This window comes from Salmo salar, chromosome 18 (assembly GCF_965601325.2).
Source record: "Salmo salar chromosome 18, fSalSal1, whole genome shotgun sequence".
NCBI lineage: Eukaryota > Metazoa > Chordata > Actinopteri > Salmoniformes > Salmonidae > Salmo > Salmo salar.
Window position 1 is genome coordinate 84,553,571 of NC_138308.1, and position 72,089 is coordinate 84,625,659.

Below are 72,089 nucleotides of genomic sequence, written 5' to 3' on the forward strand. Positions count from 1 at the left end.
AGCCGTGTCAATACTGCCCCCTAGCCCTAACAGGTTAATATACTACTTGAATAGTTTGACCCACGCTTGCTTTACAACATTAAAACCCATTCAGTCTGTAAATAGTCTCTCAAAGTGCTTGATAGGAAGCCCCATAGCCCTCGTCACTGTTACATTCTCAAAAAGCATGAACTCCTGAATTGAAAGAAAGTATCTTAGGCAATACACTGATGCATGTCTTGTATACAGGATTCTAAATGTTCAGGCTTCCCCTCCACTCAGAACTTTTGTTAGACGGAAAACCCAAACCTTATGGCTGCAGATCCACAAGGTCCGCCGTGAGAGATGACTGTATAATTCCCTTAACCCTTAACCTCTTATGGCTAGGGGGCAGTATTTTCACGGCTTAAAGGAGTTCTGTATCTATAATTCTTAAAATAATTGTTATGTTTTTTGTGAACGTTTATCGTGAGTAATTTAGTAAATTCTCCGGATGTTTGCGGGGGGTATGCTAGTTCTGAACGTCACATGCTAATGTAAAAAGCTGTTTTTTGATATAAATATGAACTTGATTGAACAAAACATGCATGCATTGTATAACATAATGTCCTAGGGTTGTCATCTGATGAAGATCATCAAAGGTTAGTGCTGCATTTAGCTGTGGTTTTGTTTTTTGTGACATTATATGCTAGCTTGAAAAATGGGTGTCTGATTATTTCTGGCTTGGTACTCTGCTGACATAATCTAATGTTTTGCTTTCGCTGTAAAGCCTTTTTGAAATCGGACAGTGTGGTTAGATAAAGGAGAGTCTTGTCTTTAAAATCCTGTGAAATAGTCATATGTTTGAAAAATTGAAGTTTTTGTATTTTTGAGGAATTTGTAATTTGCGCCACGCCTATCATTGGATATTGGAGCAGGTGTTCCGCTAGCGGAACGTCTAGATGTAAGATTAAGTCAATCTGCTTTCAGTGTAAGAGCTTCCCCTTTCTGGAATACCCTGCCATTAGACACACACAACTGTGATTAATGTGCACTGTCCTTTTAAAATAAAAATTAACTCAACCTGCAATCCACTTTACTGACCTGACATTGTTCCATGTAATGGAAACAGATTATAATGTTAGAATACATGAACTTCCTGCTCAAATTCACTATTTTTACCTAAACAATAAAACCCATAAACAACAATCAGAAACTATCACAAAACTTTTACGATCCAACTATTCAGACCTGAATTCCTTACAGCTAAATATAGTCCAGCGCGCACAACCAACTCTCCTCTTCTTACCAGTTGGCCAAAATATAACCTCTACTCAAACAACGTTCTGCCTTTCCTCTATTGTAAGAGTAAAATCAAACTTTTCAACTTTCTCTTCTCTTTCAGCTTCACACTTATGAAATGTCCAAGACTTAAAAATAACATAAATCGCCAAACTTACTTTTCAACTTTATTAGTAACTTCCTTTTTCTTTTCATCCTCTGCTCGCTTCCTCGTTGTCTCTGTCCTTCTCAGAATTTAGGAATAATTACTATTGTGACTTTTGATAAGTTATTAGGTCTCACACATATACGAGTTACTGCTTCTTATGACTTTTAACTGGTCAATAAACCTCTCACACGCACATAATTTTTCCCCCTGCTGATATCCTTCTTCAAACATTCTCTCTCTCTTTCTCTACACTTGCCTTCTTGCCTTCTTCTCCGGACTTCAGACAGCCACACCCTGGCTATGTCTAACCCTCGACATGCTGTTTCCCTGTCTTGTCCCCACATACCTTATGTATATTTCTTATCATTAGTCCCAACTTTTCTACGTCCAAACTTCCATCAAATTCATACTTCCTTTTCCACATTGGACCGAAATAATTTTTCTTTTATCTTTTAATTCCATATAATGCTCATCTCCAGTTAATTCCTGCACCTCCTTTGAGGATTTGCCACCCATGGTTACTTAATTACTATATTTATTTATTTTCTTATATGTATTCTCACTTTCTATGGGTGTAACCTCCTTCCTCCTGTTTGGAATAATCAGACCTATTTTGCACGCCTCCGGTAGATCTCGATTATCCCCTCTAAAATGTATTTCGACAGGCGATCTATATTCATTGTAACGGCTGTCTACGGAAGAAGTGGACCAAAATGCGGCGGAGTTAGGGTTCGTTATTTTTAATGTTACGAACACTATGCAATTAACAAAACAACAAAACTGACAGCCAACACAGTCCTGTCAGGTGCAACAACAGTGACAAGCACAATTACCCACACCACACAACGGAAACGTAGGCAACTTATGTGTGACTCCCAATCAACCACAACCCTCTACAGCTGTGCTTGATTGGAAGTCACACGGCCAAAATTAAATGAAACAATAAAACACTTACTCCCTTCTGCCACGTCCTGACCCAACTACACCCTCTACTGGTCAGGACGTGACAGTACCCCCCCATCAAGGTGCAGACCCCGGGATGCACCTAAAAAAAGGAAAACACAAAAAAAATCCCCAACAAAAAGGAACACCTAAACAATAAGGGAGGGAAGGGAGGGTGGCTGCCGTCACCGACGGCACTGTGCTACACCCTCCCTCCCCAACCCACCTATCCTGGAGGTGGCTCAGGTGCAGGACGTGGACCTCGCTCCACCTTCGGCGTCGCCCACTCTGTTGGCGCCGATCGCTGCGCCGGGCAGACGGGCCACTCGGGCTGACCCTGGCAGACGGACCACTCGGGCTGGGCCGGAAGGCATGCGGGCCACTCGGGCTGGGCCGGAAGGCATGCGGGCCACTTGGGCTGGGCCGGAAGGCATGCGGGCCACTCGGGCTGGGCCGGAAGGCATGCGGGCCACTCGGGCTGGGCCGGAAGGCATGCGGGCCACTCGGGCTGGGCCGGAAGGCATGCGGGCAACTCGGGCTGGGCCGGAAGGCATGCGGGCCACTCGGGCTGGGCCGGAAGGCATGCGGGCCACTCGGGCTGGGCCGGAAGGCATGCGGGCCGCTCGGGCTGGGCCGGAAGGCATGCGGGCCACTCGGGCTGGACCGGAGGGCAGGAGGACCACTCGGGCTGGACCGGAGGGCAGGAGGACCACTCGGGCTGATCCTGACAGGCCGGGCACCCTGGCAGATCAGGGCAGGCGGGCACCTCTGGCAGAACCGGGCAGTCCGGCCACTCCGGCAGAACAGGGCAGTCCGGCCACTCCGGCAGAACAGGGCAGTCCGGCCACTCCGGCAGAACAGGGCAGTCCGGCCACTCCGGCAGAACAGGGCAGTCCGGCCACTCCGGCAGAACAGGGCAGTCCGGCCACTCCGGCAGAACAGGGCAGTCCGGCCACTCCGGCAGTTCAGGGCAGTCCGGCCACTCCGGCAGTTCAGGGCAGTCCGGCCACTCCGGCAGTTCAGGGCAGTCCGGCCACTCCGGCAGTTCAGGGCAGTCCGGCCACTCCGGCAGTTCAGGGCAGTCCGGCCACTCTGGCAGTTCAGGGCAGTCCGGCCACTCCGGCAGTTCAGGGCAGTCCGGCCACTCCGGCAGTTCAGGGCAGTCCGGCCACTCCGGCAGTTCAGGGCAGTCTGGCCACTCCGGCAGTTCAGGGCAGTCTGGCCACTCCGGCAGTTCAGGGCAGTCTGACCTCTCTGGCGACTGTTGACTGGTGGGCAGCTCTGACGACTGTTGACTGGCGGGCAGCTCTGACGACTGTTGACTGGCGGGCAGCTCTGACGACTGTTGACTGGCGGGCAGCTCTGACGACTGTTGACTGGCGGGCAGCTCTGACGACTGTTGACTGGCGGGCAGCTCCGACTCAGGATTCACCAGGCTGGGGAGACATAACGGAGGCCTGGCTTGAGGAGGTGGCACAGGAGAGACCAGGGTGGAGAGACCCACTGGAGGACCGGTCTGTGGAGGAGACACGGGTTTGACCAGGATAGGGAGACCCACTGGAGGACTGGTCCGTGGAGGAGACACGGGCTTGACCAGGATAGAGAGACCCACTGGAGTACTGGTCCGTGGAGGAGGCACGGGCTTGACCAGGATAGGGAGACCCACTGGAGTACTGGTCCGTGGAGGAGGCACGGGCTTGACCAGGATAGAGAGACCCACTGGAGTACTGGTCCGTGGAGGAGGCACGGGCTTGACCAGGATAGGAAGACATGCAGGAGGCTTGGTTCTGGGCGTAGGTACAGGATGTGCAGGGCTGGGAAGACATGGAGGAGGCCTGTTTCTGGGCGCAGGCACAGTCTTTACCAGACAACCAGCACGCACCTCAGGACGAGTATGGAGAGCTGCCTCAGGTGACATCATACCCACGACACGCTCATTAGGGCGAATGCCGTACTTTATGCACCACACTAGCAGCTCTCTCATCTCTCTCTCTCCTAATTTTCCCATTAACCCCGTCACAGTCTCTGTCTCATAGCCCTCGCTCACCTCCAATGTCATCCCGACTGGCTCTGGTTCCGACCTCAGCTCCACCGACTGTCCCGTGTGCCCCCCCCAAAAAAAATATTGGGGCTGCCTCTCGCGCTCGTTGCGCTCTCTCTCCTCGTAGTATCGCCTCTCCGCTCTCGCCGCTTCAATCTCCCACTGCGGGAGGCGATAATCCCCAGCCTGAGTCCATGGTCCCTCTCCGTCCAGGATCTGTTCCCATGTCCATAACGCAGTAGTCCTGCTGCTCCTTCCTCTTCCGCCGCTTGGTCCTGGTTTGGTGGGTAATTCTGTAACGGCTGTCTACGGAAGAAGTGGACCAAAATTCGGCGGAGTTAGGGTTCGTCATTTTTAATGTTACGAACACTATGCAATTAACAAAACAACAAAACTGACAGCCAACACAGTCCTGTCAGGTGCAACAACAGTGACAAGCACAATTACCCACACCACACAACGGAAACGTAGGCAACTTCTGTGTGACTCCCAATCAACCACAACCCTCTACAGCTGTGCTTGATTGGAAGTCACACGGCCAAAATTAAATGAAACAATAAAACACTTACTCCCTTCTGCCACGTCCTGACCCAACTACACCCTCTACTGGTCAGGACGTGACATTCATACAAATTATGTCCCTGACCTACTTTCTTATAATTCAAAAAATATATATATCTCACCTTCTATATTATGTTTTCCACCTAATATATTATTGACCAGTTATCGTTTAAGTCTCAATATTAGCTCCAATTCTCACAATCTATGTGTGTGTTTCTATAATCTGTTATTATAGTTAAATCTCACAATCTATGTGTGTGCTCTACTGTTATCATACTTAATCTACAATTGAAGAATAGTTATTCGTATGGATCCTGACACATTATTTATATCTCACACGTATACGGCCATAAATAATGCTTATTTTTAGTTCCTTGCGACTTTTGACTGGTCAATATATCTATTTCACACACAAATAATGATCTTCTTATTCTATGTGCTTTTTAAAACTCTGATTCAATTATTTCTATGTGTATCTCTTACCTACTGGTAATTTACTCTAGGAACTCAGAATACTTACTTTTATGACTTTTGATAGATTATTGGGTCTCACATGTGTCCAACAATAAGCTATTACTCAGAGGTTTTAAGGCCCTGGTCAACAGCCCATTTTTGCGTTGTTACTTATGGCTTTTGACTGGTCAATATATCTATCTCACACGCAATTATCCTCCTACCCCTGTGGAAACTTCCCAATGTGTCTTCTTCTACCTACTGTTAATTTCCTCTAGGATCTTAGAATAATTACTTTTATGACTTTTGATAGATCTATTAGGTCTCACATGTATATGGCTTTTGACCCATATATCTATCTCACACGCAATCATCCTCTTACCCCTGTGGAAATTTCCCAATGTGTCTATGTGCTGCTATGTGTATCTCTTTCTTGAAACTTTATCTATAGAGGTGACTTTTGATCGGACATTAGGTTGCATACGTCTACGACTATAAGCAATTTTCCAGGGGTCGTAAAGCCCTAGTTAACCTCTTGGGGCTAGGTGGGACGCTAGCGTGCCACCCGTGGTGCACTCCAACAACAGCAGGTGCATTTCAAGAGCGGCAAATTTGAATCCAAATAAATGTCAAAATTCAAATTTTTCAAAAATACAACTATTTTACACCATTTGAAAGATAAACATCTCCGTAATCTAACCACGTTTTACGATTTCAAAAAGGTTTTACGGCGAAAGCATAAATTTAGAGTATGTTAGGACAGTACATTTACAAGAGTTGTGTGTAATGTTTTGTCAAGTCAAAGACAGGGTCACCAAAACCATAAAACCAGCTAAAATGATGCACTAACCTTTTCCTATCTCCATCAGATGACACTCCTAGGACATTATGTTAGACAATGCATGCATTTTTAGTTCTATCAAGTTCATATTTATATCCAAAAACAGCGTTTTACTATGGCATTGATGTTGAGGAAATCGTTTCCCTCCAATAACCGGCAGTCAAGTCAGCGTCACAAATTAAATAATTAAAATTAGAAAACATTGGTAAAATATTATATTGTCATTTAAAGAATTATAGATTTACATCTCTTGAACTCAATCAACTTGCCAGATTTAAAAATAACCTTACTGGGAAATCACACTTTGCAATAATCTGAGCACTGCGCCCAGAAAAATACGCGTTGCGATACAGACTAGACGTCATTTTGGGGAGATCTAAAATCGAAAATACTATGTAAATAATCCATTACCTTTGATTCTCTTCATCAGATGTCACTTCCAGGTATCACAGGTCCATAACGAATGTAGTTTTGTTCAAAAAAGCTCATCATTTATGTCCAAAAATCTCCATCTCGTTAGCACATGATGTAAGCCAGCCGGACTTCTCGTCATGAACGAGGGGAAAAAATATATTTCCGTTCGTTCAAACATGTCAAACGTTGTATAGCATAAATCATTAGGGCCTTTTTTAACCAGAACATGAATAATATTCAAGGTGGACGAATGCATACTCTTTTATAACGTATTGGAATGAGGGTACCCAACATGAACTCGCGCGCCAGGTGTCTAATGGGACATCATCGTTCCATGGCTCTTGTTCGGTCAGATCTCCCTCCAGAAGACTCAAAACACTTTGTAAAGGCTGGTGACATCTAGTGGAAGCAATAGGAAGTGCCAAAATATTCCTAAGCCCCTGTGTTTTTCAATGGGATAGGTTTAAAGTCAATACAACACATCAGGTATCCACTTCCTGTCAGAAAATGTCTCAGGGTTTTGCCTGCCAAATGAGTTCTGTTATACTCACAGACACCATTCAAACAGTTTTAGAAACTTTAGAGTGTTTTCTATCCATATATAATAAGTATATGCATATTCTAGTTACTGGGTAGGATTAGTAACCAGATTAAATCAGGTGCTCTTGAAATGCACCTGCTGTTGATGGAGTGCACCACGGGTGGCACGCTAGCGTCCCACCTAGCCCCAAGAGGTTAAATAGCTGTAAAATAGTCATATGTTTGAGAAATTGAAGTAATAGCATTTCAAAGATTTTGAAAATTGCGCCACAGGATTCAACTGGCTGTTACGTAGGTGGGACGAATTCGTCCCGCCTAGCCCAGAGAGGTTAAATGACACAGACGGAGGCCCAGCCTACAATAGTCAACCAAGTTTATTCACGAGAGCTCTGAATATCATACAATGTACACAGCGTTTTATACCTAACATTTGGTCATATCATATGTCATACCCCTTACAGATGCCTCCTCCTCTTCTTTAACACTGTCAATGCTTATTTACAAGTCTTCTCCATCACATACATTGCTTATCATATCCTGCCCCATGTTACATAATCTACTGTAAGCCTAAAGGTTTCTCCCCTCCCTGGGTGGGGAGACCTTCTTCCTGTTATTAGTTTCACAGTGGTCACAAGTTGTCTGCTGTCTGTTAACAGTTCCCCTTTTTCCTTGAATGTCTTGCTTACATTGCTAAATCCTTGAGCTTAAACTTTTCCTACACACACACATTAGTACCTTCATCTTATAATCACTCGGTTATACATTTTCAGGATGAAATCATTTAGTCAAACCTTTAATCATAAAGTTTTCATTACAGATATACAATCTCTAATCCCCCTCAGTCACATCAATGATTTATCTAACTAACCTAACCTCTATTACGTTAGAAAAGATGGGAGAGAAGATTAACAGGCAGGTATCTTGCATCACAGTAAGGACGGGAAGAAATAAGATATGACCGTCTTATGGTAGTTGAAGACTGATAGTCAAAAGGGGTCTGATCAAATAGGCTTATACATTTAATTTCCCATGGAGCCTTGTGTAAAGAACTAAAGTATGTGTGTCTGTGTGATGTTAAGCCTGCTTGTTATAGTATAGTACTGTACACTGTCCGTGTGTGTGTGTGTGTGTGTGTGTGTGTGTGTGTGTGTGTGTGTGTGTGTGTGTGTGTGTGTGTGTGTGTGTGTGTGTGTGTGTGTGTGTGTGTGTGTGTGTGTGTGTGTGTGTGTGTGTGTGTGTCTTTCGCTGTCTGTCGTCCCCCTCATCCATTCCTCACCTGTTCCTGGGTCCGTTGCCATTACCGAGGCTGCCACCTACCAGTGTCTGATGGGAGGGCAGAGCAGAACGGCTCAGCTGCTATCTACTCAGCCCGCTCCGGCCCCGGGCATGGCCTGGCATGGGCACCACCTCAACACCCACAGCCACTCCTCCAGTGCAGGCTCCTCTGGCCTCTGCCTCCCCGCCTAGACCAGCACCCAACACCCAGAGACCACAAGTACCACCTCACAGCCAGGCCACTTGGGAAATATGAATAGAAGACAGCATTGTCAATACAATAACAACAGGCCATACAGAGACAGACAGAGAAGAAGTCGAATAAAGGACAGGGTAATGTTCAGAAGGCACAACATAGAAGAAAGCACAGTCAAACAGGAGGCAGAATACCATCTGAACTTAAACGCTTGTTTGTTTTTTCCGTTGCAACACGTTTTGTTATGGTGTGTGCTCAAATTAACACAACCCATCTTCAATAAAGAACATGCTCAAATCAACAGAGAACAGCATTAAGAGGGTTGAGTTCAGGTGGATGACAATGTACACATTGAACATAGTAGTATGCCTAATGTTACAAATAGAGATAATCAGATTATTTACTAGACCTACTGTACTTGTCAGAGAGACACATAAGATAATATCTAGAGAATTCATTCACTTTGACAATGTTGTTCTCTACAGAACACAGCCCAGGCTCATACACTTTACAATAACAGACAGGTCAGTGACTACACCTAGATAGAACAAGAGATAACCAAACCAGATTCTCCTAATCACTTTGTGTGCGTGTTTGTGTATGGACAATGGAAGTATATACAGTGCATTCGGAAAGTATTCAGATGCCTTCCATTTTCCCCCATTTTGTTACGTTACAGAAAAAGTCAAGCGGTCTGAATACTTTCCAAATGCACTGTATGTTTATTTCTATGAGATAATATCAGTATGTTAACATGACCTTTATGAATTATGAAGCCTTCATGCGTGTTATGTTTTTGTTTTATCACATAAATGATTCAATATTCACAAAAAGTTACATTACCTAATGAACACCATCTCATAGAACAAAAAGTATAAGATCTCCTAAGCCCGTGTTTACAACATATCTTATTTTCTGTGTTTATCCAAAAACCCTACAAACACAAACATTTTCCAAAGGCTTTGTCCAACAGACCATGGCAGAGTTATTGCCTACAAAACGACGCCATTACTATGGCCCTCTTTTGAAGCATTTATGTAACACGCTGAACAAAAATATGAATGCAACATGTAAAGTGTTGGTTCCATTTTCATAAAATTTTCCATGCGCACAAAAAGCGTATTTTTTACAAAAATTTGGTGCACAAATTTGTTTAAATCCCCGCTAGTGAGCATTTCTCCTTTGCCAAGATAATCCATCCACCTGACAGGTGTAGCATATCAAGAAGATGATCAAACAGCATGATCATTACACAGGTGCACCTTGTGCTGGGGACAATAAAAGGCCACTTTAAAAAGTGCAGTTTTGTCACACAACACAATGACACAGATGTCTCAAGTTTTGAGGAAGTGTGCAGTTGGTATGCTAACTGCAGGAATGTCCACCAGAGCTGTTGCCAGATAATTGAATGTAATTGAACATTTCTCTAACCATAACCTGCCTCCAACGTCGTTTTAGAGAATTTGCCAGTTCATCCAACTGGCCACACAATCGCAGACTACGTGTAACCATTCCAGCCCAGGACCTCCACATCCGGCTTCTTTACATGCAAGATCATTTGAGGGTGGGATGCTGAGGAGTATTTCTGTGTGTAATAAAGCCATCTTGTGGGGAAAAGCTCATTCTGATTGGCTGGGCCTGGCTCCCCAGTGGGTGGACCTAGCTGCCAAGTTGGTGGGCCTATGCCCTCCAAGGCCCACCCATGGCTACACCCCTGCCCAGTCATATGAAATCAATAGTTTAGGGCCTAATGAATTTATTTCAAGTGACTGATTTCCTTATATGAACTGTAACTCAGTGTCATGACATTGCCCTCTTTGAGTACAGGGAGGACAGTTGACCCCCTCCCCCTTGCACCATCCCCCAACCTACCTCCCCCACCCAGGCCCTGTGTGAAGGGGTGGTAAAATTCTAGAGGAGAATCTCCTTCCGCATGGCCCAGTTGAGACACAGAGGGGTTTCATAGAGAGACACAGGAAATTCTTCCAATTCACAGAATTGGAGAACCGAACAACATTTATGTTCTGGAGAAGGTATAAAAGATTGCCGAAGAATCCAGCTACAAACTGGTCCGCTTGGTACAATTTTGTCATACTCAGAAGAGACAATATAGCCATATTACCATAATACTGTTTATATAATAGCCTCAGTTATGGGACATGCATCTAAATTGTTGTATAAAATGTATTAATAAGGATAAAGCTATTTGTAATACGTTGAGATGCTATGTACTGATGTTAACCTGTTTAGGATAGGGGGCAGTATTGACACGGCTGGATAAAAAACATACCAGATTTAATCTGGTTACCACTCCTACCCAGTAACTAGAATATGCATATACTTATTACATATGGATAGAAAACACCCTACATTTTCTAAAACTGTTTGAATGGTGTCTGTGAGTATAACAGAACTCAAATGGCAGGTCAAAACCTGAGAGATTCCTTTACAGGAAGTGGCCTGTCTGACCATTTCTTGAACTTGTTTTCCATCTCTATCATTTACTAAGGATCTCTGCTCTAACGTGACACTTCCCACGTCGTCCATAGGCGCTCAGAGCCCGGGAAAAAACAGAATGTCATCATTCCAGCCCCAGGCTGAAACACATTATCGCCTTTCTCAAGTGGCCGATCAAGGGACACTGGCTTATGCGCGTGACCCCGACCGCCCCCGCCTTTGGGATTTTTTCCTCTGTTTGCCGAAAAGGAGATTCCCTGTCGGAATATTATCGCTTTTCTACGAGAAAAATGTCATAAAAATGAATTTTAAACAGCGGTTGACATGCTTCGAAGTACGGTAATGGAATATTTAGAATTTTATTGTCACGAATTGCGCCATGCGCGCGACACCTCTTTACTATTTCGGATAGTGTCTGGAACGCACGAACAAAACGCCGCTATTCGGATATAACGATGGATTATTTTGGACCAAACCAACATTTGTTATTGAAGTAGCAGTCCTGGGTGTGTATTCTGACGAAGACAACAAAAGGTAATCAAACTTTTATAATAGTAAATATGATTATGGTGAGTGCTAAACTTGCCGGGTGTCTAAATAGCGAGCCCGTGATGCCTGGGCTATGTACTTAGAATATTGCAAAATGTGCTTTCACCAAAAAGCTATTTTAAAATCGGACATATCGAGTGCATAGAGGAGTTCTGTATCTATAATTCTTAAAATAATTGTTATGCTTTTTGTGAACGTTTATCGTGAGTAATTTAGTAAATTGTTAGTAAATTCCCCGGAAGTTTGCGGGGGGTATGCTAGTTCTGAACGTCACATGCTAATGTAAAAAGCTGGTTTTTGATATAAATATGAACTTGATTGAACAAAACATGCATGTATTGTATAACATAATGTCCTAGGGTTGTCATCTGATGAAGATCATCAAAGGTTAGTGCTGCATTTAGCTGTGGTTTGGGTTTTTGTGACATTATATGCTAGCTTGAAAAATGGGTGTCTGATTATTTCTGGCTGTGTACTCTGCTGACATAATCTAATGTTTTGCTTTCGTTGTAAAGCCTTTTTGAAATCGGACAGTGTGGTTAGATGAACGAGAGTCTTGTCTTTAAAATGCTGTAAAATAGTCATATGTTTGAGAAATTGAAGTAATAGTATTTCTAAGGTATTTGAAAATCGCGCCATGGGATTCAACTGGCTGTTGCGTAGGTGGGACGAATTCGTCCCGCCTAGGCCAGAGAGTATATACTAGGTGCAATTTCGAAATTTGGTAATGCATCAGCAGTTTTTCTCTTGTTATGTCAAGTCACTGACAGTCACTCAATTAACTGTCAGCTAACAGTTTTTAGATTGGTAGTTAGTCTAGACAGCTATCTAAACTTGTACATTTTTCTCTCCACCCCATCACAAAATGGGTAGAATTGCACACAATTAGCTGAAAAACAGCAACAAATTATCTGTAAATGTGTAGAATTGCAGGAAATTGACTTTAAATCAAATGATTCTCTCCACCGTCAAGAGGGGGGCCACTAAAATGTTTTGCAACAAGATGAGGGGCCCCCCCAACCAAATCTCGCTTAGGGCCCCCAAAAGCCTACAGCCGCCTCTGAGAGAGTGATAGGAATAAAGTGATTCACTATTAGTTATTTTGTCATGGCCATGATTGTCAACTGTACCGCAGGAATGGAACGTAAATCACAGAGGATAGATGTTGTGGTGACAACTGCAGAGACGTGCTTGGGTGTATGAGAGTTTACTGCAGATGAGTTACAAGATGTTTTGAACGATAGTGTCCTGTCCTCCCAGGTGTAGGATCAGATCGGGCCAGAGTAGTGTAATAGTGATTTGGTTTTAATGGGTGTAGGGTTAGTTGGTAGGGCAATTCTTTCATAGTGTATTGAATTGGTAGAGCATGGTGTTTGCAACGCCAGGGTTGTGGGTTCGATTCCCACGGGGGACCAGCAAAAAAAATGTATGAAATTGTATGAAATGTATGCATTCACTACTGTAAGTCGCTCTGGATAAGAGCGTCTGCTAAATGACTAAAATGTAAATGTAATGAATAGTAAGCTAAAACACCAGTGTAGGCTGGTGGGAGGAGCTATAGGAGGACGGCTCATTGTAATGGCTGGAATGGATTAAATGGAATGGAGTAAACATGTGGTTTCCATATGTTTGATGCCGTCCCATTTATTCCAGCCATTACAATTAGCCCGTCCTCCTATAGCTCCTCCCACTAGCCTCCAATGTGATACACAGCCAAAACATTAGGTGGCTGCATGCACCTACAACATTTGTTTGCGGACAGCCATAATACCAAAGAGAAGAAGAAGAAGAAGAAGAAGAAGAAGAAGAGCGTCGAGGAGTGAAGTCAGGGGAGGTGCATCTGTGACAGCCAAAAGTCGGACACAAATGTAGTTTTTCAACAGCAAAGCTCAGATCAACATGATCTGAGCTTTGCTTTATAATGTTGACCCCCAAATCGCACCCTCACAAATTGAAATCATATGTGCGTAGAAGGAATTATACAACAAACAAAGTGATGAGGCTGTTTGTATGTGGCTGCCGCTGCTATGCAAGTGGACTGTGTGTGCAGGTGTTCAGGAGTGTATTCATTCCGCCGATTCTGTTGAAAAACGTTTCTTAAACGGAAGGAAACAAAACGGGGATAGACCTGCCTGAATTTGTCCAATAGAAACTCTTGTTTTGTTTGCAAAACATAACGTTTTTCAACTGTTTGGACTAATGATTACATCCTTGATCAGCTAGGTGCAGGCAACTGTCTGTATATCCACTAAACACATGAATAGTGGCATAGTTGTTTCCTGTTTAAGTCATGTTTTTGGTCACGTTCGCGTGGGTCAAACAAAAACACCCTAATAATTGGTTGACAATAGAGCCTCCCACAATGCAGGTGATGGCCGGTAAAGAGCAACTGAAGAAACTTGCAGTCGACTGTAGTCAAAACTACATTACCTATGATCACATGATTTTTTAAAAGTTCATGCAGTCCACATTAGGCGCAAGTCTGACCATTTTTATCCCAATAATGCAACACACTTTGAAAGGCTGTGAACACTTGACAAAACTGATCCGCTTGAACGTACCCAGGTCTATGTTGCCAAGTAGAATACAAAAAGGTGTGTTCCTTTTGCGAGAGAAGTGCTCGCTTCAGCCTACATTGATTGGCAAGTAAAAAAAAAAAAAATGACAGTAGGCCTGATGATCGGTAAAGGGTTGTGGTGTTTCGAATGAAACTGATTTGAGCGCTTGTACAGTAGCTATTATAAGAAAGCGAATAGGCTACTTTAAGTTACAATATGGAAGTTTACAAATACCCCGTTTTCTTCGAGGTTAACAGTCTGGATCCAGCACAGAAAGAGAAGATAGAAAAGTACTTTCAGGTTCGCCGTAAATCTGGTGGTGGAGACTGCGGACCGATAGACAAAGTTGGTGACAACGTTTACAAGATCGCATTTATTGACCAAGCAGGTATGAAAATGTTGAAATTAGTATTTGAACTGTACTTGGAACTAAATGTGAATCGTAAAAAAGTATCTTAAAATCTTTTCCTGTGGATAATTCCGGAACACTTTCACTTTCACATTTAAATTGGCTACATGCGTAAACATAACACACCCTGCTCACCCCATCCCCATTATCTCTGTCATATCATAACGTATAGTTCACCCAAATTACAAATGTACATACTGGTTTCCATACCCTGTAAGCAGTCTAAGCAGTTTCCACAATGTTTAATATTTGTGGCACAAATCCCATTCAAGTCATGGGACCGATATTAACCAGTTGGTTTTATAGTCACACATTATGACATTCAACAGACATTAAACAGACATTCATCAGACATTCAACAGATATTCGCCAAAATCAATTTCAAGTTGTAAAAGTCAATAACTAATTAATTGATTGTCACAGAAACCTTAAAATAGATATGGTTTATTCTATAAATGTCTAGCATACTTTTACAACCTTTGTTTTGAATAATGGAAATACATAAAATCTTTTAAATAAAATGTTTTAGCTGTATAAATAAATAACTAATTCACCCTTTGTCACAGAATCATCAAACTAAGTATGATTGATTCTATAAATGTCTAGCATACTTTTACAACCTTTGTTTTGAGGAAAAATTCCAGTATAATTAAATAAACTTCAAAGCGCTGGCAGTGCATTCAGACTTCTATCCCTCGAAACATGCGCACGAGATGAAAATACATGCATGCCTTTGTTAATGTTGCGACAGTTCGTTTCTGGTAACAGAACAAAATTGTCAGCACATAGTAACTTCTGATTTAGCTGTACTTTAATTAATGCAAACACGTGCGTGGTATATGTGTGGTTCGTATATATACGGTCTCGCTGTTTTACCTCGCAGGGCAAAACACATTCTATTGTTCTCTCTTTTATACTGAGAGATATTTCCCGCTCAATGCCGACCTGTCCGAGGGAGGAGGAGCGTGGTTTAAACTTGCTCCTCCTGTCGTCGGCGTGTAGGCTGATCCCAGCGTCGTGACGCACTTCCTGTTGCCGGTTGTAGTTCTTGTCTTCAACAGATGATTTACTCGTAGTTTATGTACTTAGCATAGCTTCCCCAGTATATTATAAAGGTTATGCATACAAATAGCCAGTTCAACCCTAACACCATGCATACTTGCTATGCTTGTGCACCTGTTTACATGGTTCTGTTCCTGCTTCAGGTGATAGAAACTCTACCATCACTTTGATAAAGTGATTTAATTATACTTTCCTGTGGATATATTGTCTCGCATTCCTACTGTTGAAAGGACCAACAGCGGTATCACAATTTTTTGCCCAACGTAAAATTAGATGCAATTCAGTGTCGGGTTTCGCGGCAAGTGGAAACAGTGCCAGTGAAACTAAACCAAAGCATAGATTTCTGTCATGCATTTACCATAGACTGCTTACAGACTAGGGAAACCAATGTGTCATTTTGTAATTTGGGTGAACAACCCGTTTAAGGAAGCTGTTGCGCTATCGCCTTCAATTTTTTTTGTTATATATACACACAGGGGCAAAAATCTGATATCAACTTTGGAGGGGACAATTACATTACATTTTCTCAAGAGCAATTCCTGAGGGGGACACCAAAAGTAGTGCTGTAACACATAGCCTACGTTGTAATATGGTAAATGTATATTGAGGAAACAAAGAAATAAGGTGTTTGCCGTACTCCTAACTACCGGTACCCAAAACTACACAACTAATCACCAGTTTAAGTTGAGAGTGGGGGTATCCATGGCATTTTCCAATTATGTTCCTATTTTACAAGTAAAAAAAATTGAGAATCTTTCATAATGTTGCCAAACAAAGACTCAACAAACTTACCTGAGACTACCTGTCTCTGCCAGTCTGTCCCTGCATATCTGTCCCCAACTCTGCTGTCTGTGTGCCATCTGTTGCCTGCTCTGCCTAATGACATCATTGTGAAACATTCCATTAGCATTTCACTTCTTTCTTATGAACATTTTATCAACTAGTCTGAGATATTAGGCTACTAGTGTTCTTACTTTGCGTTTTGGTGTACTGAAAAATACTCTGATGTCCTTCTTTTTTCTGCCATTCTTCTGCCATTTTTCTACCTGGCTGGCTACACACACACAGTATGTAGGAAATGGGCTTCTATCATCTTATCTTCTATCATTCTATATGGGCTTTGATCTAAAAGGTAGCTAGCAAATGTGAAACGGATTGCAGTGACAAGAGTTGACAGCTGTATGAGTTCACCATTTACACAACATATTCTGCAACCTTTTGTAATTTTAATCGTTTGTTTCATATTGGCTGGCTTCTAACAATAGCTGAATTTGCAAAGCTAGCGAGCACCAATTCAGTGGTGTTTGCTATAATCTTTGCTACCCGGGTTAAATAAAGGTGAAATAAAATATATAAAAGTTCCCTTGCGACAATTTAGCTTTTGCAACGAGACCATTAAATATATTTCAAACAATGGTAGAAGAGAGTGTAGTTCTGTTCAGTTTATCGCTAACCTTATCACAGGGACTTTGAAGCACTAACTTACATGCATGCTGATCTTGGAATAAATTGACGATAGCAAAGATTCCATCTTTGACGACGCCACATAAATGGAATGGTACTAGCTAGCTTAATAGTTAATATTTGCGCCCTAGCTCTGCATATTCAGCTAGTGTGTGTGCGCGATTGACTGGATTAACCTCACGTCAGTTACGTGCATTGAGTGCCTTTCAGACAGTAGATACGACCTCTACGTTACCTAGCAAGCTAAGGAACTGGCAGTGGATCAAACCATTGTGAGGCAAAGGGTGGGGGGGGTCGCAATCTTTTGAAACTTAAAAACGCGCTATTAAGTGTCTATAATCAGCACAATTGCTTTCATTGCATATTATTAATATTATTTAAATTACATAGTTATGTTTCAGTGATATATTGGGGGGGACAAATCATATTTTTCCCAGGATGGGGGGGGTCGTGTCCCCCCCGGGATTTCCGCCCCTGTATACACACTGTATATAGTTCATGGGATTCGATAGGTCTATTGCAAAAAATAAATGGGATGTGTTGTCAAAACAATTGAATGCATGCAAGTGGCTGAATAAATAGTTTAAATATTATGGTTTATTATTATCCCTTAAAGCACCAACAGGGGTCAAGTTTGACCCCAAGGGGTAAAAAAAGGGGTCATTTTTTAAACCCTTTTCTGTTATTCTTTGAATTTTGTCAAGAAACTAGTTACTGAAAAAAGAAAAAATGCACCATTTGCCATAATGTCTGTGTTAATATGGTGGCATGAAAAATGTATCTTTTGTATAATAGTGGTGTGCAGCAAAGCTGAAAATGTGGACTCAGTTCACTTTATGATAAAAGCACCAAATTTGGCACAGAAGTAGATATACAGTATGTACCCTGAAAATATATAGATATTGACCCACTCCAGATTTGACCCCTGGGGGGGGCATGGTAGCGTCACTCAAAAATAACCCCCAAAATATTTTGATTCTAGTTCATTTCTCTGTACCAAGTTGAGTTTCATATTTCAGATACATTTGGAACTAAGTTAAAAAGTCTGATGGCACCACCACCCATATAGCCTATATCCCCCAATTTAGGGTGTGACCCGGTACTTCAGATTAGCTCAATGACCATTTACCTAGCCTCTGAGTATCACAGAAACTGTAATTTAGATGCAGGGAGTAGGAAGCAGGTGCAGTTAGTCAGTTTAATAACAATGAGCGATAACAAAACAAGAGAAGCATCTGACATGGAAACAAACAATACTACCTAATGACAAGAGTGCTATATAAAGGGAGTAATGAAGTCCAGGTGTGACTGATGAGATGCAGGTGTGCGTTGCCAGGACTGGTGGTTAGTAGACCAGTGATGTCGAGTGCCGGAGAGGGGGAGCAGGAGTAGATGTGACAGTCCCCCCCCAACACGCGGCTCCAGATACAGGATGACGGCGGCGGCCAGGATGACAGCCCCGAGGGAGAGGAGCAGCCCGGTCTGGACGCGAAGGTGGAGCTCTCGGATGATGTTGGGATCTAGAATGTCGTCCACTGGAAGCCAACACCACTCCTCTGGATTGTACCCCTCCCAGTCCACCAGGTACTGGAGCCGACCCCCATGATGTTGGGAGTCCAGGAGGGATCTGACGACATAGGCAAGGCTTCCCTCAATGTCCAGGGGAGGTGGGGGTGGCATCAGCCAAAGGAACAGGAACCACCAGCCTGAGGGGGGAAACATGAAAAGATGGTGAGATCCGGAAGTTAGTGGGGAGTTGTAATCTGTAAATTACAATGTTGACCCTTGGAGGACCTTGTACGGCCCCACAAACCAGGGACTTGGCTCCTTACAGGCCAGGTAGAGCGGGAGGGTCCTGGCGGAGAGCCAGACACAATCACCAGGATGGACCACGGTAGCCTCACTGCAGTGGGCATCCGCCTGCTCTTTCTGACAGCGAGCTGGAGTCTCACGTTAGCATCGTTCCATACCTCTTCTGCGTGCCTGAACCACTTGTTTACCACAGCAGCTTCGGTCTGGCTCGGAGTCCATGGAGCCAGGGCTGGCTGATAACCCAGAACACACTGGAATGGATTCAGCCCGGTGGAGGAGTGTTGCAATGAATTCTGGGTGTATTCAGCCCAAGGAAGGTATCGGGCCCACTCCCCCTGCCGGTCATGGCAGTGGCTCCTCATTAACCTCCCCAGCTCCTGGTTCATCCTCTCCACCTGCCCGTTAGACTGACGCTGGTACCCGGAAGTGAGGTTGACCGTGACCCCCAGCTTCTCCATGAAAGCCTTCCATACACGTGATGTGATTTGGGGGCCACGATCTAAGACGATATCCTCTGTAAGGCCATAGTGCCGGAAGAACTGCTGAAACAGTGACTCAGTGACCTGGAGAGTATTATGGCGACAAGAGAGAAGGATGAAACGGCATGATTTAGAGAATCTGTTCACTATCACCAACATGGTGGTAAAACCATCAGAAGAGGGGAGATCAGTCACAAAGTCAATGGACAGATGAGACCAGGGACGCTGAGGTACAGGAAGGAGTTTCCCTGCTGGAGCGTTCCCGGGGGGATTTGGATTGGGCACATACGGAACAGGAGTTGACATAATGAGTTTGGCGGAAAGTGATGAGGATGGAATACTCACGCCAATCCCAGGAGACAGATGATCATGTGGCTGTCCCTCTGTTCTTGTGGATCTCCAGGTAGAATGTACCGGACACCATTGAAGCTGGTGCCCCTCCTATCTGCAACAAGGACAGAGCCTCAGCAGTCTATGAAGGCATCGCTCAGCCGCGGAGAGACGTGTGGCCCCCACCTCCATGGGTTCAGGCTCTGACTCAGAATGATCAACGGAGGAGGGAGAGAGGCGATGCGGGTTTCGACGCTCACGAAGCAGGTTACCCAGACGGAGGACCATCGTGATGAGGGGGTCCAAGGATAGGTTGTCATCTCAGCGCGCCAACTCTTCTGTACCTCTTCGCACAATCCTTTTCTGAAGAGGTTGCGGAGCGCCGGCTCATTCCAGCCGCTGGATGCTGCCACTGTCTGAAAGGTGAGCACCTACTCTTCCGCGGTCTGGCCATCCTGACGTAGTTGGAGTAGGCGCTCACCCCCCTCTCTACCCTCATGTGTCTGGTCGAAGACCACCCTGAACAGAGCCATGAACCCCTCATAGGAACCCAGAACCCAGCTTATCCTCTCCTCTCTCCCAGATGGCTGTGGCACACTCCAACGCTCGTCTGGTCAGCAGAGAAATAACCGTGGCAACCTTGGACCTCTCGGTGGTGGGGGCTCCCATCTGATGAGCGAAATAGAGGGAGAACTGGAGTAGGAAGCTACAGCATTTCAATGGAGTCCCGTCACATTTGTCTGGGAAGGACAATCTGGCATTGCTGAACAGGACAGACAGCTGGATGGGCTGGGGTACTGGGTCGACTTGTGGTAGAGAATCCTCCACTGTTTGGACATGATGCCCCTTGAGTAATGTTGACTCGTTGAAGAGGACCTCATCCATAGCCGTTCCCAAATGAGCCAGCTGGTTGAGGTGTTGACAAAGTATAGTTGTGGCCAAACGTTTTGAGAATGACAAATATTAATTTTCACAAAGTCTGCTTCCTCAGTTTGTATGATGGAAATTTGCATATACTCCATAATGTTATGAAGAGTGATCATATGAATTGCAATTAATTGCAAAGTCCCTCTTTGCCATGCAATGAACTGAATCCCCCACAAACATTTCCACTGCATTTCAGACCTGCCACAAAAGAAGGCTTCAGGACGCCCAAGAAAGTCCAGCAAGCGCCATCTGCACGCACAGTGAAGCGAAGACTTTTGGAGGCTGGCCTGGTGTCAAGAAGGGCAGCAAAGAAGCAACTTCTCTCCAGGAAAAACATCAGGGACAGACTGATATTCTGCAAAAGTTACAGGGATTGGACTGCTGAGGACTGGGGTAAAGTCATTTTCTCTGATAAATCCCCATTCCGATTGTTTGGGGCATCCGGAAAAAAGCTTGTCCGGAGAAGACAAGGTGAACGCTACCATCAGTCCTGTGTCATGCCAACAGTAAAGCATCCTGAGACCATTCATGTGTGGGGTTGCTTCTCAGCCAAGGGAGTGGGCTCACTCACAATTTTGCCTAAGATCACAGCCATGAATAAAGAATGGTACCAACACATCCTCCGAGAGCAACTTCTCCCAACCATCCAGGAACAGTTTGGTGATGAACAATGCCTTTTCCAGCATGATGGAGCACCTTGCCATAAGGCAAAAGTGATAACTAAGTGGTTCGGGGAACAAAACATCGATATTTTGGGTCCATGGCCAGGAAACTCCCCAGACCTTAATCCCATTGAGAACTTGTAGTCAATCCTCAAGAAGCGGGTGGACAAACAAAAACCCACAAATTCTGACAAACTCCAAGCATTGATTATACAAGAATGGGCTGCCATCAGTTAGGATGTGGCCCAGAAGTGAATTGATAGCATGCCAAGGCGGATTGCAGAGGTCTTGAAAAAGAAGGGTCAACACCGCAAATATTGACTCTTTGCATCAACTTCATGTAATTGTCAATAAAAGCCTTTGACACTTATGAAATGTTTGTAATTATACTTCAGTATTCCATAGTAACATCTGACAAAAATATCTAAAGACACTGAAGCAGCAAACTTTGAAAATTAATATTTGTGTCATTCTCAACTTTTGGCCACGACTGTAGGTGTCCCTGTTCACCGACCATCTGGGAGATTTACATTTACATTTTAGTCATTTAGCAGACGCTCTTATCCAGAGCGACTTACAGTAGTGAATGCATACATTAATTTTTCCCCGTACTGGTCCCCCGTGGGAATCGAACCCACAACCCTGGTGTTGCAAACACCATGCTCTACCAACTGAGCCACACGAGATGTCTTGATTAACTGCTGCTTCCATTTGTGGAGGTAGTATTCTGTAACATAGATGCCAGGAGTCAGGAAGCAGGTGCAGTTAGTGAGTTTAATAACAACAAACGTGGATCGATAACAAAAAATGAAAAGTGTCTGACATGGAAACACAAACAACAATACCTGATGACTGACAACAAGAGTGTGATATAAAGGGTAAGTAATCAAGGGAATAATGAAGTCCAGGTGTGGCTCATAATGAGATGCATGGGTCCGTAATAATGGTTGCCAGGTGTGTGTAAAGGTGGGTTGCCAGGACCTGTGGTTAGTAGACTGACGCAGTTGAGTGCTGGAGATGGGGAGTGGGAGTAGACGTAACAGAAACACAACACTTTGAATGAATAGTCAAACATTTTTCATAAGTTTCTATTGATTACATTTATAAAAATAACTGTTAAAAACATACAAAAACGGATGTGTGAAAATGTAAAAGAAAATATGCGTGTGTTACAAAAGGTTAATTAATTAAAACGTGTTACTGCTTGACAGACAGTGTCTCTATGCAATCATTACCAATTTGGGGTAAAAAATGACCCCATTTGGTGCTTTTAAGATAAACATTTGTTGGTGCTTTTAGTTGTTATTTTTTTTACCACTACTACTATAACAACAAGTACAACAACAACTCATCCTTCTGTAACTCTTCCAGTCCAGGGTAGGGTACTTCAGAAAGCTCATCATGTGTTGGAGATGCCTGGAGGACCTCTCTCCCTCACTCTGAGAGGCAGCCTGGAGCCTCCACCCACAACAACCTCCCCAGTCAGCAGTCAGGAGGTGAGGCCAGACTAAACAAACACACCTATACAGTACATGCAGAGTCACATAACCTGTTAGATACAACATTTATTTTCCATAATATCAGGTCCAAATACACAGACGTCAGTGCACTGTTGTTGTATTTACATCCCAGTAAACACAAAGTTTAGTCAAATATCATTGATCAATCTGTCAGGTAATAACTTTATTATCCCTTCAAATGAGGTGAAAATAGTCTGCACTGATTTTATTGCATGTTTGATTTTACTTGATGTTATAATAAGTGAAACATGAATTGACAATTTGAGAAATGACATTAAAATAAATTCTAACGAAAAAAATCTGTACTAAACTAACAAAATGGACAAATGCCAAACCAGCTACTAGATTTATCAGATAATCCAGACGCAACTGTATGGTCGACCTACAATGATAAACGTAGATAAAGCCAAACATAATAATCATTAACAGTGGAATTCCCCACCTTTTTTCTCTGACTCTAGAGTCACCAGTCCCTCCCATTCCATCCCTCCCTCCCTGTCCAGACATCGCCACCCGGTGGCCTAGAGCATGAACTCCCTCTAGACTCCTACCTCCTGCGATACCTGAAGGAGAGCCCTGGGGCTGGAAGAGACCTGCAACAGCAGCTGTCCTCTCTGGGCTGCTCTGTCCACCTCTACCCAGAGGATGGGAGGGCAGTGGTCAGAGATTCAGGCCAAGCTGGGTTATGTGGAGATGGGGTTGGGGTGGGACCATGGAAGGCACAGGTAGAGAGACTGTTCAAACAGCTCCAGGAGCAGTACAAATGCCACTATGAGGTAGACCCACGTAAGCTCCAGACTCTGCTGCAGAGCAGTACCCTGGGTTCAGAGGATGTGGGGGTTTACTGCGAGGCAGGGGAAGGGTTTGCGGTGGTGGTTGGGGAGGGGCCCGAGGTCCAGGCCAAGCTGAAGGAGCTGGAGGCCTTCCAGTCTCAGGGTCTGAGCTCCGGGATGCAGGAGAAGATCAGCACCACCTGTCGTCTGGGACAGTCCAAACTCCGTCTTCTAGGGAAAGTGATAGAGAAGGATCTAGGTGAGGCTGTTCCAGGGGTGAGGGTGACGCGCAGTGACTCAGCTCAGCTGGTGCTGGAGGGTTCAGCAAGTGAAGTCCGGACAGCCAGACAGTTAGTTACAAATAAGATCTCTCTGGTGCTGGAGCAGGTGGTGCATGAGGTGTCCCCCCACCTTCTGTCCTTCCTGAGGGAGGAGTATGGGAGGCCTGGGAACCTGAGCAGTCTGCTGGGGTTGGGACTCCATGTGGAGGTAGAGTTGGGGGATACAGAGCTCCGTCTGTTCTCCCTCTCCTCTGGGAAACTGGACCAGGCTGAGAAGGATCTGCTGGGGGAGTTTGGGGAGGAGAAGATCGATGTGCCCAACTGTGGCGCCCAACCATCTGAACTGAAATCCAAGCTTGAGAAGAAGGTTAAGGAGATGAACCAGAGCAGACGCAGGGTAGTGGCCAGGTATAGTCCTGGGTGTAGAGTGCAGTTGCTGGGCCACATGAAGGAGGTTCAGGAGCTGAGGGAGGAGATCGGGGCCTTTCTGATAGACCAGTCCAGTGTGGAGGAGACAGTGTGTCTCCCTTACCCGGAGATTGCTGACCACCTACCAGAACTGCTGGAGAGGATCGGTGTGGAACACACTGGGGTGACCCTCTACCCCTTAGCCTCATCCATCCAACCCACTGTGGTGCTCTGTGGACCCTCTGTCAGGGTGGCCCAGGTTAGGGACAGGTTGGGTCCCGCTCTGGCCTCCTTGGTCCACCAGACTGTGACCATAGACCAGCCGGGGGCGCTACGCTACTTCCAGGGCCTGGGAAGGGAGTACCTGGGAGTGGTGGGTCGCTCTCAACACTGCCTCATCCAGCTGCACAACCACAGTGGTGGACCAAGACTGAAGGAGATGGTCACAGCCACCAGCTATTGCCTCCAGCGGGGGCTGCAGGTAGTGGTGCGTCAAGGTGACATCACCAAGGAAAGGGCGGATGCGCTGGTGAACGCAGCCAATGAGGACCTGGATCACGCTGGTGGCGTGGCTGCAGCTCTAAGCCGTGCGGGGGGGCCTGAGGTACAGCAGGCCAGCAGAGATCTGGTTAGGCAGATAGGGAGAGTACCCACAGGTACGGTGGTAGAGACTACAGGAGGGAAGTTGCCTTGTAAGATGCTGCTGCATGCAGTGGGACCAGTAGGTGGCAGCGTAGGTGGGAATGAGCATCCTCTGCTGGAGAAGACAGTAAAGGCAGCCCTGAATCTGGCAGAGACCCTGAAATTCCAGACCCTGGCCATGCCCTGCATCAGCTCGGGGATATTTGGCGTTCCTCTGAAGGTGTGCTCTGAGGCCATAGTCTCTGCAGTGAGGGACTTTGGGAGGGAACAGAGCATCCTTACCAAGGTCACCCTGATTGATGTGAGTGGAGAGGCAGTGAGAGCCATGCAGGAGGCCTGTGATAGGCTGTTACAGGGGAAGAGGGAGTTTCCTGGGTGGGAGGTAGAGTCCAGCACCACCACGACCACTACACATGCTCCTCAGAGAGACACCACTGCTGCCTCCGCCAGGGGAACAGCTGCTCCAGGGGTCTGTGTCCAGGTGGAGATCATCCAGGGAACCATAGAGAAGCAGGAGGTAAGTGAGAGACACACTGACATGGCCATAACATTCTGTGAATTAGGTTGACTTCATACTGACTCAATGTTCCCTTTCTCTTTTACACTTTGTCTTCCTTTTTCTCTTACCCTTTTACTTAATTTCTTTATCTCTCCCCCCTCTCTGTCTCTTTCTCTGTCTGTCTGTCCCTCTGTCTGTTCCTTTGTCTGTCTGTCTGACTGTCTGTCTCTCTCTGAAGGTGGATGCCCTGGTGTCACCCATGGTTGGTAGTGACCCTCTCTCCTCCCGAGTGGGTAATGTCTTGTTGGATGCAGCTGGACCGGCGCTGATGACAGCGTTTCTGAGGGAATCAGGGGGACGGACTGCACCTGGTGACAACGTTCTGGTGGAGGGACTGTCTGGTCTCAGCTCTGGCCGTGTCTTCTTCCTCAGCTGTGCACACTGGGACAACAACCTCCACGGACCAGCAGTACAGGTGTGTCCCCTCGTATGTGTCCGTGTGTCCGTGTGTGCATGTGTGTGTGTCTTCACTTGGCAGTTGTGACCTTTGAACCACGATTAACCCAGCACCTCTGGTCCTCTCTCAGGCTCTGAGGCACGGTGTGAGGAGAGTTCTAGCCTCTTGTGAGATCCGGGGATTCTGTTCTGTTGCCTTCCCTGTTGTTGGAACTGGTGTGTTTCTCCAGTTTCCTCACAACGTGGTAACGCAGGTTCTGCTAGAAGAGGTCCGTAGGTATGAACAGAATCGAGCGAGCAGAACCCCCTTCCTTGTCCGCATTGTCATTCATCCCAATGACAGAGATTCTACCAAGGTGAGAAGAGACTTTTAAAGAAGGGCGCTTCTCTTGACTTCAATGGATGTTTCATGCAAAATAAAAACTCAAGTTACTGTTTAACACAGTTCATCACTGGTTGCCCTTGACCTGTGCTTGTATTCTGATTTACTTCCAGGCTTTCCAGACTTCCCAGAGTGCTTTGCATGTCAGAGGTTTTGTAATGGATGCTTCTCCAGATCAGAGTGAGTTAAGGAAACTATTCCTTTCATTAGAGGTCGACCGATTAATCGGCATGGCCGATTAATTTGGGCCGATTTCAAGTTTTCATAACAATCGGTAATCGGTATTTTTGGCCACCGATTTGCCGATTTTATTAATTTTGTAAATCTTTTTTTGTATATATATATTTTTAAGTTTTTTTATTATAATTTTTTTTATTATATATATTTTTTTACACCTTTATTTAACTAGGCAAGTCAGATTAAGAACATATTCTTATTTTCAAAAACGGCCTAGGAACGGGGGTTAACTGCCTTGTTCAGGGGGGATTCGTTTTTGCAACCTTCGGTTACTATTCCAACGCTCTAACGACCTGCGTTACATTGCACTCCATGAGGAGCCTGATGGCAGGCTGACTACCTGTTATGCGAGGGCAGCAAGAAGCCAAGGTAAGTTGCTAGCTAGCATTAAACTTATCTTATAAAAAACTATCAATCTTAACATAATCACTAGTTAACTACACATGGTTGATGATATTACTAGTTTATCTAATGTGTCCTGCGTTGCATATAATCGATGCGGTGCCTGTTAATTTCTCATTGAATCACTGCCTACTTCGACAAACGGGTGTTGATTTAACAAGCGCATTTGCGAAAAAAGTACTGTCGTTGCACCAATGTACCTAACCATAAACATCAATGCCTTTCTTTAAAATCAATGCACAAGTATATATTTTTAAACCTGCATATTTAGTTAATATTACCTGCTAACATGAAATTGTGTCACATCTCTAGCGTTCATTGCACGCAGTCAGGGTATATGCAACAGTTTGGGCCGCCTGGCTCGTTGCGAACTAATTTGCCAGAATTTTACGTAATTATGACATAACATTGAACGTTCCAACAGGAATCTATTCCAAAAACTTCGTAAATAACAAGGTTGCCAAAAAACAACGCATACAAAGCTGTATTGCGGCAGAATAAGATACCGGGTAGGGAGTGGTCTATTTCATTGCGTTTTTCACTCATCACGTTTATTCCTAAAAATGTATGTCCTCACTCTGGTTGCCTATGGACAAACATTAAGAATAAGCTACGTGGTAAGTTGATGCCTATTCGGCAGCTAATTAGCTAGGTTTGTATGCGTTGCTACTTTGTATGCGTTGTTGGTTGGCAACCTTTTACTTTACGTTTTTTGGAACAGATTCCTGTTGGAACGTTCCACAAATTATACCCACCCCTTCAAGCCTATCAACCCCAGAGATTAGGCTGGTGTAACCCATGTGAAATGGCTAGCTAGTTAGCGGGGTGCGCGCTAATAGCATTTCAAACGTCACTCGCTCTGAGACTTGGAGTAGTTGTTCCCCTTCCTCTACATGGGTAACGCTGCTTCGAGGGTGGCTGTTGTCGATGTGTTCCTGGTTCGAGGCCAGGTAGTAGCGAGGAGAGGGACGGAAGCTATACTGTTACACTGGCAATACTAAAGTGCCTATAAGAACATCCAATAGTCAAAGGTATATGAAATAAAAATCGTATAGAGAGAAATAGTCCTATAATTCCTATAATAACTACAACCTAAAACTTCTTACCTGGGAATATTGAAGACTCATGTTAAAAGGAACCACCAGCTTTCATATGTTTCCATGTTCTGAGCAAGGCACTTAAACATTAGGTTTCTTACATGGCACATATTGCACTTTTACTTTCTTCTCCAACACTTTGTTTTGCATTATTTAAACCAAATTGAACATGTTTCATTATTTATTTGAGGCTAAATTGATTTTATTGATGTATTAAATTAAAATAAGTGTTCATTCAGTATTGTTGTAATTGTCATTATTACAAAAAATAAAAATAAAAAAATAAAATCGTCCGATTAATCGGTACCGGTTTTTGGTCCACCAATAATCGGTATCGGCGTTGAAAAATCATAATCGACCTCTACCTGTCATATTTACAAATACACCTCTGCTGTCTTCAACCAGGATCTCAGCGATCATTGCCTCATTGCCTGCGTCTGTAATGGGTCTGTGGTCAAACGACCACCCCTCATCACTGTTAAACGCTCCCTAAAATACTTCAGCGAGCAGGCCTTTCTAATCGACCTGGCCCGGGTATCCTGGAAGGATATTGAGCTCCTCCCGTCAGTAGAGGATGCCTGGTTGTTCTTTAAAAGTGCTTTCCTCACCATCTTAAATAAGCATGCCCCATTCAAAAAATGTTGAACTAAGAACAGATATGGCCCCTGGTTCACACCTGACTTGACTGCCCTTGACCAGCACAAAAACATTCTGTGGCGTACTGCATTAGCATTGAATAGCCCCTGCGATATGCAGCTTTTCAGGGAAGTCAGGAACCAATATACACAGTCAGTTAGGAAAGCAAAGGCTAGCTTTTTCAAACAGAAATTTGAATCACGTAGCACTAATTCCAAAAAGTTTTGGGACACTGTAAAGTCCCTGGAGAATAAGAGCACCTCCTCCCAGCTGCCCACTCCACTGAGGCTAGGAAACACTGTCACCACCGATAAATCCATGATAATCGAGAATTCCAATAAGCATTTTTCTATGGCTAGCCATGCTTTTCACCTGGCTAACCCTACCCTGGCCAAAATCTCTGCACCCTCCAAAGCAATTTGCCCAAGCCCCCCCATTTCTCCTTCACCCAAATCCAGATAGCTGATGTTCTGAAAGAGATGCAAAATCTGGACCCCTACAAATCAGCTGGGCTAGACAATCTGGACCCTCTATTACTAGCAACCCCTATTACTAGCTTGTTCAAACTCTCTTTCGTATCGTCTGAAATCCCTAAAGATTGGAAAGCTGCTACTTTCATCCCCCTCTTCAAAGAGCGAGACACTCTAGACACAAACTGTTACAGACCTACAGTTGAAGTCGGAAGTTAACATACACTTAGGTTGGAGTCATTAAAACTCGTTTTTCAGAAGCTTCTAAAGTCATGACATCATTTTCTGGAATTTTCCAAGCTGTTTAAAGGCACAGTCAACTTAGTGTATTTAAACTTCTGACCCACTGGAGTTGTGATACAGTGAATTATAAGTGAAATAACCTGTCATTGAACAATTGTTGGAAAAATTACTTGTGTCATGCACAAAGTAGATGTCCTAACCGACTTGCCAAAACTATAGTTTGTTAACAAGAAATTTGTGGAGTGGTTGAAAAAAAAATAGTTTTAATGACTCCAACCTAAGTGTCTGTAAACTTCCGACTTCAACTGTACATGTACTGTAGTTATTACTACGCATGAGATTCCCACATTGTAGCCTGTACATTGAATATATTCACTGATCATGTACTCTTCCTTGGCAAATAAAGGTGCGGTTCAGGTATAAATCTCTGAGACATTCTTTTTCAGCCATATGAAACTCCATTATTTGTATGATGCTGTGTCTGCATGTATGTATTACAATTATACACTTCAACAGTTGTGCACTCATTTCAACACCCAATTTGTAAGTCGCTCTGGATAAGAGCGTCTGCTAAATGACGTAAATGTAAACAGTGTTTACCACTCCTGCTCCTGGGACATCAATGATTACACACTGTAACTATGAAATAGTCTAGAAACGTGATAAATTTGTAATTCATATATACAGAAAAGAACTATGCATATCTAACTCCCTTCATCTGCATTAGTCTGGGGACACAGGATAGTATTTCAATGAAATACTTAATTTCAACCTGTGGAGAATTTGAAACGTTTTCTTGAAAGAAGTTCATTATCCAGGTGTTATAACTACATAAAAGCATTATAATTATGATAATTGTAATATTATATTATAAATACAAGTTCAATCTGTACTTCAATGCACTTATGGTGTGCATTATAAAACGAGGAAGAAAGACGAGGTGGGGAGAGAGGTGTAGAAGACAGAAAGGGAAAGAGGTAAGAACAGCGGCAGACAGCATATGATTCATGAATTACAGTGCTACCCTAATATTCTCTCAGTTCAGCACAATTGCGGTGTCTCCTAACCAGCCTTGGGCCCCCAGTTGGCCCGAAGGTTATCTTAAGAGCGGGTGAGGTGGCGATGACGGGACTGGCTTCCTCTCTCACATCAAAACATACCTGCAGACGAGAGACAGATGGATAGAGAGAGAGCATGACTACGCCTTGTTTATTTTTCTTCTAACACGGTCAGTCATCATAGGAGGTGAATTATTAGGAGGTGAATTGCAAAACTGACCTTGGATCATTAATTCTGGGACTACTAGATCTCTGACTTATTTAAATGTTAAAGCATCTCTTTAATAATACTTCCTGTTGATCCGACCAAGTGACATCTCACCTATGATCATGCTGTGCCCTCTGTGTCAGCCAGTTCAGATGCGGGAGGGGTTCACCAAAACAGCTGATATAACCTAGAGGATTTAGGTAGAAGGGGGAGATGTATGAAGTGAATAAGAGAGAGACTCTTATTGTGTGTGTGTGTGTGTGTGTGGTCTCACCTGGTGTCCACACTAAGTGGCTACAGAGTACTTTATGCTGAAAAACTGACACATGAGGACAAACAATAGAAGATAATGTCAATAGAAGATACTGTATGTGACGCAGACACCTATCGGAGTGTACCTGAAACATTTAAATATAGAGGGCTATGTGTCTCACCACTTGGTTATTGCAAGGCTAACCCCCAGGGAAATCATGACTTGGCAGCAACAGATAGTCCAGTGAAAATGGCTGTATTTATGTGGTGTAAATCTGAAAATTAGCAGCTGACATCTTAAGGGTTTTTTAATTAATGCATGTGAGACAGGTTCCATGTACAACAAGACAGGCAGAGATGGAGAAAAGAACACAGAACAGTTTAATTACCTCTGGTTATGGACACCTTTGCCAGTAATAAAGCTTCCACAGCCTGTTCCTCAGACAGTGAACATCTGGCAATATCTACATTTTCAACCCCTTGATCAGCTCGCTCTCTGAAAGTAAAGAAAACAGCTTATTTTTTATAGATATGAAAACAATAACTGAGATATGACCGTTCAATCTAAAGCAGCAGGTGTCATTTTTAGGGTACGTAAATACAGCCCAGTGCTGCTTCCCTGAGATGCCATCTTCGGAGGTGTCCGCTTTGATGCATTAAATGCACTAAAATAAGGCCTGTTTTTTTCGCGATTACTTCAAAACGACGGCAAGCAGCTGGGAAATATGGTCATATTATGAAACTGGGCTCCACGGCAGATGCAATGAACTAGTTTTTTATCAGAAAATAACATTGTTAAAAATGTCATGTGTCCAGCCAACTACGATTTCAGAGCACTCTAAGTCTGAGTGTACCAGAGCGCAGAATAATTACTTTACAAGCGCTCAACACCTGTGGAATATGGCCGTGGTCAGAAAAAAAGCGCAATTAAATTCTTTCCAGCAGCACATTTACAGTCACCAACACTCTGGTTAACACGAAACTGCCTTACCAGCTCTGCTACGGTGAGTAAAATGGTCAGTGGTCTCATTTGTGTCTGGAAGTAGCTAGCCAACGTTAGCTTGGGTTCTTGACTGTTGTTGTAAGGCCAGAAAGCTCAAATCAACCCTACTCCTCGGCCCGAATGTCCAGTGTGCGCTCCGAGAGCGAAACGGTCTGAATTTACAAACAGACAATTTTTCTCTGAATGGAAACACCATAACATTCATCAAATTAATTAAGCCAAATTTCTTAAAATCAATCCCATATACTATGTGTCACGTCCTGACCAGTAATGGGGGTTATTTGTTATTATAGTTTGGTCAGGACATGGCAGGGGGTGTTTGTTTCATGTGGTTTGGGCTATGTATTTAGGTAGAGGGGTATTTGTTTTATATGGTTCGGGGTGTGTGTGTATGTAGAGGGGTGTTGGATTTATGTGTTCCGGGGTTTTTGGTTTATGTTCTTGTTTTGTATTCTAGGGTTTGTATGTTGTGTATTTCTTTGTTGGCCTGGTGTGGCTCTCAATCAGGAACAGCTGTACATCGTTGTTTCTGATTGAGAGTCATACTTAGGGAGCCTGTTTTCCACCTGTCCCTCTGTGGGAGATTGTTTTTGCACTGCTGTTAGTATAGCCTGCGAAACTGTCGTACTGTTGTTTATTGTTTTTCGTGTTCACTTATAAATAAATAATGATGAGCACGCAACCCGCTGCGCCTTGGTCTTTACCCTACGACAACCGTGACACTATGTTATTACAAAAAAGCTTTTAAATTCTCTGGTAATGCCAATACGGAATACTATCAAATGCTTCTCAAAGATGCCCACTGGTGGTAAAACTACCAATAACTTGCAGTAACAGAAGAAATGGCTGAGAATTAAATGACGTGCCACAGAATGCTGCAGCAGCACGCAGGGTGTGCCGCAGTATGACGCAACTTTTAAAGGAGTAACCACTGTACATGGAGGATATTTTTGCAGAATTCTGCATGCAGAGTCTCAATTTAGTATTTGTCCCATTTTGTGAATTATTGGTTGGTGGGCGGGGCCCAGATCTCACAGCCATAAAGGGCAATGGGTTCTATAACTGATAAGTATTTTTAGCCAGATCCTAATTGGTATGTTGACTTTTATGTTTCTTTTGATGGCATAGAAGGCCCTTCTTGCCTTGTCTCTCAGCTCGTTCACAGCTTTGTGGAAGTTACCTGTGGCGCTGATGTTTAGGCCAAGATATGTATAGTTTTTTGTGAGCTCTAGGGCAACTGTGTCTAGATGGAATTTGTATTTTTGGTCCTGGCCTTTTTTGGAACACCATTGTTTTTGTTTTACTGAGATTTACTGTCAGGGCCTCAGGTCTGATGGAATCTGTGCAGAAGATCTAGGTGCTGTTGTAGGCCCTCCTTGGTTGGGGACAGAAGCACCAGATCATCAGCAAACAGTAGACAATTGACTTCAGATTCTAGTACTGTAGGGTGAGGCCGGGTGCTGCAGATTGTTCTAGTGCCCTCGCCAATTCGTTGACTAAATGACTAAAATGTTGATATATATGTTGAAGATGATGGGGCTTAAGTTGCGTCCCTGTCTCACCCAACCACCCTGTGGAAAGAAATCTGTGTTTTTTGCCAATTTTAACCGGGCAGTTCTTTGTGTACATGGATTTTATAATGTTGTATGTTTTTCCCCCAACACCTCTTTCCATCAATTCGTATAGCAGACCCTCATGCCAAATTGAAATCAACAATGCATGAGAACTTTGCCTAGGTTAAGGTTTGTTTGTTTGTCAATTGTTTGTTAGTCTCTCTGTCTCTTTGTCTCTGTCTGTCTCTCTGCCTTTGTTTTGTTTGTTTGTCAATCTCTCTCTCTCTCGCTCTCTCGCTCAGCCTCCTTCTATCGCCACGTCTCAACCACTCAGGACAAGGTCTCTGCCACGCTGGGCAGTGTCAAGCTACAGCTGGTCTTTGGCGACATCATCCGTGAGACCACTGATGTCATCGTCAACACCACAGACTTCTCAGCCAACCATTCAGGTAGCACTAGTTATCATTGTCCTCCAATGTGCTTTTGATTAGTCATCACTGTGTGTGTGTATGTGTGTGTGTGTTTGTTTGTTCTGTTCTATGTGTCCCCTCACGTCCCCTTATCTTCCTCTAGGTGTCTCCAAAGCTATTCTGACTGCTGCAGGTTCCACAGTCCAAGCAGAGTTAGCACAAGGTTGGTTTTACAGCGTTTCCATACACAATCCTATTAACATAATCACAAACTCTCAGAGCAATCTATTCACAGAAGTTAGAAAGTAATCATGAAATCTTATTCCACTAAGACGTACGTAGAGACATTGAAGAATTACTTCACAGATCGCTTTATCAGCTTATTCTTCACTTATTAATGGAGGCTGGTGGGAGGAGCTACAGGAGGACGGGCTCATTGTAAAGGCTGGAATGGAATAAATGGAACTCAGTCAAACACATCAAACATATGGAAACCACATGTTCGACTCCGTTCCCTTCATTCAATTCCAGCCATTACAATGAGCCCGTCCTCCTGTAGCCCCTCCTACCAGCCTCCACTGTCACTCATATGTCTATAATTGAACACTAAGTGCCTACCAGTGGAGGCTGCTGAGGGGAGGATGGCTCATAACAATGTCTGGAATGGAGTCAATGGAATAGCATCAAACACATCAAAGATATGGTTTCCATGTGGTTGAAACCATTCCATTGACTCCATTCCAGCCGTTATTATGAGCTGTCCTCCACTCAGCAGCCACCCCTCAGCAGCCTCCATATCTTTCTTTCTTCTTCTCTCCATCAGTGGGTGTGCCAGGAGACTTGATGTGCACCACAGGGCCCGGTGCACTGGGCTGCAAGGAGATCGTTCACGCCTGCTTTAACCGCGACACACAGAGGATCAGCAAGGTCTGCGGGAAGATACTGAAACAGTGTGAGAGAAAGGGCTACCGCTCTGCAGCCTTCCCTGCAGTCAACACTGGTATGTACAGTATGTCTCATTTTGTGTGAAATTCAATACAGACTCCCTTAATTTGCTCTTGTATCAACCCTCTGCCATACCAATTTGTGTTCAATATTTTTATTGTGCGCAGTTGTTAGTCTTAAATTCCGAAAGGACACAATTTAGTTAATGTCAAAACAAATACTGATGAACAAGTTCATTAGTGACAGCAGAATCTATATTCTGTAATATACTGGTTAGATGATATTCTAGACATTAAAAAACACTTATTTCCTGTCCAGGTGCTGCTCGAGTAGACTCTAGCTCTGTGTGTAAGGCCATGTTGGACGGCATGGCGTCAAGTGTGAGGGATTTGTCCCCCAGCATCCTCTCTGTCATCCGCATTGTCATGCTGCAGAGACCCGTCTTCCAGGCATTCAAGTCAGTCTCCATTTTAATTGTCTGAAATGGTGGGGTCTCTTATGTGTCTTGGTTTAAATCAGGGGCTTGTCCAACCCTGTTCCTGAAGAGCTAGGCTGCAGTCCAAACACGTTCATATGACCACCGTCAGCTCTCGCGCTAGCCACTTTTTCTCGTCGAAACCAGATGCAGTTTGATTGTCATCTTAAGTGGAGGTCCAGTTGACAAACGTTGTCGCCTCGGCCCTCGATTTAGCTGGAGGGAGCGAGTGAACAACTTGGATCACTTGTCTGGTTGATATGACCCACAATTCAATTCAAAATGTAGTCACGTGTCAAACTTCAGTGGTTGCAAAGTGTCCAACTTTATCAACGCGGGTGCATTTTCGGTATGTGAGACAAAATTATGATGCTATCTTGCAAAAATAATTTATAGATTACATTGATTTTAGCGTTGGCCGGTGGGAATTACGATCAAATTGGCTTAGTCTCGTAGTGAGGAGCATATAAAACATAGCTAGCTTCATAAACATATTTTGGGGAATTTATTGAAATAAATTACCAAACTATAAAACTAGCTAGCCAGCTATGGGTAACTGTAGCTAGCTACGTTATCTTGCTAGGTACATTAATAGCTTTAGGTTGGTCGTTTTTAAGCTGAACTTCAAGATTTATACCAAGGACATCGCGCCTCCGATCATCACTCTCCCTCGCTTGGGCAAGGGACATTTAAGGTACACTCGGATGTGACGATGTAAAACGTCATTCAAGGGTTGAGGGTTTAGGGCCGAGGGCTGTCTACTTTGCGTTTGGACTGCAAGCCCTACCATGCTGTAGGTTTAGAGTGGAACCCTTATGTAGCACACCTGATTCTAATAATTAACTGGTTGATAAGCTGAATCAGGTTAGTTACAACTGGGGTTGGAGTGAAAAACTTAGAGGGTAGCTCTCCAGGAACAGGGTTGGGCAACCCTGGTTTAAATGGTATGGTAAGTTTGTTTGTAGTTTGCTTCACTTATAGAACGAGTTTTGTTATCTAATCAGAGGTTATTTACGAGTTTTAGTTATGTCTGGATGATAAGCTTTGGACAGGACATTTTATTTATGTTTTTGTTTCTTTGCAGGTCAGAGCTGGAGAGCCGACTGGGAGCTATCGCTCCAATCCCAACACTGAAAGGTTTGTGTGTATACTTGTGTATGTACAAATGATCTTTATATTCTTGGGTATGTAGATATAACTTGGGCCAAGAGTTTTACCTGGCGACGCTTTGATGACAGGGAAAACTTTGGATCCTAGTTATAAAATGTGGCTTTACACTCTGTCTTAACTCTCCTCTCTTTGTCTCCTCAGAGAGAGCCCAACAGTTACTGAAGAAGAAACTGAGGATCGGCTTTTCCTCCACGTTGCATGGCTCCTTTCCCCCTCCTCATGCCCTTCCAGGGCTCACCATCACCCCCTGGAAACCGCCCCCGTTGGTGCTGAGCGTGGTGGGGCGCGGGGCGGACGCCATCAGGGGGGCCAGGCGGGAGCTGGAGGCCATCTTGCAGAACCAGCTGACTCAGAGAGATGTGAAGGGAGAGGACCTGTGCATGCTGGGAGAGGTGGAGCTGCAGGCCGTGCAGAAGAATGCCAAGGTCCTGGGAGTGAGCCTGGAGCAGGGTGTAGTTCAGAGGGCAGGAGGGGTGGAAGCTGGGGCTGGTGCTGGAGGTGGAGTTGCGGCTGGAGAGGGGTTTTATGTTCTCCAAGGCCTGAAGGAGGACGTTCTGAGCGTGCGCGAGGTGCTGGACAGTGCACTCAGTGGCGCCCTCCGTAGGGAGCTGCAAGAGAGAAATGAGGCACTAATGGCCCTCAGTGTCCAGTGGTCTATGTGCAGGCATGGTGACATTTGGGAGGACCTGGGGATGCATGACAACTACCATCTGGAGCAAGCACACCGAAGAGGAGATGTCTCAGCAGAGCTGGATGTCCCAGATTTGAGCAAAGTCAGGGTGAACCTGAAGAACAACATGGCCACTGACTGGAGAACGGGTTGCACCTATAAGATGAAGCGAGAGGAGAGTGCAAGTATGGATTGATTTGTTTTATTTTCAGTTTTAGAATTTCTGACATAGTTTTGTTATATGTTATATTTTGGTCAGATAGCGGATGTTTTTATCCAGAGCGACTTTACAGTCAGACGTTGATTTGCAGTTAACACTAACCCTTCAATCCATTATGTCATCAGCCTGATGACCCCTAGCCACTATTGATTTCACTATTATCTTTAAAACCCGTCTAACATTTTCAACATCCTCTGATAGTCCTGTTCATGCCGTAAACTCCGCTTACAGTCCTGTGTTTTTAGAATTGCCATCGTACTGGGATGATATGGCCGCTGGTGAAACGCTGAAGAGAGTGCTGCTCTTGCCTACCTCGTCAGAGTACCAGGCGGTGGCACAGAGATTCCAAAGGACCACGGCAACACAAGTCACCATCCACAAAGTAACAGACCAACAACCTGACACGCCACAACCTGACACACAACCAGCTGCTTATTATGATTATACTGTATCTGATAGTATAGAAAATGGAAATACCTATACTGTCGTACAGTATTGTATAGTACACTGAACAAAAATATAAACGCAACATGTAAAGTGTTGGTCCCATGGTTCATGAGCTGAAATAAATGATCCCAGAAACTGGTTTTCTGATCCACACACCAACCTTTTTTTTTTTTAAGATATCTGTGACCAACAGATGCATATCTGTATTCCCAGTCATGTGAAATCCATAGATTAGGGCCTTATTCATTTATTTGATTTTGTCATATGAACTTTAACTCAGTAAAATCTTTGAAATTGATGTGTTTTTATATTTTTGTTCAGTGTAAATACCAATACTGTAGTTGTGTTTTTAAGGTGTTGGTTTGTTCTTGAAATGTCTCTTTTTCAGATCGAGCGTGTGCAGAATGTATTTCTGTGGCAGGCGTATACATTGTGTGAGCAGCGCATCCGGGCCAAGAACGGAGCAGCGGAGGTAGGGGTAAAGAAACTCTACCACGGGACGGCAGCAACAACCTGTGACGCCATTGAAAGTAATGGATTCGACAGGAGCTATGCTAATAGTAAGGGCTATTACAATGCTATTACAATGCTATTACAATGCTATTACAATGCTAGTACAATGCTAGTACAATGCTAGTACAATGCTAGTACATGCTAGTACATGCTAGTACATGCCTATTACATGCCTATTACATGCCTATTACATTGCTATTACATGCTATTACACGCTATTCCAATGCCATCAATTACTTTTTTCAACTTTTACTTACTTTAATTTTTATTAATTCATTCTCTCCGCTTCGTCCATTTCCTCCACTCTGTCTTCTTCTTTTAGTTACAGCACATGGAGTGGGTGTGTATTTTGCTGTGAACGCAAGCTATTCAGCCAATCCCAGATATACCCCTCCTGATGCTTCTGGGCACAGGCGTATGTACGTTGCACGTGTCCTGACTGGGCGCTATACCCTGGGTGACCCCACCATGAGGTTCACCCCTCGTCGCTCCCCCACAGATTCCGCTGACCGCTATGACAGTCTAGTGGACAACCTGCAGAGACCCAGCATGTTTGTCATCTTCCACGACGACCAAGCGTACCCAGAGTACCTCATCACCTTCATATGATAGTGGGCCTTTATAATGAATTAGAAACCATTCGGAAACATTTATACGTATTTTTGTTTGACATACATGAAGGCATTTAAATGATTCTCACTTCTATAATTATAATCAGCTGTCATAATCATTCTCATCACTATATCTATGTATCATAATGATTGTCACATTGCATGCGTTCTGTGGTAAAAAAAAATGTAAGACATTGAACATATTTAAGTGAGATTTATTTGTCTTTTTGACTACTTTACTAAACGTCAGATAGCTGTACTGTGAATGAGAATATATTATTGTGTTTTTGTGGAGTTAGCACGTTGACGTTTATTGTAATGAGTCTTTCCCTGGAGGCAGAACTGGGCGACAGTCAAATCAAATCAAATTTATTTATATAGCCCTTCTTACATCAGCTGATATCACAAAGTGCTGTACAGAAACCCAGCCTAAAACCCCAAACAGCAAGCAATGCCGGTGTAGAAGCACAGTGGCTAGGAAAAACTCCCTAGAAAGGCCAAAACCTAGGAAGAAACCTAGAGGGGAACCAGGCTATGAGGGGTGGCCAGTCCTCTTCTGGCTGTGCCGGGTGGAGATTATAACAGCACATGGCCAAGATGTTCAAATGTTCATAAATGACCAGCATTGTCAAATAATAATAATCATAGTAGTGTCGAGGGTGCAACACGTCAGTAACACAAGAGTAAGTGTCAGTTGGCTTTTTCATAGCCGATCTTTGAGTATCTCTACCGCTCCTGCTGTCTCTAGTGAGTTGAAAACAGCAGGTCTGGGACAGGTAGCACGTCCGGTGAACAGGTCTGGGACAGGTAGCACGTCCGGTGAACAGGTCAGGGTTCCATAGCTGCGGGCAGAACAGTTGGAACTGGAGCAGCAGCACGGCCAGGTGAACTGGGGACAGCAAGGAGTCATCAAGCCAGGTAGTCCTGAGGCATGATCCTAGGGCAAAGGGGGGCGCCAACCCAGACAGGAAGACCACGTCAGTGACTCAACCCACTCAAGTGACGCACCCCTCCCAGGGACGGCATGGAAGAACACCAGTAAGCCAGTGACTCAGCCCCCGTAATAGAGGTAGAGGCAGAGAATCCCAGTGGAAAGAGGGGAAACTGGCCAGGCAGAGACAGCAAGGGCGGTTCGTTGCTCCAGCCTTTCCGTTCACCTTCACACCTCTGGGCCAGACTACACTTAATCATAGGACCTACTGAAGAGATATGTCTTCAGTAAAGACTTAAAGGTTGAGACTGAGTCTGCGTCTCTCACATGGGTAGGCAGACTATTCCATAAAAATGGAGCTCTATAGGAGAAAGCCCTGCCTCCAGCTGTTTGCTTAGAAATTCTAGGAACAATTAGGAGGCCCGCGTCTTGTGACCGTAGCGTACGTGTAGGTATGTACGGCAGGACCAAATCGGAAAGATAGGTAGGAGCAAGCCCATGTAATGCTTTGTAGGTTAGCAGTAAAACCTTTAAAATCAGCCCTTGCCTTAACAGGAAGCCAGTGTAGGGAGGCTAGCACTGGAGTAATATGATCACATTTTTTGGTTCTAGTCAGGATTCTAGCAGCCGTATTTAGCACTAACTGAAGTTTATTTAGTGCTTTATCCGGGTAGCCGGAAAGTAGAGCATTGCAGTGAGCGGTTTCGCTAGATGGTTCAGCTGCAAAGTCAAAATGTGAAGGTTAGGGTTAAGCATTAGGTTTAGCAGTGTGGTTAAGGTTAGGATTAGGATAAGGTTTAAATTTGATTTTATTCCTTTTTGGCTGAGCTAGCTAGTGACCACTCTGCAGAGCTGCCTTCAGTACATGAGTCATCTCAATTAAAGGCAACCTGTGTGCAGTTACATGTACAGAAATCCTGACTATTTGTTTCAATAAAATACAATGAAATGTATTACTTTTTTTATAAAACAATCTCAATTATTTCTAATGAGAACAAATACAGGATGTCCCTCTTGCATTTCTACAAGCGCACACTTACTATACTCTATGTCAAAACTGTAAGATGTATGTCATTGACCAGAACAACATATTGAACATTTCTAGCATATTTCATCATCTTTTCCTCATATGGGAAAGAGCAGGAAACCGTTAAATGAGGAGTAGTGATTCCATCGTCAGATATCCGACGTCCATGTCTCCAGAGAGCAACATACACCTGCTCTCCCACTTGTAGCAGGAAGGTGGCGCTATTGGATGACGACGCAGAGGAGCTCCCTTCTTTCTCATCATAGAGACCATTACTACGTAAGCTTGCCCCTGTCATTGTACTCCCTCCCCAGTCAAAAGCTGTGAAGGTGAAATGGTAGAGTCCTCTCACTGGTGCTGTAAAGATGCCTACAATCAGAGGAAAAACAGAAATGATTCAGCATTATTGTTAATTTAGTGTATAAGAAGTAAGAACATGTAACGTACAGTAATAGCTACACACAGCATACTAACTAACTTAAGCATGAGCTTTGTTTGTAAAAAAATGTGAATACATTGTTTTGACATTGAGGGAAATACCTGTGGTTGGATTGTAGGCATTTCCAACGTTTCATAGAACACGCTGGAAGACCAGAGTGATTTCATTGCTGACAGGTCCAATGGTTCCAGAAATTCCTAAAGTAGCTGAGAATGCCACCTGGGGCCTGTCTAGGATTTAAGTTGACATGACAACATTAGTTTTACTGTTTACAATAATTACTGTTCAGTTTACGTTAACACAACTTGATTGGCACAACAACATAACAAAAATTGGATCAAAATTACTTTAAGTACACTTATAAAACACTAAAACAAATAAACAATTGGAACACTTTTAAGTTACTCAATGACTATGCATTAATGCCTCTCAGTGAACCATACATCATACTCTTTACCTTCATTGAATTTTTTCAGTTCATTCACTGTGGCGTTTAACGACCTAACTTGGCTCTCACTGGCTTCCAGCCTGTTTCTCATGTCTTCCAATGACCTAAAGGTTGCTCCCAGTCTCTCCTCCATTGCCCCCAGTTCTCTCATCACAGTGTGGATGGTAGGCTCACATCCTGATTGGGTTGTTGTAGTGGCTGCAGTCTCTACCTGCTGGTTGTGAGCCTTGTATTCATTCTCTATGTTCTGACCCTGTTCAGGCTGAATCCGTACCATGATGTCATTCAGGTTGTCTTCTCCAGCATCTTCACCGAGAGTCCCAGACAGACACAGCAGCAGCAGGGTCAGAGTCAGTCCCCCCATTCTACAGATGGATAAACTTCAAGAGCAGGCCTAGATACTTGAAAGTTCATTCTGTGTTGACATTGTCTTATGTCAGATCGCGTCACTCCTACACAACGCTCGTCCCTTAACCAATCTCTTGTAGGATGTGAAACTCATCTCTAAAATTTGAGATTTGGCACATCCCCCTAACATTAGTTCCTAATTCTGAAAATCACTCTGCTCTCCTTAGCTATAACGCACTGGCAAGTACTACGGCAAACCAAACCATCCTCCAGTTAGCAACTTAATGCAAGCTTGTTTGAATCGCCATACGAAAGCTAGATTGCCAGCTTTTTGAGGAAGTTGTAAGGCACCAAAGTTCTAGGATTGCTCTCAGAAATCAGCATGTATCTGACTTTGCCAGCTGTCACGGTGCCTCGTTACTTTGGCCACCGTGATGACATCACAGAGAGCAGTCAGGATGTGCTGTAGAACTCGCCGCACTAATCACAGCAGAACAGATATCATGAAAACGCATTTGTACATTAGTTAGAACTTCATCACACTATAACTACCTAGCAAGAGGGAGTACTCAGCGTTGTATGTTTGAACTGGCGTTGTTAGCATCCCTGCCTTTCATTTCATATGGATTGATTCGAGACTGGTTCAGCCAGCAAGCAAAGACAATTTCATGCACATTTCAGACCCCTAAAAAAATAAAAAATTCATGCACATTTTCAATTTCATAAGCAAGATGTAGAACTGGATAAAAAAAACTTCAATATTAGCAGGTTTACTGTTTTTGGTAAGATTTAACTCGGACTCTTTTGAGGATGAAAGGGGGTTCAGTGGACGATGTCACCTTGGTAACATTTTCAAAAGTTAGGACAGCATATTGCAGCTGAACTTCTTTTTAGCTATCCCATGGGTGTTCACGAGTTATCAGACAGAACAGTGCAGACGGCCGACGCTCTGACATGAGACAATGGGGACCAGGCATACAGCACCCTTTCTTTTTGACCCACTTCATTTTCTTGCGACCTATCACACATTTCTGTTACTGAATGTTCTTGTGACCTACAATAATTTCCCCTGATCCAGTGTCTGACTACACTTCATAAGTCCTAATGTTTTCGCCTCTAGTCTTAGATTGTAATGTGCTGCTCCAGACCACGAGTCTATCCAAAAAGAATCCTCTTGACCTAGTAACTATGAATAGATTCTTGTTTACGTCTGAACCCTAGCATGTAAATGTGTGTGCCCAAAGTCAAATAGAAAGAGTGTTCAGAGTCTGAATCACTTAGCGAGAGGGATGTGTGTTTGTGATTTTATCTTTATAATCTGTGAACTGTATGGAAGTCTGAATACCTCACCTGTGTGTATTGTAACAGGTTGCATTTCAGTGACATCTCAAATGTCTTACATACTTAGAGAATTTGACAAGCATTTACTGACAATATATACAACACTCACCAATATTTTGTTTGCATATGGGCCTAACAATGATTAACAATGAACAGTATGTCCCATGAAGTACTGGTTGTTTAAGGAAGTTCTACAGAAAAATATGCCATATCTACACAGTACCTCCTTGGCCAGGGCATTAACCTCCAAGTGCTTCATTGATAGTATATTTTATACTGCATTTACAGGTAGGAGACATTGACCAGGCCTGATAAATCTGGGATGCATTCGCATTGTAACCCAGCTAAGGCCTTACAAAAATATATTGTGACCAACAACACTTTCATGTCACTTAGCCCTTCTACACCTTTTGTGACCAACTTTCATGTGATCCACTATGATTTTATGTGACCTACCACACCGTTTGGTCACTTTCTTGTCTCTTTTGGGAACTTTCTCTTGACCCACTATACTTTCCAACAACCTGACTACACTTCATATGATCCTGTAAGCAGACCCAGAGTTTATTGAAACATAATCCCCTTGACCTAGTAGCTATGAATAGAACTCTTGTTTACGTCTGAAGCCTAGCCTGTGAACGTGTGTGAGATCAAAATCAGAAAGAGTGTAGGAGTCTGAGACAGAGAAAGAGAGAGAAAAAAGAGAGACAGAGAGAGAAATAGACGGAGGGGAAAAGAGAGAGAGAGAAAAATAGAGAGACGGAGTGAGAGAGAACGAGAGAGAAAGAGAGACAGAAAAGGTGAAAGAGAGAAAGAGATACAAAGAGAAAAAGACAGAGAGAGAGAAAAAATGAGAGAGAGACACACATAAAGTGTCTGAGTGGCGAAAGAAAGAGTGTGGTTGAGAGCGAAGGGGAGAAAGGTTAGATCTGGGCTATATGTATAGCAGTAGATAGTTAGCATAACATATACATAGCCTACATAATCTGTGAGAGAGAGGTTGTCTAAAGAGCAGTTGGATCGATCTCTAACTGAGTCCTAAAGTTCGAGCCATAAACAGCCATGGAGTTTACCAGACGTTACCTGCCCATGGAATGGGAGGAACGGTGGAGGAAAGAGAAGGAAAGGAGGAGAAGGATGATTGAGGAAGGAGGAGAAGAGGTAGAAGCGGACGATCGAAAGCTGAGGTGGATTGTGGCCTACAACAACAACCGGATGGGCGTGACGAGGAGAAAGGAGAAAGAGGGAGCAAGGGTGAAGAAGAGGAACGACAGCACGGCAAGCCAGGGAAAAGAGGAAGAAGAAGTGGAAGTGTCAGATGAGAGGAGGGAAGGACTGGGAGATGAAGAGAAGGTTCGTACATTCTACAGACATACCTATCCTAAAGAGGTCTTCCAGGGTCTGGAGCAGCTCAGGGACTCCTCTCTCCTCACTGACCTGACTCTGAGCACTGAGGATGGGCAGCGTCTTTATGCACACTCCCCTGTCCTGGCTGCTGTGAGCACCCTTGTCCACCAGAGACTGCAAGAGAGGGATGAAGAGATGAAGAAGAGGAGGGGGAGGAGAGATGTTGACATGGACATCAAGACAGAGATATTCATCAGTCTGGGTCCTGAGGTGGGGCTTGTGGGGCTGACAGGGGTGCTGGAGTTTGCCTACACTGGGGCCTTAGCAGCTCTGAACAGACACACACTGGCCCAGATACAGACTGCAGCTACAACACTAGGGGCCCCCAGAGTTCTAGAACTCTGCAGTGAAGAGGAGGAGAAAATGAAGAAGGGAGTAGAGAAGAGGGCAGAAGAGAAGATCTCTGCTGAAGAACAGATGAAGGTCAGTCTTCAGTCCATCAGAGAGCTGTGGGCAGAGAGAGTGGGCTGTGATGTGGAGCTGGATGTTGGAGGAACATCATTCCATGGTGAGTAGACTGAAATGAAAGCTGTCATGACTATGTACTGAAGCAACGATAGAGGAGACAATGTTTGTGGTTTTATGGGGGTTTGTCGGGGATCAAGCTGGAGTAGTCCCAGTATTCTGTTTAGGAGTAACTTTATGATAACAATGGTGATGATGATGGTAATAATAATGATTCTAAAGAAGTTTTGATGATACAGCTGATGCTGAACTCAGATGATGAATTTTCCTCCCTCTCCTGACTCAAGTCCACAGAGTGCTCCTGGCTGCCAGTAGTGACTACTTCCGGGGAATGTTTACCAGCGGGATGAGGGAATCACAGCAGCCCTGTGTGGCCCTTCCCTTCCTGGAGGCATCTGAGCTTGAGGCCCTGATTGGCTGTTCCTACAGCGGGTCCCTCTCCCTCAGCTGGGGGTGTGTCTTTGAGATCACCTGCACCGCCCTGCAGCTCCAGTTCCAGCCCACCCTCTTGCTGTGCCTCGATTTCCTGGAACGGGAAATGGATGCCCACTCATGTCTGGACGTGGCCTCCTTCGCCCTGGCTTATGGGATGCCGGAACTCCTCAAGGAGGCCGAGGACTTTGTTCTGAGGAACTTCCAAGAAGTGTCTACCAGCCTGAAATTCCTGGACCTTCCGGCTGATAAACTGCTGGATTTTCTCCACTCTGACGGCCTATGCGCGCCCTCAGAGCTGGCCGTGTTCAGGGCCGTGGTGGTCTGGATAGAGGCCGACCCAGCAGAGAGGCTAGCCCAGGCCCAGGAGCTGATGACAGGAGTCCGCTTCCCGCTCATGACCTTTAAGGAGTTCAGAGAGGTCAGGGCAATCAACCTGCGCATGGAGTGCAGCAGCGACACAGAGGTACGATACAATACGATACAACTGTATCTCAATACAATATAACACGATAAACTATACTTGTATAGGGAAATAGTCTTGAGGAATTCTGCTGTTTATTTAGACATAACAGATAGTGTATAATACACATCACACATACAGCAATTAGTTTTTTTAAAAAGGTCATTATGAATAAAATGTATAATTTGTATTATTACTACAGGTGGATCTGTACGGATCAGCCCTCAAAGAGTTTGGCTTCAGTCTTCCCGAGACCCAGGACCAGTGCCGGGTCCGACGGCCCAAAGACGCCCTGGTTCTGGTCGGAGGCGACCAGCTGGATCCTGACTTGGGGAAACGGCTTCCCAGCAGGCAGCTGTGGTTCGCTAACTCCCTCCGCACCGGAACAGGCCTGGTGAAGGCCATGGACTGGAGGATTCTGGGAGAGATGCCAGAGAAGCCCAGGTTTAGACACGGGGTGGGGGTGATGGAGGGACGGCTGTACGTAATCGGAGGGTGTGAGTTCTACACAAAGACTGATACGCTGAAATCGGTATACAGGTATAAAGGGGTCCAAGAACAGTTGTTTTAACAATACACATTGCTTTTTTTGATGTAGAAAATGTATGTTTATTATCATTGAGGAGGCTGAGCTTAGGGATTTTCTGAAAATGTTCTCTTTATCTTTATCTCTCTCTCACACACACACACACACACACACACACACACACACACACACACACACACACACACACACACACACACACACACACACACACACACACACACACACACACACACACACACACACAGGTATGACCCCATGCAGGACAGCTGGCAGAGGTTGGCTGACATGCAGGAGTACAGGAGTAACTTCTCAGTGGTGGTGCGGGGTGATCGTCTCTACGCCATCGGAGGAGACATGGACATGAATACCAACCTGGACAGTGTGGAGGACTACAGCCCCGTATCTGACACCTGGAGGTAAGATAGAACCTCATGGAAGACAGAGTATTATTAAACAGGAAAGTATATTAAACAGACTTTTCAAAACTTGGATCTGTTGCAAGTGTTTTCCTCACCTCACAAATGATTTTACCCAATGTCAAAACAAAAGTCCCCTTCAAGACTATTCAGCATCGTTTACTCAACTCCTGCAGGGTTTTTATTTGTAAGGATCAAATGATTTGTGAGGTAGAGAAAGAACCTGTGGAGTTAGAAGAAGAACTGAGTGTGACTCTGGCGTCTGAACCGAAGAAATATCATCACGGTGACATCTAGTGGTATTTAAGAGTAAGGCGCTATGCTTGAGTTGGTTTACAGTGTACGGGATGAATGTTTTACATTTCGGACACATGCAGAATAATGTAAGAGCAGCATATAATTTTGACTCAATTCAACAATAGCGCTCTCAATTTGAACCATCCGTGATTGTTCTGAATCAGTACCATTTCCAACCTCTTACCAACCATTGCCAATCTCCAGCTTTGCCAAGCCTCTGGACCAGGCCCTGAGTGGCCACGCTGCCACATTGTTGGATGGAGAGATCTTCATCTCAGGGGGGTTCGACTGCAGGTACCAGTGTCTGACGTCCATGTTCCTGTACCACCCTGAGAGAGGAACTACCTACCTGGCAGAGATGAGCCAGGATCGGGCCCAGCACTGTATGGAGGTACTGCATCATGGTGGTGGTGGTCTCTGCGTGGTTGGAGGGGTGTGTAACCTACGTACGTTCTACACCGACCAGCTGGCCTGTGAGGTCTACGACCCTGTTAGTGACTCCTGGAGCACCCTCACGCCCCTGGCCGTCCCCCATGTTGGAGCAGCCTCTGTGGTTCTGGAGGGGAAGATCTATGTGCTGGGAGGATACTGCCAAGAAGACTACAGGGAGACCAGACTGGTTCACCGATATGAACCCATTACCCAACGTTGGGAGAATATGGGCAAGATGCCCGGACCTAACACTGACATAAGAGCCTGTTTGCTCCGCCTACCCGCCCACTTGAGACAATGAGAGAGGGAACTTTCGATGGTGATAAAGTTCCACATTACATTGAAGTTGTTTTTTATGGAGTGAAAAAGATGCAGGTCTACTTTAATGCTCCACCTGCTTGCCCACTTGAGACAATAAAACAATGAGAGAGGGAGGGTCACATGGTGAGAAAGAGGGCTGGGGTTGCCATATATAATAAAATAAAATAAAATAAATATGACTAAAACGCAGAGAAAGAGCTATGCCTAATTCTTTATGTCATTGATATATTGTTTTGATTGAAAAACAGCCAATTCCATTCGTATTTGGAATAACCCCACCTTACCTCAGGTGTTTAATGACAGCACCTTTAAGTCCTGTTTCCAAAGTGACAGCTCCTTTAAGTCCTGTTTCCAAAGTGACAGCACCTTTAAGTCCTGGTTCCAAAGTGACAGCACCTTTAAGTCCTGGTTCCAAAGTGGCATCACCTTTAAGTCCTGGTTCCAAAGTGACAGCACCTTTAAGTCCTGGTTCCAAAGTGACAGCACCTTTAAGTCCTGGTTCCAAAGTGGCAGCACCTTTAAGTCCTGGTTCCAAAGTGGCATCACCTTTAAGTCCTGGTTCCAAAGTGACAGCACCTTTAAGTCCTGGTTCCAAAGTGACAGCACCTTTAAGTCCTGGTTCCAAAGTGACAGCACCTTTAAGTCCTGGTTCCAAAGTGACAGCACCTTTAAGTCCTGGTTCCAAAGTGGCATCATGAATTTTTAACATTCTATGATGGAAATCTACTGTCATTCAGTCAATTACAAGAAAGATTTGGATTAACCCAGGCTTATTTCTTTAAGTTCCTACAACTTCGAAGTCTTATTTAATCACTTCAACAGAATCTGGATGAACCTAAGGCATCTAGCGTAGAAAAAATACTGAAAGAAGCTGCTACGACAAATAAATTGATTGCCAAGTTATATCAAGGGTTGATTGAAACTCTTAACTGATGGTTCAGAACTTATACGGAAACAATGGGAAACAGATCTAAAGGAAGAAATTGAGGAGAACCATTGGTCACAAAGATGTAAAAATGTCCATACCTGCTCCTACAACCTAAGACATAAATAACTGCAATTTAAGATCATTCATAGGACTTTTTACACTCCTGCCATAACACATACAGTATAACGCACCCAGAAATGTCATATCTCTGTTGGAGATGCACAAAGGAATACTATTACATATGCTTTGGTCCTGTGATAAACTGACACCATTTTGGGATCATGTACTGTATGTCTTATCATTTCCTTGTCACTGTGAATGTATATCCCTCCATCTCCACGGTTCTGTCTGTTGGGATATGTAAATATTTGTGATTCATCTCAGAGAAAGCTTTGTTGTCAAGGTCCGTATAGCCATCAATTGAAAAGCCTCATATTCACCATTAATAGCAAACTGGAGGACTGAACTATCTAGCTACATACTGTACCATTGGATTTTATATATTATTAAATTAAATAAAAAAACGGAAGTGTTTGACGAAATTTGGTAACCATATGTTGATCACTTTGGGGATGTGTTGTGTAGTGGGCATTTTGTTTTGCGTAGTGTTGTTTGTGGGGTGCTGTGGATTTTTTGTTGTTGTTACTGTTTGTAGAAAACAAAACAAAAATGAATGTATGTGTGTTGATAGTATTACTTAACTTATGGCCTCCTTACAAAGAGTGTTATTTGTTCCATGAAATTATATACAGTACCAGTCAAAAGTTTGGACACACCTACTTATTCAAGGGTTTTTCTTTATTTTTGCTATTTTCTACACTTTAGAATAATAGTGAAGACATCAAAACTGTTTAATAACACATATGGAATCGTGCAGTAACCCCAAAAAAGTGTTAAACAAATCTTATATTTGAGATTCTTCAAAGTAGCCAACCTTTGCCTTGATGACAGCTTTGCACACTCTTGGCATTCTCTTAACCAGCTTCATGAGGTAGTCACATGGAATGCATTTCAATTAACAGGTGTGCCTTGTTAAATGTTAATTGTGGAATTTCTTTCCTTCTTAATGTGTTTTAGCCAATCGGTTGTGTTGTAACAAGGTATGGGTGGTATACAGAAGATAGCCCTATTTGGTAAAAGACCAAGTCCATATTATGGCAAGAACAGCTCAAATAAGCAAAGAGAAATGACAGTCCATCATTACTTTAAGACATGAAGGTCAGTCAATGCGGAAAATTTCAAGAACTTTGAAAGTTTCTTCAAGTGCAGTCACAAAAACCATCAAGTGCTATGATAAATCTGGTTCTCATGAGGACCACCAAAGGAAAGGAAGACCCAGAGTTACCTCTGCTGCAAAGGATACGTTCATTAGAGTTAAAGTTAACTGCACCTCAGATTCCAGTGTCTGGAATACTGCTTGGTGTAAAGACTTATTTGCATATTTCCCAGTGTGCCTTGCCTTCCGAGTGAATGACTGTGACTGTATTTGTTAGTGACAGGGACATTGTTGTTCCATTCATCCAGTTTCAGTCCACAGGCGAGTCCATTCATCCAGTTTCTTCACCAAGTGAGATCCTAAGCGAATATGTTATCATTAAAATGTAATTATTTAACACAATACTAGTGATGGTAAAAATGAGGCTTTCTTATTAAGGATTCAGGGCTTTCACCAAATTGTTCAGATTTTTTTTTTTTCCTCCACTATTTTCAGCAAAACTGGTGGAGCGGTAAGTCATTGGTTTCAGTAGCCTATAATCAGTTGGATTACCAGGTTCGCATCATGTTTCCCTTTTTTGTTTACTATTTTTCAAAAACTGAATCAATGGCATTATTTAGGATGCTTAACACAGAAATGTATACTATACTAAATAAAACAAATGATTTTAACAACAGTGCTGTCACGTCCTGACCAGTATAGGGGTTATTGGTTATTGTAGTTTGGTCAGGACGTGGCAGGGGGTATTTGTTTTATGTAGTTCAGGGTGGTTGTGTGTATGTGTCCATGTAGAGAGGGGTATTTGATTTATTAGTCCAGGGTTTTGGTTATTGTTCTATGTTAGTTTATTTCTATGTTCTGTCTAGTCGTTTGTATTTCTATGTTTAGTTAATTGGTGCTGGGGCCTTCAGTTGGAGGCAGCTGTCTATCGTTGCCTCTGATTGAAGGTCCTATAATTAGGGGTGTGTTTGTATTGTGGGTAGTTGTATTCTGTTTTGTGTTCTTCACCTGACAGAACAGTTAGTGTCGTTTTTGTAATTGTATACGTGGTTCTTTTTGTTTCACCTTCTTCAGTATTAAAAAGAAGATGAGTATACACTTCCCTGTTGCGTCTTGGTCCTCCACACACGACACGCGTTACAAGTGCAGAAAGTGTGGTGTCACGTACTGTAAATTGGAGAATTGTCTTTTAAAGCCACCTCAAACTTGTATTTTAAACAGATACAAAAAAAATACTTACTATTTCTTCAAAGAGGATGAGCTGGCCAATCAGTGGTTTACTTGAATATTTTTTGAATATTTTTTATGACCGCTATATACCCTCACCATTGTTGTTGGGGTATGCTGCAATCATTCCAACACAGAAAAGCTGCTTTTTAACATACTGTACTTAATACATTTTTTGGAACTAAAACGATTTAACTCATATTGTAATTAATTATAGATCAAATTTCATATAAATCTGGAAACACTGGACAGTTACTTTAAACATGGAATCGATTCAGTAGACCTATTTCACAATCTAGATGTATTTTTTAATGCACTATAGTACACTTGTGGAAATATTTCAGGGAAATGGTACCTTAAATGGTTCTTAAATGTGAATGGGACGTGTGTGACTGAGACATTACGCAGACATGCCCTCGCTGTGGGTATTCCTATAAATGGAACAGGGAGGACACTTGAATCAGGTTGATCACGTTTCACCTGGTCACAGGTCAAAACAGTTTAGTGTTTTGTCCCAATTCATCTTCATTGCCTAGCTTAGTGGAACCAGCCTGATTGCTGCGTTTAGCATTCTATTTCACTTCACATATTACGATATCTGAAGTGAAATAGAAAGGCGAACGCAGCAATCAGGTTGGTTCCACCAAGCTAATCATCACCACCAATAATAATGCAATCAGGGCACTGTTTGTGTGTGACCGACCAGTATCTTTGATGATATATGTTGCCATGCCCATCAATGGGGCGCCGGCAAAGACATTGCCTCCAGCCTCACCTCGTCTGTTCACCAACGGTCGTTGATGGGGAAACCAGAATTAGGTAGGTTTAGTCTGACCTGTTCAAACTTCAATATAGTATATGTTTGTTTGGCAGATATCACCTATTCTAACTGCCATTGGTCATAGAACAGTGACTGTGTATGTGTGCACAGATGCATCGACGGAGCCAGCACTTGGAGACTTGCATGATGATGTGATGGAGTCCTGACTGACAGACAGGCTTGACACTGACGTTTCTGAACGGAGAGAGACCTGGCACTCAACATAAACGTTTTACTAGACAACTTTTACTTGTATTGTCTTTTTTTGTTATTGAATTGAATGGTATCCATCATTATGGGGAGGGAAAACCCCTGTGTGTTCTGCACCAGGATCAGGGAACTCCTGTTGTATACATGACACCAAACAGGAAGTTATGATCACTCTGACATGTTCGACAAGGTAGCCCCATTACCACCTGACAAAATCCCGATAGGCACAGTATCTGTATCCGCTGGGAATGACAATGAAAGGTGCTATATTAGCAGAACACTGCTTCCATGGTATTATGTAAAGGATTGTTTATTCCAAATTGACCTGCTACTACATTTGAAAGCCATTAGAACAATTTGTTTAGAATATCTACATCAATTCAGCAATTGCATTCTGCTCATATTACTCTGTAGGCTACTGACCCCCAACGTTTGGCATCTGTCATGGCCGCCAGCATTTCTTGAGGTGCAAGCCAAAAAACAAGGCCAAATCAGCTGTTGCAGTTCCCCTTTAACCTTTATCTAGTTGTTTTCTAGACGTCTCCTGGTTCTGTATGTTTATAGTTTTCTATGTGTGTATTCTTTCCGACTTCTCAGCTGTAATGCTCTCTTTTTGAGTATGGGTTCCTTATACTAACACTTCATTTTTTGATTGTTTTTCCCTTTTTGACATGGTTTTTGTTCAATTAGAAATACATCTATATGTATAGTACTATCTAGTATTTGCATTCCTACCTGATTGTATGACATTTAGTGGCCTTTATGGGTACTTCAGATAACCACACCAGGGGCTTCATTTATCAATATTGCATAGAAATTATTCTGAAATACTACTTACAAACTGAATTTAGAATGTTAGTATGCTTAGAAAAAGTGTTATTTATCAAACAATCCTACAAGCATCATACTCACACCTGTAGGAGATAACCATTGATAAATACCAATTGTTTTTAGCCTCAGTGCTTCTGCACAACTTTGGCTATATGCATTTCGAAACGCCTCTAATTAACCACGTATGGTCAAAATCATCCCGTTAAAACCCATGGGAATATACAACGCAGTACCATGAAAGACACACATTTATTTGGCTCGCTCAGTTGTGGCTTGACCAGTAAAAATTAAAACATAGGGACAAAGAGAGGACCAATAAGACAATTCAAGTTGCTTTAGCAATGGCAAATATACTTCAAATGAGTAGGCAACACTCACCAATAAGCCATCCATCCTCAACAGCTCACTCCTGTAGGCGTATAGGCTAACGTATAGGCTAACAATGCTGTTCTGCAGAATGAATGAGTTGTGCATTCCACCTGGCTACCTTGCCACCACAGTCAGCAGTATATTTTGCGCATCACATAACCTATCATTGCCTCGTTTGTATCTGGGAACCCATTGTTGGCAAAGAAACCCCTCTTGACCTGTTGTGCGGTGGTGTATTGAAATTGTATGTAACTTTTCTTTCTTCTGATGATTGCATCCAGAACATCGACTCACGGGGGGGAGGGGGGGGGTCAGCTGTTTGAAGCTGGTGTGCAATACTGAACGTAAAATAGGCAAAATCCAAATAAAACACATACAACAGATCTACCGCTTCTTGCATTTACATGTTAGTCATTTAGCAGAAGCTCTTATCCAGAGCGACTTAGTAAGTTCAATAATTTTTTTGTACTTTTTTCTTGGACTTGTTTTCAATGAGAATGACAGATCTATAACTCCCATTTCTATGTGAATTTCATCGGGTTGCCCATACAGTTACATATTGCAGCCTTTATTAGGAAGAGCTTTGGGTGTTGAGCAATAGTCTATCCTCTACAATTGTGCACACTAGGTTTCCAATCGGAGGCACAAAAACATGAAAACATGAATTCATTACCTTGATGCGTTGTTTGTTAAATCGAATGAGACCATGCTGTAGATCAATCAGACAACAACAGATGATCAACATCAATTCGCTAGAGATATTAGATTCACTGTGGATCCAGGCACACAGGTTTTCACCTGAATAACGAATGAGACACCAAAATAATTTTCTCGCAAACACCTTTTTTCCAGCAGTTGTTATATCGCATGCGCTATCACAACAGCTGTTCGTCACTTGACTGTCATTCAGAAAATTCCTTCCTGGATCAGATGACGATTACAACGTAACTAATCAGCTGGACACCAAATGCGCATCCAACAAGTAGAATGCTTAATTACTGAAGAACCATGTTAATGACAGTATCGATTTAGGTTTTAAGTATCAAGTTAAGGTGACTCTTTCGTTAGAAGCATTCCATTTTGCAATTGCATACATCATTTTGGATTTGTGTGCCCATTAAAACGGTTTCCACCCTGTAACATAAGGAGACACGAAATGTTACGTAGTTACCCTGCATTTCTGATATCTTTACACAAAAACTGTCTGACAGCTAGATCTAGGATTCTTACAGGGTTCAAGTTAAATGTCTAATTTAACTGATTAATGCTTTATATATGATATAATAACAACTTAAACTGCCATAAATGCAAGGACAGAAAAGTCATGTTTTATGTCACATGATTTTGGACAAATGTAGACAAATGTAGCTAGTTTGATCATTAGCAATGTTAGCTAGTTTAGCAAGCTAGCTAAAATCTTATTGGTTGAATAATTTGTCCCACTTCAAAGGCAAATGAACACATTCATGTCAGACGTATGACTTCCCAGTTTCTCATTTCTCACGAGGACATGAAGCTACCCTGAAATTGTAATACCCTTCCTGTTTTGTTATAGTAATTCACTTATAGCCTGCACATGTAGAGAAATAAACATGTTAAAGTTGCTTAATTGGTGTCCTTGTGAATATAGTGATTCAAGTATGGCACATGCTACATAAAGTGTTAAAGCAATATTAACATCCTCATCCATTGAAATACATGCTTGTAAGATCAATGTTACATTACATAAGTTGGCTATGGCAATTGGTTATAATTTTGGAACTAGCTAATGATAGTTCATTTATTACCCAAGCCCTAGAATGTGACACTAAAGCAGATGCCAAAAAAGCTGTCTAGCTAAATAGCTTGATTTTCACCATCAACTTGTACATCTACATTGAATTTACCTATAGAAAATTAGCAATCCGCCAGCTGGTTCAGTTAGCTGTGAGACAGTAGAGAACATGTATATATCATTTTATTAATGATCTGAAATGGTGTGAGCTAAATATTAACAACAGAAATGATTTGCAAAACTGAAAATATAGCTTGGTGTTAGCTAGACGGATGGTATACTCAGTATTCTTAACTTATAAGAATACTGGTGGAGTAAGGTGTGGGTCATGTAATGGAATAATATTTAGTGTGGTGTTATAGGATGTATAGTGATGTTTCATTGTCTCAAGTGTTTGGGCAGGTGGAGCAAACAGGCTCTTATGTCAGTGTTAGGTCCGGGTATCTCGCCGATATTCTCCCATAGTTGGATGGTGGGATCATAGCGATGCACCAGTCTGGTCTCCCTGTATCTCTCTTGGCAGTATCCTCCCAGCACATAGATCTTCCCCTCCAGAACCACAGAGGCTGCTCCAACATGGGAGACGGCCAGGGGTGTGAGGGCGCTCCAGGAGTCACTCACAGGGTCGTAGACCTCACAGGCCAGCTGGTCAATAGATGTCATGTTTTCATCAACAGTGACTCCTCCAGCCACATAAAGATGGTTGTTTAAAGTCTCCATGCAGTGATGGGCTCGAGGTTGGCTCATCTCTGCCAGGTAGGTTGTTCCTCTCTCAGGATGGTACAGGAACATGGACACCAGACAGTGGCACCTGCAGTCGAACCCCCCTGAGATGAAGACCTCTCCATCCAACAATGTGGCAGCATGGCAACTCAAGGTCATATCCAAGGGTTGGGCAAAGCTAACAGGGAAGGCCACATTTGGTAAAGATCGCAACAAAGAAACAAAGTTTTACTTAAGTTACATACCATTTCCAATGGAACCATTAACTACCGCAAGTGATTCTGTGTTACCATTCCTACCAAAGAAAAACCTTACCTCCAGGAATCTGTATTTGGACAGTAGCGCTCCACACTATCCAGGTTAGTTTCTGGATCAATGTACCCTCCAATGGCATATATCATCTCGTCTAGAACAACCACAGAAAAATTACACCTTTTCTCCTGCAAGTTGGCCAATCTCTCCCAGCGGTTCTGAAGCGGATCATATCTGAAAGAACACAAAGAATGAGAGATGAAGGAAGAAAATAATGTAAAAACATAAATATGTAAAAATAGTAATACCTAATGGCCTCATTAGTTAGTAGATACAGATCCAAAAGTTCTTATCTCACCTGTAGACCGAGTTTAGAACGCCAAGCATGCCTTTATAACTCTGTCCCCCGAGCACGTACAACTTCCCTGCGACTACAGCCAACTCGTGACTTAACCTTGGTGGCTTTGGCATCTCTCCCAGCAACCTCCACTCAACTGTCTTCACAATGCCTGTGTAGTTCCTTAGAGAGTTCCCAAACCACAGTTCTCGACTGGGGGATCGCCGGATAAAGTCGGCAGAGATCTGGTCTCCACCCACCAAGACTAGGCTGTCCTTTGGCAGGTAGACCCTGCATAGGGTCTCAGATGCAATGTGAAAAGAGCGAAAGTCCTCCAGCATAGTCTGGTAGAGACGTTTTATGTTGCATTCAGTCCACAGTTTTGCGGTTTTAACTTCACTGAACTCCTTGAATGTCATGAGAGGAAAGTGGACGTTCTTCATCAGCTCTTTGGTGAGTTTAAGCCTTTCGCTGGGACAGGCCTCGATCCAGACCACCACTGCCTTGAAGACCACAAGCTCAGAGGGCACAAAGAGGGAGTTGCTTTTCAGGTACTTTCTAAGCTTCTTGACTGGCAGGTCTTGGAATTTAGGGGTGGCTGCCACATTTTGGAAGTGTCTCAGGACAAAGTCGTTGGCCACTTCCAGGAGTTCTGTTATACCATAAGCCTCAGCGAAGGACGCCACGTCCAGGCAGGAGTGGGCGTCCATTTCTTGTTTCAGGAAGTCGAGGCACAGCAAGAGGGCGGGCTGGAACTGGAGCTGGAAGGCAATGCAGGTGATCTCAAAGACACGTCCCCAGCTGAGGGGGAGGGACCCACTGTAGGAGTAGCCAATCAGGGCCTCCAGCTCTGAGGCCTCCAGGAAGGGAAGGGCCACACAGGCCTGCTGGGATTCCTTCATCCCGCTGGTGAACATTCCCCGGAAGTAGTCACTACTGGCAGACAAGAGCACTCTGTGGACTTGAGTCAGGAGAGAGAAGAGGAAATTGAATATTATTGTTATCATCAGGTAGCTCATATAGACTACTTCCACATCTGGTTTATCATAACTCTTATGCATAAAACGCATAATCTTACAATTTGTTTTGATCCCAGACGAGTCCCCAACAATAAACAAAAAAATATACAATTAACATTTCATTTAAATCTTTCTCATAAAATCAGATTATTATTATGTTACTATATATTAATATACTAATAATATTTATATATCAACCTATTATTCTTATTTACAGTGTTTTCTGTAAGTATATGGAGTAGCCAGCCAAATAGAAAAGTACGGGTGATAGCCCCCATTTTTTTTGCAGCACGAGCTCTATTTTGGTGTCCTCTGGTACATTCTAATGCCTTGATTCCATCCAAAATACACAGCTATATTTTGAATACTTTAATAACTTTACAATGACTGCAATAAAATGACTTTGCAATAAAAAAATCCTGAAAATGTATGAATTCAGTGGGTTGTAAATTGTTTTGGATAACGTCTAAGCCTAGGCCTATATGATCAGGAATACTTTCTAAGTAAGATCCAAATTTTGTGTTACATGAAACCTTTCTTCTCTTGAGATGTAAGTCATATTTACTGCAAGATATGAATTACCACATTTATTTTTAATAGTTTGGCCTGTCAATCAATCACTGTGGGTGGGATTGTCAGGTGAGGGGGCAGGATGACTTTGACTCACAGAGTTGGTAGGGTTTCAAACCTGTCAATCAATCACTGTGGGTGGGAGTTTGAGGTAAAGCGGTAGATTAGTAATCTAGTCAGAAAAAAAGTCTAGTCAGCCCTTTGAATTACATTTATTGTGGCGTAAACTAAATCTAGTCTACTATTTCAATGTAGTTTATTTTGGCAAAACAACGAAGAAAAAAGGTTAAACATGGATTCCCTGTTGAGAAACACCCTGGCAGATTGTGCATCCACACTTTTATACAAAGTTAGGTGAACATGACTAGACCTACAGGTGTGATTGAAAAATGAAGCAGGTGTTAAACTTGGACTTTGCTACACAGAAAGCAGAAGTTGACTACTCACTCCATTGTTGACACTTTAATTAAATCAGTAGGCCTATATCAATACCTTTAATAATACCATTTAAGTATCATGACATTAGCTTTTACAACCTTCAATCTGTTTTCTTTTATCCTATTTTAGAACAGAAAGAGACTCTCTCTCCACTACTTATTGTTCCTGTAGTGATGATTTGGCATCTTCTGCGAATGTTTTATCATTATTTCCCAGCTAGCACAGTGGATCTGGGCCGATTCCGGCTGAGAGTCGGGGCACTTGGCTGAGAGTCACACTCGGCCGACGTAATGTTGCCCGAGTCTGGGTCGCCTTCGCCAGTATTACTTATGGCTAGGATCCGGGGATTGAGTTCGTGCCGATTCCGGTGTGAGTTATCTGGCCCAAATGTATTATTTGGGGCTCGGGCTGACTGGGGCTACTCTCTGTCAGATGATTACACGAGCTGCTTTATATAATTAACATTTCATTATGTCTTTATTTTTTCCATATTTTCTCATTGTTTCTGTGATCGAAAAAATACAATTAACATTTAAATTAAATTCTTTAAGAGTCCTGTGTAGTATTTTAGTTTTTGATACTTTGTGCAAGGCAATTGATAAGCATTAAAAACTTAGTGGATGGAACCTTCTGAGTGCCGCAGTGGTTTAAGACACTGCATCGCAGTACAAACTGCGTTTCTACAGATTCCGGTTTGAGACCCGTGCCGGCCACGACCGGGAGACCCATCAGGTGATGCACAATTGTCCCAGCATCGTACGGGTTAGGGAAGTCCTTGTCCCATCGCGCTGTAGCGACTCCTGTGGCGGGCTAGGCACATGCACGCTGACACGGTCACCAGGTGTATGGTGTTTCCTCCGTCACAAATAGCTTTTTTGTAGATGGGTATAATTTGTATGTATAAAATGTATAATAGTCATATTTAAAAAGACTATATCGGGTAATTTTGTATACCTTTATTTAAATTTGCATCGGGCCGCTTCTGAGGGGGATTCTGGTAAGATGCCGGCAAATTCGGCTGAATTCTGGTAGACGGAAACGGCCCGATGTACTTGGGCCGATTCTGGGTAGTCATTCATTTTGATTCCGGGCCGAGTCCGACACCCGATTCCGGGCCGATTCAATCAGTTCCGGCCCCTGAGGGCCCAGAGTGCCGCTTCTGGGCCGATTCCTCATTGCTAGCTGGGTTATCTGCAGATAATCGCCAAAAAGCAGTAGCAGCCTACCAGTATGCAAATTAGGGAGCCAAATGAAAGTCACCAATGTGATCGGTTCCAGTCACCTAAAAGATTTGTTCAGACAGAGTCCTTAATTCGCAAAAAACCCTACCCATCACTAGGCTACACTGACCTCTTGAGGATACCGTAGGATAGGGGGCGCCACAGCGCATTTTGAAAAAAAATCGTTCCCATTTTCAACGGCCTACTAATCAAACTCAGAAGATAGGGCATGCATATACTTATTATATATGGATAGAAAACACTCTAAAGTTTCTAAAACTGTTTGAATGGTGTCTGTGAGTATAACAGAACTCAAATGGCAGTCAAAACCCCGAGACCGATTGAAACAGGAAGTGGAATTCTGAATTGTGGACTCGACTTCTCATCTTTCCTTATTAATCACACCGTTAACAATAGTTCATTGAGCACTTCCTATTGCTTCCACTAGATGTCGCCAGTCCTTTCACAGTGGTTTGAGCCTTATAGAGTCAAAACTCAGTGAATGACACGAGTTTGAAATTGGTCACAGGGGATGGGCCATCACCATTATGACGCCGGCGGCCATGTCTGCCCCCACCTTTGGATACGGTTTTAAAGGCCATGACATCATCCCCCTCGAATCTTATTGGCTCTCTTGGTGTTAGAGGCCCTGAAGATTTATTTTATACAACGTTTGACATGTTTGAACGAACCTACATGCGCGAGCATTGCATTTATTCTGAACTTCAGCACTGAGCTTGGAGAGAGCCATAGGACGCGCTACCAACATCAGGCTAATGGAACATGAAGTATGGACTTTTTGACCGAAAATACATCTGTTGTGGACCTGGGATGCTTTCTGATGAAGACAACTAAAGGTAGGCGATTATTGACAATATTATACAAGATGAGATGTGACATGCGATTGCTTCCAAGATGGCGCCGAGCTCTGTATATTAGCTCATTTTCTGAGTATCGCATCTCCTTTTATTGCAAAGTGTGATTACCCAGTAAAGTTAATTTAAAATCTGGTATGACAGGTGTTCTCAAGAGATATTCATCTATAAATGTTAGATTGACAATATACATTTAAAAAATCGTTATAGGATAGTAATTTAGGGAAATGTAGCATTGTTTACCGGGACGCTTTTGAGGGGAAATTATGTAGTCAACCTCAGACAGAGATGTAAAATGCTGTTTTTATATATAAATATGACCTTTATTGAACAAAAGAATGCATGCATTGTATAACATGATGTCCTAGGGGTGCCATCTGATGAAGTTTGTAAAAGGTTAGTGCTGCATTTAGCTGTTTTTTGATTATATGTGATGCAAGTGGTTGGTCGGAAAATGGCTATGAAGCTGCTTTTTACGATGGACTCATCTAATATAATCTAATGATTTGCTTTTCCTGTAAAACCTTTTTGAAATCGGACGACGTGGGTCGATTCAGGAGAGGTGTATCTATAAAAAAAAAATTTAAAAAAGTTTTTTTTTTTCAATTATGATTTTTTTTTAATGCTAATTGGCGATATGATTTTTCGCTGGATTTTGATCCCGCTAACGGGATCAGACGCTGAAGAGGGTGCTAAGTCTCGACATGGGCTTAGAATCCAAGGAAAATACAAACAAGATATTTTGTTTACTTGTCCCAATGCAATACCATTTATTCAGTCAGTTCGACACCTTTTATAACTAATCAACACAAGCTGTTCGGTCGTCAATCGAAGTACAGTAAATTACCTATGCGCCCGACTCCATGGCTGGCTATATAGGCCTATGAAACACGCTAAATCAAATAAATGAATGTTCCACAAAACCACACATGAGTAGATTTCAACTCATCGTTACCACTTACATTACAACAGACGTGTAAATTCACTCCTCCGTGAATTTTTTTTGGACAGCAGCCAACAACAACGCACAGCCAACCACAGAGCACAAAAAATAATATATAATATTTCAGAATGTGGGGGGGGACATATCCCACAGTCCCCAGTAAAAGTTGTGCCCTTGAATAGATCACTAGAAGATGCATAGCCTATCTTTCATTCTAGTGGGAGAATAGAGCCCCACAGTGGAGGTGTCATAATACCAATAAAACCTAGTGGTCAAACAGGGAAATGTTTCCAATCGGTTTTCCACTGTTCATTTTTCTCATAGGGGATTTTAGAAACACTTAAAAATAAGGGCTGTGTTTTGTGTACTAGGCTTACCCTGGCTTGACATTTTTATAACCATGTAAATCTCTATCATACAAGGTGACTTTTATCAATATATTCAGCTCTATTTACTCTCAGATTCAAAAATTATAATTAGCATAAAAATAGACATCATGCAAGACTACAAATCCCTGCAAGCTCCTGCACGTCATCTCTAGCTGACACATTTGCTAAAAGGTATTGTGTGAATTTAAAACTTGCACAAGACAATTCACAGAATTGAAATGTTGCCAATGTTTTAATTACTACATTTAGCTCAAATTAGATCGTTAATCCAGAGATTCTTACCTTTGCCTTGATTTGTCAGTCTCTTCCAGATCATCATGGTGTTTGTAGTTCTTTATGATACCCACATTAGCAGCTAATTAGCATTTCATTTTTTTTTGGGGGGGGGGGGGTAAATACAGGTGAATATATTGATAAAAGTTACCTTGTCCTAGAGAGATTTACACAGTTATCAAAACATTACACCAGGGTAAGCCTACATGAAACACAGCCCTTATTTGAAGTGTTTCTAAAATCCACTATGGGAAAAATTAATGGTGGAATAACGATTGGAACCATTTCCCTCTTTGACTCATACTGTGGTACTCTAAATACAGACTTTTCTGACTAGCGAATTGAAACTTTAAATGAAATGAAGCCTAGTTAATGGAGTGGGAAAAGTGCTTAGGGAAAACACCCAATGGAGTCTAAAACGTGATTTTGTAGTGTTTTATATACACTGAGTGTACAAAATAATAGAAACGCCTTCCTAATATTGAGTTGTCCTCAGAACAGCCTCAATTCATCGGGGCATGGACTCTACAAGGTGTCGAAAGCGTTCCACAGGGATGCTGGCCCATGTTGACTCCAATGCTTCCCACAGTTGTGTCAAATTGGCTGGATGTATTTTTGGTGGTGGATGATTCTTGATACACATGGGAAACTGTTGATCATGAAAAACCCAGTAGTGTGGCAATTCTTGACACAATCTAACCAGTGCGCCTTGCACCTACCTACTACCAGAGGTGGGACCAAGTCATTGTTTTACAAGTCACAAGTAAGTCTCAAGTCTTAGCACTCAAGTCCCAAGTCAAGTCCCAAGTCAAGACCGGCAAATCAGAGTCAAGTCTCAAGTCAAGACCGTCAAGTATCAAGTCAAGTCTCAAGTCAAGTCTCAAGTCCTAAACTTTGAGTTTCGAGTCCTAAACAAGTCATAATGTGCTCTTCACCAAATGTAATACCATTTTATATTTTTAACAAGAGTAATAGTTAGTATATTACATTTACGCAAATCATGAATGCTTTTAAAAATATCTATATATTTATTACTTTCCAAATAAACATTATATTTCCATGAAAATACATGGGTAGCCATGAGAAATTACCCCCCCCCCCCCCCCCCCCCCCCTCCCCAATAGAGATCGACTATTGAGGATCGCTATGGGGCGCAATCATGGCGATGTTGGCTTGTACACAATCGCCCAACCTTAACACACACACGCACATGCGCACACACACACACACCCACACACACTCTCTCTCTGTGTGGTTACAGTAGGCAAACGTATGTCAATGGTTTTAGGAACAGCAGTAACATCAGGCAGGATTTAAACTATCAACTGCCTAGCCAGTTGTAGCTCAATCTTGGGTGCAATGATCACGTTCCCGCACTGACTGACTGTGTGGAGGCTCATTGACTGTGTGGAGGCTCATAACGTTACGTTAGCCTACATGATACAATAGTAACGGAATAAAATCTATAGCCGTCGGCTATATTAGCCACGACTTACCGTTCTTTGTGCAGCTTCAAATGTCGAACAAAGTTGGAAATTGTTGCGCCTCCGTCTGTAATTTTTTCCCCGCATGTTTTGCTAGCTGTAATCCGTTTTTTGTTGACACAGCTTTGTCTTTATATCCGAAAATAATAATTTTGGGTATCAACTTTCCAAGGGCTCCATCTGAATTCACTCGTCGACGTTCCTCTGCACTGCCACGCACAACTTTTTCTCAGCTGGCACAATTTGATTGGCTGCTGTCCGATTCAAACTGTAATCCGTTAAATGAAGAGTTGATGCGCTGCACACTTTTTAATAGCATCATTTTTAATATTTGGGCTTGGGGAGGGTATCAAGTCAGGTCGAGTCATAAGGCTCAAGTCCAAGTCAAGTCACGAGTCATTGGTGTTAAAGTCAAAGTCGATTTGAAAGTCATCATATTTGTGACTCGAGTCTGACTCGAGTCCAAGTCATGTGACTCGAGTCCACACCTCTGCCTACTACCATACCCCATTTAAAGGCACTTAAATCTTTTGTCTTTCCCATTCACCCTCTGATTGGCACAATCCACGTCTCAATTGTCTCAAGGCTTAAAAATCCTTATTTAACGTGTCTCCTCCCCTTCATCTACAGTACACTGATTAAAGTGGATTTAACAAGTGACATCAATAAGGGATCATAGCTTTCACCTGGATTCACCTGGTCAATCTATGTCATGGAAAGAGTTCCTAAAGTTTTGTACGCTCAGTGTATAATTCCACACTATGAGGTTGGATTTATACTGTGAAATTGTGAAAATATGATAATGCAATTTTAGTGTAGGAGCTGTTTGAAAAGACTGCCTGAAATTTCTGTCTGTTTTGGTGTGTTGGGGTTTGACCTGCCTGGTGACATCACCAGGTGGCAAATTAGTTAATACACCAATATGAAAGTGGGTTCAAACCTCTCCGTCAATAACAGCTAATTTTCTGTTTTACCCATCCTACTCAGACTAGCTACATTTTTGTTTGATAAATGTGTTTGTTTCTTGTTCACCATTTAAATCAATTACAGTTAGGTTCTTAATTGTTACCAGAAATGATTTGATATTGAGATTTTTTTTAAACGGGCTGCATTGGGCCTTTAACATCATATTTAACATCATATGCTCAAAAACAACATGATTAACATCATAAGGGGTTATTTTGCTTGATCCAGGATGAGCCCCCATAAATAAATAGTCTCCTCTATCATTCTACAATACATAGTCGTGATGTATTTTGACTTCAGTCTACTCACCATGAAATGATGCCCCACCAACCTCCAGCTCCACATCACAGCCCACTCTCTTTGTCCACAATTGTCTGATGGACTGAAGACTGACCTTCATCTGTTCTTCAGCAGAGATCTTCTCTTCTGCTCTCTTCTCTACTCCCTTCTTCATTTTCTCCTCCTCTTCACTGCAGAGTTCTAGAACTCTGGGGGCCCCTAGTATAGTAGCTGCAGTCTGTATCTGGGCCAGTGTGTGTCTGTTCAGAGCTCCTAAGGCCCCAGTGTAGGCAAACTCCAGCACCCCTGCCAGCCCCACACACCCCACCTCAGGACCCAGACTGATGGATATCTCTGTTTGTATATACATGTCAACCTCTCTCCTCTCGTTCTCCTCATCCCTCTCTTGCAGTCTCTGGTGTACGAGGGAGCTGACAGCAGCCAGGACAGGGGAGTGCACGTGGAGACGCTGCCCATCCTCAGTGCTCAGAGTCAGGTCAGTGAGGAGAGAGGAGTCCCTGAGCTGCTGCAGGGTTTGGAACATTTCTCTTGTATAGGAGTCTCTGCCGTATACCCTTATTGAATCCACATCCTCTATTCCACCTTTCTGCCCTCCAACAACTGTCCACTCTTCTTTCACTTCTTGAAGCTCATCCTCCTCTTTTTCAGTTGACTCTCTCTTTAGATGTATTTGACTGTTTTCCTCCCTTCTAAATGCTTCATCATCTTTATCTTCTTCTTCTGTGTTCACCTGATCCCCACAATCCTTTTCTTTCACTTCTCCTGCACACTCTTCTCCATCTCGATCTATATTGTGCTTATCCCCCCTAAATTCTTCATCTTGCCTCCATAGAGCCTCCAAACCCCTCTGGAAGCATGGTCCAGATAAAGCCATCGCTTCCAACAGCAACAGTCTTTATCTCAACAAATGTCCAACACTGCCTCCCTACACATACAGCTTACTATTATATCAATGTAGTTTTTTTTAATAAAAAACACAACACAAATCTGTCGCCACACTAAAAAAGCTCTCAGTTATAGCTATCTGACTGACTGTGGGTGATCTTTGTGCAGTTTTCTCTTCCCCACTCTCTACAGGGTCAGGTATCTACGTTGTCTCCTCCTTCCCTTCCCTCTTCTTTGTGTATTCTAACTCCTGTTTGACACAACCTTTTATAAATCCCCACTCAACCAGACAAACTGCTATATATAAACTCCTGAAGTCATACAGATCAGCCCTCACAGTAAACGATAAATAATTGTCTCTGATTCTGGTCCATGTTCTCATCCCTCAAAGTTTTCCAACGGTAGGGACTAATAATAACAATTTTCATTTTATTTTTGGATTCAGAGTTGCAAAAGTATGTCCCCAATTTTACCATGCAATACCTATATGGTTATGTTAGTGATGGAGATGTGTCTTACAATGACCTACACTGACTGCATCTTGCCATTCTCCCATATTCTCTTTATTGTATGCCCATAACATTTTCTCATCATTCATTATTTCCTGACTTGTTTTCTCAAATAATTGCTCTATGTTTCAATTCATTTCTTTGTAGTTTGTACTGTGTATTACACTTGAAGCAGAGAAGGTCAAGAACCTGGAACCGTAAAAAGGGGAATGTTCTAAGCTTGGAGCCTGTTCGAGCTCCTCGAATCCCAAGGCTTCTTTCTCCAAGACCTTGGCTGCCACCTCCCAGTGCATGTGACTAGAGGATCAGTTGGGTTATGGCATGCTTAGAGGGTCAGAGGGATTGTGTTGCTCCTCCACAGCCAAACACTGGGGAATCTGGGAAAGGAAAGGGGATACCTAGTCAGCTGCACAACTGAATGCATTCACCTGAAATGTGTTTTTCCACATTTAACCCAACCCATCTGAATCAGAGAGGTGCAGGGGGCTGCCTTAATCCATGTCCATGTCATCGGTTCCCGGAGAGCAGGTTTTTTGTTGGGGGGTTAACTGCTCAAGGGCAGAATGGCAACGCCACTATATTGTGACATTACCACAATATATTATGACATTACCACTATATATTATGACATTGCCACTATATATTATGACATTACCACTATATATTATTACAATACCACTATATATTATAACATTACCACTATATATTATTACAATACTACTATATATTATTACAATACCACTATATGTTATTACAATACCACTGTATATTATAACATTACCACTATATATTTGTCACGTCCTGACCAGTAGAGGGTGTAGTTGGGTCAGGACGTGGCAGAAGGGAGTGTGTGTTTTTTATTGTTTCATTGATTTTGGCCGTGTGACTTCCAATCAAGCACAGCTGTAGAGGGTTGTGGTTGATTGGGAGTCACACATAAGGAGCATGTTTTTCCTTTGGGTTTTGTGGGTAATTGTGCTTGTCAATGTGGTTGCACCTGACAGGACTGTGTTGGCTGTCAGTTTTTGTTGTTTTTGTAAATGCATAGTGTTCGTGACATTAAATATGACGAACCCTAACTCCGCCGCATTTTGGTCCACTTCTTCCATAGACAGCCGTTACAATATTATTACAATACCACTATATATTATAACATTACCACTATATATTATTACAATACCACTATATATTATTACAATACTACTATATATATTATTATTATTATTGCATTACCACTATATATGTGGTTCATATTGCTTTGGTTTGATGATGGCTCTTACTGTGGTTCTGGGGATAGCATTTCCATAACCTTATCTTGATCTTGGTTTACATTAATGACCCATCTCTCTTTTTACATACCATACTTATTTCCTTCATAAATGATGAATTAACATGAATTAATGTCCGAAGTCATTGGAACATTGTTCGTCCAAAGTCGGTCAAACTGTGAGATTCTGTATATGGCTAATACTAAGTACTTATAAGTTTCACCCTAATATGCTACGATAAAGGCATTTTTAGATGAGACTATATCTGTCTGTCTCAGAGATAACAGCATACATGTTGCAAAGGCAGTCTCCATGCATGTCTCCTTGCATGTTTTAGGTACTGTATGTAATAAAGTGTTCCGTCCTTAATGAAATGTAAAAGGGAACTGTTCTGGGCATCTTGGTGCCTGACTTGGAGCCTGTTTGAGCTGCTTCAATCCACGGCCTCTCTCATGTCAAGGCATCCCAAAGCCTTGGCACCTCTCCTCCATTATGCATTCTAGAGCAAGAGAAAGGGACAACACATTCTTTACAAGTCAGAAAGATCACACACACACAGCGTAGAGCGTAAACAACACACACACACACACACACACACACACACACACACACACACACACACACACACACACACACACACACACACGTACACACACACACACACACACACACACACACACACACACACACACACACATTCCGTAAAAAGGTCACATACAGTACTCAGAAATAGAGAAGTGAAACACACCTAGAGAAATCAGTTACTTACACCGAGGTCATTTCAATTCCATATGGGGTCTCTGGGCCTCCAGGGAATGGAATGTAACAGTGTACACCCTATAAACCCTTCACTGACTGTGGACTGTCTGGGGCCCACTTTAAATGAAGGTGCAGCTTATAAAGACTCAATAAAGCCTTCATAAGCACTACATAAATGTGTCACAAATCATCTATAACCGAATGCCATACTTTATATAGGGTTCATAAATGTGGCAGAACTGTGTGACATAATCACCAATGTCAAATGTGTCATAACCCACTATGTTGAATATTACATAAGCATGTGCTTTATGAAGGGTAATATATTGTGCTGCAGGATGACACACACTCTAAAGAGAAGTCATGTTAGTCACATTACACCAGGCAACATTTACCTTGTTGAAAGCCCCCAACATAACGAAATTGAAAGTAAGCTTTCTTCTGGAACCAAGTTACATGTTCCTCAGTACATAAACACGCACACAACAATATAACGAGCCATACCGTGCGGTGCTGGACCCAGTCAGGTCTTTGACACGTTCACCCTCTTCCCGCTGAAAGATCAGCCACAAAATGTTGCCGCCATCGTCGCAGTTGGTAATCAAGCCCTGGTCTCCAGCATGGGAACAGAAGAGGAATACCTGGTGGCTAGGCAGTCTCAGGTTGGACTACTCCAAATCATCTTGGCTCTGACACACACACAAGCGTTGCAGATCCAACTACCCATATAAATACCTCTCACACCCTACAGTAACCTGTGGATCATGATAACCTTCAGAAATTCGCAGAAGGTTTCTAAGCTATTTGTTGACACTTCATGTGTCCTGTAATACTTTGTCTGAAGTGAGACGCTTGCTTTATCGACTTCCAAAAAGCATTTAATTCTATTTGGCATATGTGGCGGATGAATCAGAATTAGTTGGGTAACATAGATAAATAAGATGTTTATTTGCATGGTATGCGTATGTGAGATACTTGTCATTAGAATGTATCACTTTGGACTATGGTGTTGGCAGTTGCACTTTTCCCTTAGCTAGGGCTCAGTCACTTGGGGCCCAGAGAGGGGAGAGGTCAGGCTTGTTTTTCACATGTCCCTGGTGCTATGCAGAATATCAGAAAGGGAAGAGGACAGAAAGGAACATTGTCTTCATATGTGAATGTGTCTTTACCTATTCTTAAACCATGTGAAGGGATGGCGTGATTAATGGGGAACCAATTACTTGTCTCCACAATGTCTGTGCGCAAGTCACTCCCCTCAGTGAGCTTGTCCAGGAGTGGGATCAAGAGGGGGTTTACTTGAGATGGGAGTATCTAGAGCGGACGATTGATTTATGCTATTGGATGAGATGGTGTTTTTGTGCTATGAAGTACCAGGAACGAGATTAGAACCTCGTCTTAGGGACCAAACTGAATGATAATTTATAGCGAATGTTATCTGGCTAAGGGATACTACTTTCTCAAATATAAAGTCCCTTTGTGAACTGTTTCTAAGATCTGTGGTTCGTCATGTAGGTTGAGAGGGGTGTATCTTGGCTATAAAAGATCTTTGTACTTTTGTGTTGACACTTTCAATGGTTCATTAGAGATAGCGCATGATTGAAAGTCAAGTGCTTTTGCAAAGCTCTTAATTATTAAAGATGTAGTTTAAGTATAACTCTGACTGGTGTGTGAAGTTTGTAACTCTCCTCATTTGGTAATGCAGAAATTAGACACCACACATACAGGGCTGTTCTACAAAGTTATTGAAAGTGGTGTAGGGGGTAAAACATATGACATAATTCAATCAATGTATACTGGCAATACGTGCAGCATTAAAATTGGCAAGAAATTAACAGAATTCTTTAACCAGGGGCGAGGCCTTCGTCAGGGTTTACATTTACATTACATTTTAGTCATTTAGCAGATGCTCTTATCCAGAGCGACTTACAGTAGTGAATGCATACATTTCATAAAAAAATTGTAAATTATTTTTTCCCCCGTACTGGCCCACAACCCTGGCGTTGCAAACACCATGCTCTACCAACTGAGCCACATGGGACACTAGACAGCTAGCCTACCGTTAGACACTAATGCACAGCCAATCCATCCAACAAGTATACGTTAAGGACAGTAGGCCTATAACGTGACTCTCAGATGAGGTTAAAATTCAGTTAGAAGCATTCGATTTTGCAATGGCATAGGCCTACATTATTTTGGATTTGTGTGCCCTTGAGAACTTTTCACGCTGAAACATAATGAAATGTTACGCAGTAGAGGTCGACCGATCCTGATTTTTCAGCGCCGATACCGATTATTGGAGGACCAAAAAAACGATACCGATCAATCGGACGATTTAAAAAAAAATGGGGAAAATATTATATATATATATATATATATACACACACACACACACACACACACACACACACACACACACACACACCACACACACACACACACACACACACATACATACAATTACAACAATACTGAATGAACACATTTTAACTTAATATAATACATAAATAAAATCAATTTAGTATCAAATAAATAATGAAACATGTTGAATTTGGTTTAAATAATGAAAAAACAGTGTTGGAGAAGAAAGTAAAAGTGCAATATGTGCCATGTAAAAAAGCTGATATTTAAGTTCCTTGCTCAGAACATGAGAACATATGAAAGCTGGTGGTTCCTTTTAACTATGAGTCTTCAATATTACCAGGTAAGAAGTTTTAGGTTGTAGTTATTATAGGACTATTTCTCTCTATACCACTTATATTTCATATACCTTTGACTATTGGATGTTCTAATAGGTACTTTAGTATTGCCAGCCTAATCTCGGGAGTTGATAGGCTTGAAGTCATAAACAGCGCAATGCTTGAAGCACAGCGAAGAGCTGCTGGCAAATGCACGAAAGTGCTGTTTGAATGAATGCTTATGAGCCTGCTGCTGCCTACCACCGCTCAGTCAGACTGCTCTATCAAATCATAGACTTAATTATAATAACACACAGAAATACGAGCCTTAGGTCATTAATATGGTCAAATCCGGAAACAAAACGTTTATTCTTTCAGTGAAATACGGAACCGTTACGTATTTTATCTAACGGGTGGCATCCATGTGTCTAAATATTGCTGTTACATTACACAACCTTCAACATTATGTCATAATTATGTACAATTCTGGCAAATTAATTACGGTCTTTGTTAGGAAGAAATGGTCTTCACACAGTTCGCAACGAGCCAGGCGG

The 72,089-nt window shown here is 42.9% G+C and overlaps 3 protein-coding genes across 3 annotated transcripts; 2 read left to right on the top strand and 1 right to left on the bottom strand.

Annotated features, from left to right (window-relative positions):
• The first annotated feature begins 14,261 nt into the window (after positions 1–14,261).
• Positions 14,262–39,160, top strand: LOC106577828 (protein mono-ADP-ribosyltransferase PARP14). Its single transcript, XM_014156190.3, has 15 exons — positions 14,262–14,623; positions 22,752–22,876; positions 23,362–25,521; positions 25,742–25,978; positions 26,091–26,315; positions 26,455–26,521; positions 33,803–33,949; positions 34,074–34,133; positions 34,734–34,910; positions 35,174–35,312; positions 36,415–36,467; positions 36,642–37,355; positions 37,636–37,772; positions 38,226–38,397; positions 38,673–39,160. The coding sequence occupies exons 1-15, from the start codon at positions 14,452–14,454 to the stop codon at positions 38,957–38,959; spliced, it is 4,872 nt and encodes a 1,623-aa protein (XP_014011665.1). The 5' UTR covers positions 14,262–14,451; the 3' UTR covers positions 38,960–39,160.
• Positions 39,161–44,145: 4,985 nt separating this feature from the next.
• si:ch211-63p21.8 (kelch-like protein 33) lies at positions 44,146–51,530 on the top strand. The gene is made up of 5 exons (XM_014156189.3): positions 44,146–45,410; positions 45,655–46,265; positions 46,465–46,802; positions 47,055–47,225; positions 47,727–51,530. Exons 1-5 carry the CDS (start codon positions 44,558–44,560, stop codon positions 48,253–48,255), a joined length of 2,502 nt encoding a protein of 833 aa, XP_014011664.2. The 5' UTR covers positions 44,146–44,557; the 3' UTR covers positions 48,256–51,530.
• A 2,330-nt stretch (positions 51,531–53,860) lies between these two features.
• Positions 53,861–68,590, bottom strand: LOC106577826 (kelch-like protein 33). Its single transcript, XM_014156187.3, has 4 exons — positions 65,449–68,590; positions 56,984–57,923; positions 56,689–56,859; positions 53,861–56,551 (listed from the first exon to the last, which is right to left on the bottom strand). The coding sequence occupies exons 1-4, from the start codon at positions 66,311–66,313 to the stop codon at positions 56,029–56,031; spliced, it is 2,499 nt and encodes an 832-aa protein (XP_014011662.1). The 5' UTR covers positions 66,314–68,590; the 3' UTR covers positions 53,861–56,028.
• Between the last annotated feature and the right edge of the window lie 3,499 nt (positions 68,591–72,089).

Excerpts from the sequence above, each read along its gene's own strand:
- si:ch211-63p21.8 (XM_014156189.3), top strand. The coding sequence starts at position 44,558 with ATGGAGTTTACCAGACGTTACCTGCCCATGGAATGGGAGGAACGGTGG. Across the intron at positions 45,411-45,654 it reads TGGAGGAACATCATTCCATG|TCCACAGAGTGCTCCTGGCT; the intron begins GTGAGTAGACTG and ends TCCTGACTCAAG. Across the intron at positions 46,803-47,054 it reads ACGCTGAAATCGGTATACAG|GTATGACCCCATGCAGGACA; the intron begins GTATAAAGGGGT and ends ACACACACACAG.
- LOC106577828 (XM_014156190.3), top strand. The coding sequence starts at position 14,452 with ATGGAAGTTTACAAATACCCCGTTTTCTTCGAGGTTAACAGTCTGGAT. Across the intron at positions 26,522-33,802 it reads GGATGCTTCTCCAGATCAGA|CCTCCTTCTATCGCCACGTC; the intron begins GTGAGTTAAGGA and ends TCTCTCGCTCAG. Across the intron at positions 38,398-38,672 it reads CGACAGGAGCTATGCTAATA|TTACAGCACATGGAGTGGGT; the intron begins GTAAGGGCTATT and ends TTCTTCTTTTAG.
- LOC106577826 (XM_014156187.3), bottom strand. The coding sequence starts at position 66,313 with ATGGCTTTATCTGGACCATGCTTCCAGAGGGGTTTGGAGGCTCTATGG. Across the intron at positions 56,860-56,983 it reads GTTCTAAACTCGGTCTACAG|ATATGATCCGCTTCAGAACC; the intron begins GTGAGATAAGAA and ends GTGTTCTTTCAG. Across the intron at positions 56,552-56,688 it reads CCAAATACAGATTCCTGGAG|CTTTGCCCAACCCTTGGATA; the intron begins GTAAGGTTTTTC and ends CTTCCCTGTTAG.